Source organism: Lepus europaeus, chromosome 7 (assembly GCF_033115175.1).
Source record: "Lepus europaeus isolate LE1 chromosome 7, mLepTim1.pri, whole genome shotgun sequence".
NCBI classification, from domain to species: Eukaryota; Metazoa; Chordata; class Mammalia; order Lagomorpha; family Leporidae; genus Lepus; species Lepus europaeus.
In genome coordinates, this window is record NC_084833.1 from 53,490,117 (window position 1) to 53,562,205 (window position 72,089).

Consider the following 72,089-nt stretch of genomic DNA (forward strand, 5'->3'; position numbering starts at 1 on the left):
GCAATATCCACCCAATAGAACTTTAGCTTTTTCTACCCCTCTGAGATTTTTAACAACTAAAATAAACAAGAAGAGGGAGATGTCAGACTGAGCACATAACAAGATTTTGTGGTTCAGGGTGGAATACCATGTATTTTCAATGGCATGCCTATGGTGGATTGGTGTCCCTGGTGTGGTGAGTGGTGACTGAAGGGAGAGGTAATGGGGAAGAAATGGAATGGCTCAGAGGCCAGTTTAGAAGGAAGTGGCTTTCTTGGGGTAGGCTTTTGGAGTTAAAGCAAATGGCGAGGCATGTCTCCTGCATCAGAAAAGCTGGTACCCCTGTCTTTCACAATGACAGGAAAGTTAGTGAGAACCTGGAGGTCATCGATACTCTGCGGCTGTTACTTTGGCTAAGATGTCTCGACCTGAACCTGTAGTAGCAGGAAAAGAGTTCTGCTACTTCAGCAATCTGCTTGGGAGGCCCCAGGCCACTGGGATGATTTCAGCTCTCAGAAATGAGCTTGGAAATAATGCTGTTGGCCTCCTGCATTCTTAAGTTGACCAGTCATGATGGTATGAGGCAATTGTGTCTTTCAGATCAGAATAATTTACATCTTTCTAAAAAGTTTAATTATTTATTTTCCTTTGTTTGAAAGAGAGAGAGGGAGGGAGATAGAGAGAGAGAGGGTGTGTGTGTGCTCCCATGCACAGAGAGAGAGAGAGAGAGAGAGACAGAGACAGAGACAGAGAGAGAGAGAGAGGGAGGGAGAGAGGAAGAGAGATTGCATTTCCATGTACTGGCTTACTCCCCAAATGCTCACAATAACTGGGCCCAGACCAGGCTGAAACCAGGAGCCTGGGACTCTATCCAGGTGTCCCATGTGGGTGTCAGGGACCCATGTAATTGAGCCATCATCTGCTGCCTTCTAGGGTCGACATTAGCAGGAAGCTGGATGGGAAGCAGAAGCATGACTCCATCCCAGGCACTCTGGTATGGAACACAGGTGTCCCAAGCAGTAGTTTAACATCTGCTGCACCACAATGCCTACCCCATAACTTAACATCAGCAACCACAGTTGCAGAGAAATTAAGTGAAGAGCTTTATTTGTAAATCTAATTCTTATGGACTTACATCTAAGGGGTACAGTTTAAAAACTTGCTGGCCGGTGCTGCGGCTCACTTGGCTAATCTTCTGCCTGCGGCACCGGCACCCCGAGTCCTAGTCCCAATTGGGGCGCCAGATTATGTCCCAGTTGCTCCTCTTCCAGGCCAGCTCTCTGCTGTGGCCTGGGAAGGCAGTGGAGGATGGCCCAAGTCCTTGGGCCCTGCACCCGCATGGGAGACTAGGAGGAAGCACCTGGCTCCCGGCTTCGGATCAGGGCAGTGCGCCGGCCACAGCGTGCTGACCGTAGTGGCCATTTGGGGGGTGAACCAATGGAAAGGAAGACCTTTCTCTCTGTCTCTCTCTCTCTCTCACTGTCTAACTGCATGTCCAAAAAAAAAAACTTGCATGGGACCCCAAATCCCATTAAGCTGGGTGGTAAAAATACCATCTTAAGTGTTAAAGTGACCATATTAGCTGTTAAAGTGATCATATAGATAGGATTAAGTGTTAAAGGGATCAGGTCAAAGGTCTGGTAATAATAATAGATAGAATTTAAAAAAGGAAAGAATGTTACAACATGGGAAACAGTATACACAGCAGACTCATAGAGTGACAATCACTCTAAACAGTACTCTGACCTCAGAATCAGCCCTTAAGGCATTCTGGACTGGCTGAAAATCCCATGAGAGCATTTCAGGCATAGAAAGGCAAGACACTGTGGAAAAAAAATGCTCTATATAAAGGATCTTTGTGAATGAGACCCCAGCAGAAAGGAATGGCCATCGAAGAAGGATGTACTTTTTTCTGAAGGGAGAGAACTTCCACTTTGCTTATGACCTTGTCTAAATACTGATGGAGATTGTGGATTCAAAAGGCTTCCATAGCCTTGGCAGCTCATGTCAAGAGCTTTGGGTGATCACTAACATCAAACATAAGAGTGTTAACTGTTAAATTAACAACAGGCGTGCACTAACTTTCCATGAAGGGCCTCTGTCCTCAATGAGTTGTATTATGAGAATTAACTGTAAAGCTTGTTCTCAGTTTCTGTGTCTGTGCACATTGTTGAAATCTTTACTTAGTATAGAGTTGGTCTTCTGTATATAAAGTTAATTGAAAATGAATCTTAATGGAGAATGGGACTGGGGATGGGAGAGGGAGGAGGAGGTGGAGTAGGAGTAGGGGTGGGAGGGCGGGTATGGTGGGAAGAATCACCATATTCTTTGGGAAGAAAAAAAATCTAACTTTACCTGCTTATGGAGAAATAGCTGAGTTTTAGTCAAAAATGAATATTGCAGTACTTTGGAGAATTTGATAAGTGATGGACGTTATTAACTCATTTTGTAGAGAAATACTCAGAGGTGTGGGGAGAGACAGGGACTATTGCAGCACTCATTCTTCCTCCCCCTTTATGCTCATACAATGCTGTTGACCACAGCCACTGTGAAGGTCCATGCAGCCTGTTTGTATCCCCACTGGGTGCCTTTCAGACACCCCAAGCTCAGCATGCCCAGAGCTGACTCTGTCACACTCCCTCCTTGACAACTTCCTGTTCAATTCAGACCTCTGCATGGCGATCTTGACTCCACTGCAGAGCCCCAGTTCTAACCAGCCACTAGGGTGCATTAATTCAAGTGCCAGGTTTACATCCAGGATGCAGGGTTCCCTCCCTGTCATGGGAGAGCCTTGGGGTAGGTTTTTGGCTGAGATGAATGGCCTGAGACAAGCAGGTTTAGCTCATGTGTTTCTCCTGAATCCACAGAGATGGTTGTCTGTGCCTGAGTGGGGTCCTTAGGTGAGATTCTGACTGATAGGAGCTGTTGCTTGGCTACTTGTATCAAGCTGGCGTCACCTCTTCACTTCTCTGGAATGGGGCCTCGAGAAGACTTGGAGAACCTGGGCTGGGGCCAAGGATTCCAACCTGGAGTACCAACGGACCATGTTTCCTGCAGCATGGCACATTTCTCTGCTGTGGTACTGCTGCTGGCCAGTCTGCAGAGCAACTGCCAGTATCCCAGTCCCTGTGAGCCCCAGCCCTGTTCTTTGTTTCTAACAGGTCCTGAGCAGTCTAGCCCCTCTGGTATGCCTGATGTTCCCACTGGAATCAGATAGGACTGAGCCTTCTGCCAAGTCCCAGAATGGTAGGGAAGCTGCATGTCCACCTCCAACTCACTTTCCCACTTTGGAAACTAGGGGTCCAGGAGTCTCCATGTATGACCCTTTGCTGGTTTGTGGGAGGGGCAGAAGAGTCAAAGGGAACTGGCCCTGGCCTGGATCCTGGCTTTTCTAGGTTCTGTGGGGTTTCAGCTTTGCAGGCTGATATTCTTGCCTGAAGATGGGGGCTAACTGAGTTTTTGTTGGGAGTGGGTGGAGAGTGGAGATGGAGGCCTCCTATTCTACCATCTTGCTGACTTTCCATGCTTTCTTTGATGTTCCTAATACAGATATTTCTTTCTCTTCTACAACCAATCTTCCTGTGTTTATTTCTGTCCTTAAATATCACCTTCACCTCAGTCTTTATGTACGTATGATGGTTCAGTCCCTGATACAAAATTCTCCACTGGTTCCCTTTGCCCTACATGACAACATCCAGTCTCTTTAAGCTTGGCCTCCTCCAATAATCTATCACAAAACGTAGTGGAACGTGGAAGTTAAGAGTGTCTGCTCTGGAGCCAGCCTGCCTTGGGATTAATCTTGGCTTTGGACTCGCTATGTGATTTTGGGCAGTCACACTCCGTGGTGACCTGGTTTTCCCGTCTATAAAGCAGGAATGATGATCTTAACTGATCAGGCTGCTTTGAGAAGTGGATGAATGAATGCATGAATGCACATGTACCCCAAGGACAGTGCCAGCCACACAGGAAACACTGGATAAGCATTGGTTATTGTGGTTGCTTTCCCCATACACTCGACTCCACGACAGCTCTCAGTCAGGCTACCCCTCGTGTTGGTGAGAGCAGCCTCTGTCCACGCTGGCCCTGTCCCTGGAGAGTCCTCCCCATCCCACCAGAGCCATCCTCCATGGCACCTTGCTCGCATTCTCGCTTTGCACATGGGGTCTGTTTACCAGTCTATTCGATTCATTTAAAGACTTTTCCTGCCCTTAACTGAGAGACTGGTACTGAGAAGAAATGCAGTAAAAGTTTGTGGCCTGGAAGATAGTATGGTACTAATAAAAGCCCCACTGTCAGAGCCCTCTCTGAACATAGATCTGATGATGAATTTTCTGTACTCACAAATGTTTATTCTGAAACAATGAGGATTATATTCAGAATAAATCACACAAGGCTTGAAGTCCATTTCCTACTTGCAGGACTAGGGAGAGCTGGCTGGAGAGATGTCCCCCGAAGGCTCTGACCCAGGTGTCCTGAGGCGGGGCGGCCACAGGGAGGACTGGCATCAAGAGGAAGGGTGGAGCCAAAGCCGCCGCAAGGGGATGGTTCTTGTAAGCTCACTTTCCATGGGAATGCCTGCCTCCACACTGCTTTGTGAACAGTCAGCCCCACAGACTTAATCCTGTCTGCTTGCTGGGAGCCAGTCAGTAGAGCCTTGGAACCTACTATGTCTCAAATGTTACCTGCCCTAGGTGGTTGCAGCAGGTGCTTAGGTGGCCAGTGGCTTTTTATCCCTGCCCGGTTACAATAATGATATCGGGTGGCAGAGCTGGTAGTCACATCCCTTTGAGTCACTTAGAACCTGGGAGAGCCAGTACTCCTGCCAGAGAGTGAATCCCAACCCTGGCTGCCTTTCAGAGTCATCTGGAGTGCTTCTGAATATCACCATGTCTGCAATACCCAAGCAGGTTCAATCAGAAGGCCTGGTATGGGGCTCTAGGTATCAGTGATTTGGAAAACTGCCCAGGTGGTTCCAGTGTACTACAAGATGGAGAACCACTGCTTGCAGGGCTGGGCTGGTGCTGCCCTGGAGGCTGGGGTAGAAAGCATTGAACTCATTGTCTGCATTTCTTCTGGGCCTGGTGGGCTTCCCTTTAAGGAAGCCTTGCAGATTAAGCTCCTTTGCCACACCCACTCCCTTCTCTGTGGGTAGGCAGACAGGCAGGAAGTTAATCCCTGCCTTTTGGGTAGTTTAACTTTGTCTCAGGACCATGCGATGTGGTCTGCTGGGTAGAGGTCACCGATGCAGCCCAGGACACTCATTTTCCAGTGGGAAACTGGGATCAGAGGAGGTTTGTGACATTCAACTGAGATTCCAGGGAGGGCAATGGCACAGGAGTGGGCTCCTGCCCAGGAGGCAGCTATGGCTGCACCTCACTCAGCTTCCTGCTGTCCCTGAAAGGGAACAAACTGACAAGTGCTCACTCTTAGGGGAGCCAGGCGCCTCTGATATGTCTGAACAAAGCCAGCTCTAGCGGAAGGCCAGCCAATTTCTGGCTCTTTGCTCGTGCTTCGGTTTTTTTTCTCTGTTCCTCCTTCCCTCTCCCCTTGCTTCTTTTTTGTTCTTCTGCCTCCCACCTCCTCTGCCTTCCATGCATACTGAGCACTTAATATAGTGTATACATGCAGTAAAAGCACTGTGTGATTAAAATAGACATCGTTCCATGTGTCATAGAATTTACTATCAAGTAGGGGGGAATAGACCATAAATTTGAAGTTATAATTTACAGAAAATTCTGTAGAGAAAAAGAACAGGTGCATGTGGAAAAAATAGCATTTGATACTGGGTCTACAAGGAGGTAAAATTGAGGTTGACCCCTACAGAATAAAGAGGCAGTCATTTGGAACAATGGGAAGACTGTCCCTCGGCTGAGGGAGCAGCCCTGTGCTAAGGCTCCCTGATGGGAAAACACCTGTGTGTCTCTGCTCCAATCTGGCACCTTCCACAAACACTCTCTGGTTACCTTCTCTATGGCACGCATCCTGAATTCAAGGAACTGCTATTTCAGTGTGTCAAAGAAATAGATCACAGTAAACACAATGTAGCAGGTCCCTCAGAGCAGCAAATGTATTTCCACCCAATGTATGATTCTGTATGTGTATGGGGGTGACATGTAGAGGTCTCAGCAGGAGAATCCTGGCATTGAGTGCCCACAGATGCTCTCTCTGACATCGGAGAGCTCTCTGGGTAGGCAGTGGAGGAAGCACCGCAGTTAGCCAGAGCTACATGTCAAGGCAAGGAGGCAAGCTGGATGAGTCTGGAGCCACTGGTGGAGATGTGGCTGGAGGTGGGTGGGACTGGCAAAGGAGTGACAGCAGGGGCTCCTTCTAGGTTGCCTGGCAATGGGGTAGCTACAATGAATAATTTTTTTTTTTTTTTTTTTTTTTTTTGCTTCCAGAAGAGGCTGCACTTCCCATGAGAAATGGATAAGCTCTACCCACTTCTAAGAGTTCACTGCACCTGAAGTCAATTTCCCATGAAAAGGGGACTCCTTGGGGTGCTAGCAAGCTGTGAACAAGTGACCCTGAGCTCTGGCGTTCACAGAAAGTTAGATCCTCATGGGCCAGGGAATTCACGACTTTTATTCACTCATTTATTCCCAGGGTCTAGAATGTGCCTAGTACAGGATTAGTTCTCAGTGAACACTTGATAAGGGAATGAGGGCACTTGGGAAGCTACTGGCCTAGACTAGGTGAGAGATGACCATGAACTTGGTCATTGGCCTGGGAATGGCAGGGATTGGAGATACTGGGACATTTTGAAGTAACAAGCTGGAGTTTTGACTAGGATTGGTTTACTTCCTTAGCCCAGTGCCAAGGACAGAAAATTTAGCAGCCCGGCTAAAGAGCTAAGGACTGTTGGCTGACTTAGGATTCTCCATGTGCCATGGTGAGCTTTAGGCTGCTGTCCTAGGGAGAGCATTTTCTGGCCTGAATATCACCCTGTGCCTGGTGAGCTTGGTGACATTGGGGCTCCCTGATGCAGCACTTGATGGGACTATTATTGAGTTTGAGCTCATGCAGGCTAGAAGAACTGGTGAGCTCGGTGACATTGGGGCTCCCTGATGCAGCACTTGATGGGACTATTATTGAGTTTGAGCTCATGCAGGCTAGAAGAACTACAATCAGAATTTCTGTTTCTAGCAGATTTTTCTATTTAACATAGAAAAGGATTCTGTTAGATAAAACATTCCCCTTGGATGCTTCCAAAACTCAACTTCCCATTCCGCATGGATACCCTTTGATGATCCCTGCCAAAGAATGTCCAAATTGGGTTTCGACAGAAGTAAATGTTCACTCTGTAGCTTTTGTTTATCTGTGTGTTTTTTGTTTCTCTCGGGGTGATTTGGGGTGGTCATCACTGTGGTGGCCAGCAGCACTGTTTCTGACTTAGTGTGTCACTCAGGTTCTCAGTTGTAAGCAACAGAAATAAATTTTGGATAATATATGCAGAGAAAAACTTAAAAATATCTTTTTGTGATTATATATAAGTGTATATGTAATAAAATCTGCAATAACAGCAATTTAAAATGTATAATCCAGTGGTATTAATCACACCAAAGTTTTTGTTTTTGCTTTTTTTAAAAAAAGATTTATTTATTTATTGTTTGAAAGGCAGAGTTACAGAGAGAGAGACAGACAGACAGACAGAGAGAGAAATCTTCCATCTGCTGGCTCACTCTGCAAATGATACAATGGCCAGAGCTGGGACAGACCGAAGCCAGGAGCTTCTTCCAGGTCTCCCATGTGGATGCAAGGGCTTTCCCAGGCACATTAGCAGGGAGCTGGATCGAAAGTGGAGCAGCTGGGTCTTGAACCCACACCCACATGGGATGCCAGCGTTGCAGGAGGCAGCTTAACTCACTGCTCCACAGTGCCAGCCTCATGCCACAGTTTTTCTATAACCATCACCACTATTTATTTATTTATTTATTTATTTATTTTTTGTAAGGGAAAGGGCTTATTGGGGAACACCCTACAGACCAGAGTGAAGGGGCAGTGAAGGAAAAAGAGAGAAAGTATAAGAGAGAGAGCCAGAGGAGAGGAGCTAGCAAGGAGAGGAGATAGAGCAGAGAGCAGGAGAGAAGAACCAAGAGAGTGCAGGAGAAAGAGCCAAGAGAGAACCAAGAGCCAAGAGAGCACGTGTTCAAGAACAGGCCCTTTTAAAACTTTGCCCGAGGGCGGGCAGGGAAGCAGGAGCAGTGAATCCCATTAGGATGGGGGTGGAGCCTGGCTCAGGTAGCTGGGCCATGTGGCCACCTGGCTAAAACTGCACCAGTTTCCTAACATTCCCCCCTTTTGTTTTTTATAAAGCAGGATTTGTATGGGGTTACATTAGTCCCAAAAGTCCAGGAGTGGTAGAGGGACGATGATCTGTCTTTAGAGCTACTTCCTGCTGACATGGGGCGATGTCTTAGGCTGCTGTCTCCTGGGTGGGGAGCAGAGTATATCCCTGTGGCAGGTTGACCGCCTGGTTGCTGAAGGCCTTCGTTTGTTCCATGATAACCTGCTGTAAACACTTAGACACTGTAGGATAAAAGACAGGGTGAGAATAGTAACCAATGATTCTAAGAGTAGCATTAACCAGGTAATGAGAGGATTTCATAGAGAGGAAATGGGGGGGGTCTCTGGACCCTTGTGGGGACAGTTTGATGGATGTGGTTTAAAGCTGATTCCATGGCTGGTGCTGTGGCTTAATAGGCTAATCCTCTGCCTTGCAGAGCCGGCACATCAGGTTCTAGTCCCGGTCAGGGCGCCAGAATCTATCCCGGTTGCCCCTCTTCCAGGCCAGCTCTCTACTATGGCCCGGGAAGGCAGTGGAGGATGGCCCAAGTCTTTGGGCCCTGCACCCGCATGGGAGACCAGGAGAAGTACCTGGCTCCTGGCTTCGGATCAGCACAATGCGCTGGCCACAGCGGCCATTGGAGGGTGAACCAACGGCAAAAAGGAAGACCTTTCTCTCTCTCTCTCTCTCTCACTATCCACTCTGCCTGTCAAAAAAAAAAAAAAAAAAAAAAAAAAGCTGATTCCAGCCAAGACTGGGAAAAAAAGCCACTTAACTTTTACAGGTAGCAAGGTTTTTCTGTAGAGAAATTTTGAACAATTATACAGGATTAAGTGTGGGAGAGGACCATCAGTACACACAGGTTGGGAGTAGAGCCATTGGTGGTAGAGTAGAGGTTATGATTACAAAGGAATAAGGCCCAAGTGGGCTAGACAGGGTCTAGAACAAAGGACAGAATCATTATCAGAGGAGCTAAGAAAGGTGCTGTATAAGCTACAGATAAGTTTTCTGACTGAGAGGCAAATAGAACCTGATGGAAGGGGCTTGATAATAATCAGGTGGGCTTTAGGCCCAGACCTATCTATCTCTTCACATAGGGTACATCCTAAGGGAGGTATGAACCTCCTTGGGAAGGCCCCCTATTGACTTCCATTACCTACCTGGCCTGGGAGGAGAACTGGCCAGGTAAAGGCAGGTGGCATCTCTAACAGGAAATTTACAGCTCTGCCTGCAACGTTGCTGACCCTGGTTGGCTGTCCCCTCAGCTGCAGTGGTCACTTTGGAAGCTGGGCTAAGTGAAGGGCTTTTCAGCTTAGAGCCAATAAGATCTGTGGCTCTGACCTGGGCGTCCTTCGACTCCAGGGCAGGTCCATTTCCAGTGATCCAACTCTTGGCAGAGTTGCCAGGGCTCTTCACAAGCTGACTTCTGCTGAAGCCCAGGCTTACCACATTGAAAGCCACTGCAGTGGACTGGCCTGTTGGGTCTCCTTGATGGCAGATCACTGTACAGAGCAGCCTTTAAAAGGCCTACCACCTATCTCTACATAGCTTCTGATGCCGAGCTTTCTTTTCCTCCTGGTTTGTGTTAAAGCAGACCAGAGGATGCAAGTCAAGGGGGTGCTCAAGTTCCATCTCTAGTCTTGGTGGCCTAAACTAGAAGTCTATAGTCACAGGCATGTTCTGTAGTAGTTTTTCTGAGGTAGGCAATGCCCATGAGGAAAGCTATGTCCTTATTTAAAACTTACTTTTCTGAAAGGGAGGTCTTTTCTATTTACTGTTTACCTCGCTGATGATGAAGTAAATCTAGCTGTGAAATTATAATTTCAGCTCTTATTTTGGCTATGCTATTACAGAAAAATGTTAGCCATCTCTTTTATAAGATCTAAAATCAAATTTTGCATCTTGGAGATTCCTTCATAGTAGAATTAGTTTCCTACCTCAAAGAGAATAGAGAGAGAACAAGTTGGGCTTAGAATAGGGAAATGAGGAAGCAAGTCCCAGATCGCTGACAATAGCAATATCACATGAAAACTTAGAAAGCAGTTTTACCCATTAGAGAACAACTTAAGAAAACATTTACCAGAAGGTCCAATGCCTTCCATAAATATTAAGAATACATGTATTTGGAAACATCTCTTAAATATCTAACATGGTGTAACTTGTTTAACCATTAAACTTAAGCACAAACATATAAAATGTTTTTAGTTTCTTTCTACCAACAAGTGTAAAACATATGATACAGAGATTCAGGTCACACGAATTAAAATATATCTTTGAATTATTTAAGCTGTTTAAATTTATGGACAATCTTATCTACAAGCCAATTAAAAATAAAACTCAATAAATTTTCCCATGTAGACATACAATATGTATACATATATAACATAATAGACCAATATAGCAGTTTTAATAACTTTTTTTAAAAAAAATTCTAACTTCTGTTTGTAAATTACCAATTGATTTGAATTACTCTTTGTTTTTAGTAACCTCAGTTAACCATACTTTATCTCAGTTGGTACCTTTAATACATTATTGGCTTCAGTTTACAGAGCCATCCCAAAGTACTGAATACAATAGAAGTGGCTGAAAAAAGTTCATCAGAACCTATAGGAGGACAGCTAAACACAGAACCAACAATGCTTTAGTTTTATGAGCACCAAATCTGATATGTAAAACTGCAGATGACAAAAGACTAAGTTGCCACATTTAAAATTATAAACTTATTAACCAACAAGAGGCATTTGCTTACTTCACAGTATTTTTGAAAGCACCTGTAGGATTTTACAAAGCATTTAACCCTTTGGGCCTCTGGGGCTTTCTCACTAAGATAACTATCATGTCTAGTAACACAAGATCATTAGACTTTTTAATTCTCAGACATTTGTATTAGTGCCATTTTATATTATAGAAACTTAAAATTTAGCACCACTTCACATCTTGACAGTACCTCTAATATAATCCAAATAGCCTGATTAGTTGGTGTCTCTATAAGATGAGAGACATAGGTCCTTCGATTTTTTCAGTTGGGCCCAAACTGGAAAAACTGAAGTCTGAAATTTACTGGAAATTTCAGAGTCCAAATTCTTTGAAACTTTGATTTTTGATTTTTTTTGAATGCCTGTCATGAATGCCCAGAAGGCTCAAAATCCAAAATATCTGGTTGAAATAAGATTCTTTAAAATCATGACATAATATAGGCCAAATTTGATCATTGTTACAAGGTGATTATTTAAATGTTTGAAAATAAGCACATATTTAAATAACCCATAGCTCTTAATAAAAATTTAGCTGTTTTTAAACAATTAGAATTTAACAGACATCATGAGAATATAATAGATTACTTTAACACATTGCTTTAACAGAGAATCAGAATTTAATTCTATGTCAAAGAGAAATAGGTTAGTATATTTGTGAAGTTTTCCATCTGCCAATGTCCTTGATTTACATTTTGAGATAAACTGTTAAAAATCTTCAAATTAAGATTAAGGTAACGCATCAATTTTTAGCCTGAGTTACTTTAAACAGTGTTGAACTATTTTCGTAGACAGTTTGTAAACTAATCCAAATAGTTTTTATAGAATATAACATGTTGAGTGTACAAAAGTTTACATTTAGACACATTTATTTCATTTGCCTTTACCCAATTTAAATTGTAGGACCCTAAAAATTGGTGTCCTATAGAGAGAGACCCCCAGAAGCACGAATTCCAGTCCAACCGATGCAATAAAAGCAAGAGGAAGTTTATTACATCTGCGCAGATGGGCCAACTCTAAACACAACAACACTCTCTGGTGCAGTGCGAGAAGAGAGGCACTGATCATCAACTGCTCAGAATATTTAAGGCTAAAAACCACAACATTAGCATATCTCCATAGCATGACACAGAGGATCACAAGATAAACCGCAGCATGACGAACCATCATAAGATCCAGGATGAGGGGGACAGAAGACCTTGAGCAAGCATAAACACGGGGTCATCATGACCAAAAACTCAACATAGCTCCTAAAATAATTATCACATGCTCCATTATCTCATAAAAGCATTAACACAATCATCATATGCTCACAAGGTCAGCTAGCACAATCATCACATATTACAAGGTCAGCTAAAGTCTAGTTATCTTAAAAAATGCATTTTGCAAGCCAAAGCATTTTGTACAAAAGCAGAACAATATGCAGTCAGCTCAGCAGCTCCATTTTAACCCTTCCTATCTTAATTTCACATTCCAATTTAACCCCATCCTATCTTAATTTCACAAAATTAGCAGTTACACCTAAATGACAAGATGCTGATATATCTCTATCTGAATTAAAATTAAAATTGCATTCATCTAAAACAAGTGCCAATTACCCATTGCTGTTTCACTGAGTACTGATTACCTGGAAACCTGTTAAAATAAATTGCAAGGCCGGCGCCGTGGCTTAACAGGCTAATCCTCCGCCTTGCAGCGCCGGCACACCGGGTTCTAGTCCCGGTTGGGGCGCCGGATTCTGTCTCAGTTGCCCCTCTTCCAGGCCAGCTCTCTGCTATGGCCTGGGAAGGCAGTGGAGGATGGCCCAAGTGCTTGGGCCCTGCACCCGCATGTGGCCATTGGAGGGTGATCCAACGGCAAAGGAAGACCTTTCTCTCTGTCTCTCTCTCACTATCCACTCCGCCTGTCAAAAAAAATAAATAAATAAAATAAATTGCAAAAATAACTTCAGCACGTTACAAAGCAATATTTTTAAAGTTAGTGATATTCCTAGATTTAAAGAAAAATTACAGTGAGCCAGGTCCATGCAGGAAATTTGATTTTCCTGTCTGGCTTGTACATGATAAAACAAAAGGAGCCATCAGAAGGGTGGGATACCTAATTTTGTTTCTCAATAAGCAGGGAGCCCAAAAGGATGAGACTACCATTCCCTTGCTATTCTTATGGTAAGACTGGGACAAGAGAGGGACAAAAGACCAGTTGGAGACCATGGAGACAGCCATTCCCAAACCGATAAGACAGAGATAGTAGACTTTGGGCCAGGACTAGTTCTAAGATAAAGTCCGAATTCCTAGGTGGGAGGGGGAGAGATACAGTGAAAGTGGGGGGTAAGAGCTAGGGAGGAAGTACACGCAGGCAGGGAATGGCTTTGAGGAATAGATGAGCAAGGGGCTTGAGATAAGATGGAAGAGATTGCAGTGGAGGTGGGAGCAGAGGTTGACTCCACCCCCTGGAATTAGACGGAGGGGGAGGTGAGGACGCAGCCAGGTGGATTATGCAGCTGCCAAGTGGGAGATAATGGCGCCAGAACTTCAGCCACTGAGGCCTCAGGAGGCTGCTGAGCCAGTGCTTGTAGATTGGAGCAATAAGGGGAAGGTTCATCTGCAGGATCACAGGAGGTTGTGGTATTGGCGGTACCAAGGTTAGAGGTAGAAAACGAGATTTTCTACTCAGGCCTCTGACCCCTAGTGGGAGCAAGAAGTACACAGGGAAGGTTTAGTTCGAAGATAGGAAAAGGCTTGAACGTATGGAATCTCCTTCCATTTTCCCAAACGCTCACAAAAGTGATAAAGGTCCTGAATGATATCAGGGTCAAAGGTACCATGGAGGGGCCATCCCGGTTGACCGTCAAGGTCATACTTGGGCCACACGTGATTTCAGAGAAAGATTAGGCATCTCCACTTGAGGGATGGGGTCAATTTGAGAGGGACCATATTACTTAAAAGGCACAAAGAGGAGAATCAGATGGAACGCGGGAGGAGAAATTTCCCATGGCAACTCAGTAGGTCAGATCGGTGGACAGCAAGCGTCCTTGAAGTCCTGGCCATCTGACTAACAGAGGAATGGGAGCAGAAGGCGGGGTCGTCACCCAAGCGCCCACTGGAGCCCAGGGCCTCGCCTGTAAAGAGGCAAACAGAGATGGAGTCGTCACTCACACCCACTGTTGCCTGGACACCGTGTCCGTAGAGGCTAAAGGCCTTAAGTAGAAGTAGGAGTGGTGGCTAGAGTCCAGTGCTACGACCTTTATACAAGAGTGGTCAGGCGAGTATACGACAGTAGACCACCACTCAAATAGCAGTCGCCCTGAGGAATTTTTGTTCTGCATCTTACCTCAAAATTTGGAAGGCCGATGTGTGGATGGAGATCACAGAGTGTTCAGTGGCGTGGAAGGAGTTCCGGAAGTGTGCTTTGCGACCGGCAAAAATCCAGGACCCCAGAGCACTGGAGGACGCTGGATTACCAATATAAGTTTATCCGAGTCATGGCACCAATGTTATATCTTAATGTTAGCTGTTGCAAAACACACTGAACACCAGAATAAGGGAAAGGGTTTATTAGGGAACACCCTACAGACCAGAGTGAAGGGGCAGTGAAGGAAAAAGAGAGAAAGTATAAGAGAGAGAGCCAGAGGAGAGGAGCTAGCGAGGAGAGAAGATAGAGCAGAGGGCAGGAGAGAAGAACCAAAAGAGCACAGGGGAAAGAGCCAAGAGAGAACCAAGAGCCAAGAGAGCACCACTATTTAATTCCACAATGTCATCACCCCAGTAGGAACTCTACACATTAAGCAGTGACCCCTCTTTTTCCTTTCCCACAACCCCTGCAACCTGTGTTCTACTTTCTGTCTCTAGGAATTGGCTTGTTCTAGGTATTTCATATAATTGGAGTTACACAGTATTGTCCTTTGGTGTCTGGTTTATTTCACTTAGCATGGTCCTTTCCAGGTTTATTCATATTATATCACATATCAGAGCTTCATTCTTTTAAAGGGTGGAACAATAGTCCATTGCTTGCATATCCCACATTTTTTTTTAATCCAAGAAAAGTAGGTTCTGAAGAACAAAGCCCTGAGGCTGTATAGCTCAGATGGGCTTTGGGCTCTGTGGGAATTGGAATCCCAGCCATGACCTCTGCAGTATGCCCTTGGGTCAGTCACTCTGAACCTCAGAGTCTCACGGTGAAATGGGGATAGAGAACCCTGTGCAGATTTTTTGTTCCTTTGAGATTATCCGTGTAAAACACTCAGCATGGATTATGGCACCTAAATTTAAAAAGTGCTTGCAGTGCTCAGCTCTCTGCATCTTTGCTGAGCCGCCCGCCTGGCCTGGCTGGGTGTACTCTCCACTCACCCATGCAGCACCCCCCTCTCCCCCAGTCTGAGGGACTGGGCACTCTCTCTCAGGCCCTGTCTGGAGAGATGCCCATCCGTCCTTACAGATGTTCCTTCTTAATAAACCTTGCTATTTTACCTCCCACTAAAAAAAAAAAAAAATAAAATAAAAAAAAAAAATAAAAAAAAATAAAAAGTGCTTGCAAATGTCCCCCGTTGGGATGGTTTGTGAAAATCATGGTTTATGCTTCTTCTTCCTAATACAGAATCAGACAAGAACAACTTCTAAGCCATCTCTTCCTAAGAAAAGAAAGAAAACGAAGCAGCTGTTTTGAACACGTTCTCCAATCGATAAAACCTTGGAGTTGGCACTTCTGAAGATGGGAGAAAGGCGCCCCTCCTGATGGGAGAGCCCAGCCACCTGGGTCAGGCCCACTGGCCTCCTCCTCACGCTGCAGGCAGTTTGGGGCACACTGTGGACACATAAAAGGGCCACGTGGCTGAGAGCAGTGTCTGATGAAAGGGATGAGATGTAGTTCCTTTTGTACATGAAGTCCTGCTGACTGGAACTGGATCTCTGAGGATCTGGACCTTCTTCTGCCGGAAGCAGTTATCGGCCGGGAGGATGTTACGGTCCTATGGAAGCAGGCAGAGCTGGATTCAAGTCCTGGCTCTGCCATTTGCAGGCTAACCTTCCTGTATTACAGGGTGAGTGTGCTTATCCCTGGGTGCCCCAGAGGGGCAGGTGGCACTGAGGAGAGCCCCTGTGTGAGGGTGCTGTGGGCAGGGGTGCCCATGCAGTGCCCCTGCTGAGCTGGCACATCCGGTGTGTCTGTGGGAGTCACCTGTCATTACGCCTGGCTCAGCATGGACGAGTTTGGGCACCCTGGCCATGGGAGATTGGTGTGGTCATACAGCATCATCCTTGGCAAGCGAGGAGCAGGACACTTCCCCATTCTTCACACGTCGAGCCCCAGTAACTCTGGGCAGAGTCCGTCGAGGTGGCTGGAACAGCCTTGAAAGGTAGTCCTGACCTATGTCCAAGGCATTGTATTCACTTTTTTAGACTTTTTTTTTTTTTTTTTTTTGACAGGCAGAGTGGACAGTGAGAGAGACAGAGAGAAAGGTCTTCCTTTGCCGTTGGTTCATGCTCCAATGGCCGCCATGGCTGGCGTGCTGCGGCCGGCACACCGCGCTGATCCGAAGGCAGGAGCCAGGTGCTTCTCCTGGTCTCCCATGGGGTGTGCAGGGCCCAAGCACTTGGGCCATCCTCCACTGCCTTCCCGGGCCATAGCAGAGAGCTGGCCTGGAAGAGGGGCAACTGAGACAGAATCCGGTGCTCCAACCGGGACTAGAACCCAGTGTGCCGGCGCCGCAGGGGAGGATTAGCCTATTGAGCCATGGCACCAGCCTGTATTCACTTTTGAAATTGATCTTTTGCTTTTGTTTTTTGGTGTAAACCTTGTTAAAATGGAACGATTTCCATGCACAGCTCAGGTGCCCTGAGAAATCAGACTTCTTTGCTATATTTCAACTTTGCTTTTGCCAGCGATTGGCAAGGCCAGGACAGTGAGAAGGTTCTTTCTGAGGCTTAGTGCAGGTGCCACAGTGGTGCTTATAGGATTGGTTGTGACAGGACTCACAGGGCGGAATGGCAATAACAACTGTGATAATGTTGATCTCTCAAACAACACAGATCACTTAATTCATCATCTAGCTTATTCTTTTCTTTCTTTCTTTTTGTTTTTAAAGATTTATTTCTTGAAAGGTAGAGTTACAGAGAGGCAGAGAGAGAGAGAGAGAGAGAGAGAGAGAGAGAGAGAAGTTTTCTGTCCGCTGGTTCATTCCCCAAATGGCTGCAATGGCTAGAGCTGGGCCAATCCGAAGCCAGGAGCCAGGAGCTTCTTCTGGGGCTCCCACACGGGTGCAGGGGCCCAAGGATTTGGACCATCTTCCACTGGTTTCCCAGATCATAGCAGAGAGCTGGATTGGAGTGGAGCAGCCGGGTCTTGAATCTTGAACCAGCACCCATATGGGATGCCAGCACTGCAGGTGGTGGCTTTACCCACTACGCCACAATGCCAGCCCCTAACTTATTCTTTTCAAAAGCCTTTTGTGTCTGGCAAGTGATGGAAGGCCAGCCCCCATTTTACAGATGTGGACATTGGGATTCAGACATTGATGGGCTAGCAGATGGCTCTTTTGGGGTCAGAATCCACAGCTACTGGTGTCAGGTCCAGAGGTCGATTTCCTTCCCTACTATGAGCTGGGCAATGTGGGAAATCCAGATTTTATTGACTTCTTAATAATTTCTGGTGTGCTTCCACAAGACCTCTGTCTACCTGGACAGGAGCAGATGTTTACAGGGTCAATCTCTCTGTCTCTCTCTCCAAATCCCAAAGAAAAGTCACCCTCAGCTGGAGCAGGAGCCTCAACCGGGTTTGCAGACAGGGGCATACAGGCAGCTCATTGCCTTGTGCCCTGGGGCAGCAGTAAATTAATATTTGTTGGGCTCCCAGCCTCTGGCAGAGATGGAGAGGGAGGCTTGGGAAAGTGACATTTCTGTAAATAACCACACCTGGTTCTAAGAGCAGAAGGACTGGCATGTTCCTGTCGCCTCATCAATTACCTCCAGCCTCTGGCACAGGGAGCCCGAGGGCACAGAATCTCTGCACAGTCTAATGATTATTTATAGACACCTCACCCTGTCCGCACGCAGGGGTGGGACTGGCACGCTCGCCAGCAGCCTCCCTCCAGATGTGCCTCCATCCATCCAGGCCTGGGGAATTGCACCCTCCAGTCCCTCCACGCCCCAGAGCACTGGGACTGGGTGACAGTGGGGAAGCGGAGGCACAGGGCAAGCTGCCTGCGTTCCAGTCTCATGCACCTGCCGCCCGTGAGCTCTGATCAAGTCTCAACTTTGCCGCCGAAGGAAGCTGTTCAGTCCTGGTTCTGTCAGCACGGGTGGCAAGCGGTGGCCCTTGATTCAAATCCCAGACCTGCCGTATGCAAGCTGTGTGGCATTTGTTATGTTACTTAAAGCTTCTGTCTTAGTTTCCTCATCCACATAATGGAATAATAATACTTTCTCTTGTGAGGTTTGGATGCAAAGTGTTTAGCCTGACATGAAATGGGTTATCAGTATATGGTGGTTATTCTATAGGACACTACTGGTTACTGTGTATGTGTGTGTGTGTGTGTGTGTGTGTGTGTGTGTGTGAGAGAGAGAGAGAGAGAGAGAGAAAGAGGGAGATTTTGATAGAAACAGACCTGAAGAAACGGATAATATAGGCTGTAAAGGCAGAGAATTTTCAGTGAAAAGGTAATTATTGAAACCTAAGGTATCTGTTGATGGATACATGGAGAAGGAAAATGTGTGTATACACAGTGGAATACTACCCAGCCATGAAAAAGAATGAAATCCTTTCATTTGCATTTGCAGCAAAGTGGATGAAACTGGAGGACATCATACTATGTGAAATAAGCCAGATACAAAATGACAAACACCACATGCTTTTTCTCATATCTGGAAGGTAAAAAACTGAGTGCACGTGAATTGAGGGTGTGAGGGTCAGGAAGCAGAGAAGGGTTGGACCAAGGGCACCCATGCCCAGCCTGACAGCAGAAGCGGATTCAGGTGGATAAAAATTCAGCCGTGTTTCCCCTTGCTGCTTCTGGATATAGAGTCAGACAGAGGCAGGAAAGTTCCTCCCCTCCTGGATTATGGAAGAATTCAGATGTGTTTTTTCTGTACTTGTAGGAACTTACTGATAACTTCCTCATTCTTCTGTACAGGGTCAGGAGTGAATGGAATTTTATCCTTTTACAGCTTGCTCTTCGGTTACTCTCATGCCTTTGATGAAAAAGGCCACCATTTGCCTCACTAATTAGAAATTCTGCTTTTATAATATGCTACAGTACCAATGCAACCCATTTTTGGATTTCTAATTGGTTCTGTTGATCTATGCATACATCAACACCACACTCCTTTAATTACAAAGATGCTATGTTTTAATATCTGACAAGGTATTCCTTTCTTTCTCTCTCCCACCCTCTGTTCTTTCTATGTTTCTAGCTCTATATCATCTCTCTCTCTCTCTCTCTGTCTCTCTCTCTCTCTTTCCAGGTTATTGCCAACTAAAAACTATATATATATATATATATATATATATATATAGGTAAAATGGTGTTTTGATAATGAATATAGTGTGGAATTATTACATCAAGGCAATTAGTATATCCATACCTCCAGGCTGGTTTTTTTTTTCAGACTTTTTCCCTTTGAGCTATTTATGCTTGTCTGTTCTTCCAAATCAATTTAATAATAAACTTAATCTAGCTCCAGGAAGAAACTTACTCAGATTCTTATGGGATTATATTCAATTTAAGAATTTTATTTTATTAAAATAAATTTTGGGAGTTATCTTAGGGAGTCCTGACATCTTTGATATTGAATCTTCCTGTCTAAGAATATGGTATGTCCTTCCATTTATGCTAGTCTTTTTTTATGTGCTTTAAAGTTATAGTTTTCTTCTTATAGATTTTTAACATTTCTTGTTAAATTTATGCTTACGTATTTCATGTTATTTGGCTCTCACAAAGGAGTTCTTCTCTTCCAATATAAACCAAGTTTTGTTTGTATATTTGAAGACTTAAATTTTATACATTGACTTTATAATCCATTCAACTAAACTCTTCTGTTCGTGGTACTTTCCCATTGATTCCTCTATGTTTCCTGGATGAATGCTTTTATAATCCTTAGCTCTATAATTATGATGGGTAATGGTCATGGATTTCAGAAAATTGACTCACTCTCATTTTTGGAGTAAACACTACTTGGTCATGATGAATTTTCTAATTGCTGTTGGATTCTGCTTGATAATAATTATTTAGTATTTTATTGGTATTTGTGAGATTGATCTGTAGTTTTCTTTTGTTGATACAGTCACTCATAGTTTGAGATTGATGCCAGCCTCATATCATAAAATGATTTTTAGAAGTGGAATTTCTCCAAAACATGATCTGGGCCTGGTGCATTTTTGCAGGAAAGCTCTTTCTCAGCTTCCTCTTTTTCTCCCTCTCTTTCTCCCTCCCTCCCTCCCTCCCTTGCTTCCTTCCTTCCTTCCTTCCTTCGTTTCTCTCTTTCTTTTTTTAAAGATTTATTTTACTTATTTGAAAGGCAGGATTACACAGACAGAGAGGGAGATACAGAGAGAGTGATCTTCCATCTGCTGGTTCACTACCCAGATGGCTGCAACAGCCAGGGCAGGAGCATCTTCTGGGTCTCCTACATGGCCCAAGGACATGTGCCATCTTCCGCTGCTTTCCTGAGTGCATTAGTAGGAATCTGGATCAAAAGTGAAGCAGCCAGGACTAGGACTGACACGCATATGGGATTCGGGCATTGCAGATGGCAGCTTAACAGGTTTTGCCGCAATGTCACCCCCACTTCCTCTTCTTCTGTGGTATTTTACATGTTCGATTTCTGGTCTGCACTTAGGCTGAATTTGGTAAGTTGTGTTTTTCTAGAAAATTGTATACTTCATTTACTTTTCCAAATGTATTTACAAGAATTTTACAAAGTAGACTCTTATGATTTAAAAGAAAGTACTCAGTTTTGATGGTTATTTCTTCCTTGTCATTTCTTATTTTATGTTTATGGGTTTCCTCTCATTTTCCCTCAATCATGGAAGCTGTAGATTGTTTATTATGTTCATTTACTCAGTTAACTTTTAGATTTATTTATTATTATTTAGTTTTTTATTTTCTGTTTCTAACTCAATATCTTTTCCAAGTATAATTTACTTATCCTAAAGTACATTATATATACAGTTTGAAGAGTTTGACAAATTTGCATACCTACGCAACAAAATAATGTAATCAAGATAGAGAATAATTCCATCACTCTAGAAAATTTCTTCATGGTCCTTTCCATACCCCACAGGTAACACAGTTCTACGTCTATCACCGTGGTTTAATTTTGCCAGTTCTCAAACAGTGCGTAATTGGGATTCTATAGTGTGCCCTCTTTTGTGTCTGACTTCTTGGATTTTAACATATTGATTTTTATGGGGTTACTTGTTTTGAGATTTATGCATGCTCTTGAATGCATCAGTAATATGTTCCTTTCAATTTCAGAGTTGTGTTCCATAATAGATACACCACACTTTATGCATTCATCTGATGATGGGCTTGGCATATTCCAATTTGAGACTATAAAAAAAAAAACAGAGCAGCTATAAAAATCCTTGTACAAGTCTTTCTGTAGATGTACAGTTTCATTTTACTTGAGTGAATACATAGAATTAGAATAGTTGGTTCAGATGATAGGTGTATGCTAAATTTTATAAGAAATCAGCAATAGTTTTCCCATTATGAATCCACCAAAAATGTATCTGTGTTCCAGTGTCACTGACAATTGGTATTGTTAGTCTTTCTAATTTTAGCTTTCTAGTGAACATCACATTGTGTTTTTAATTTTAATTTATCTGATGACTAATGATCTTGAGCATGTCTGCATTTGCTTATTACTCACTTAAATATCTTCTTTTGTGAAGTTCCTTTTGATGTATCATACCCTTTTTAATTAAGTTTTTAAAAATTACTGATTTACAAGGGTTCTTTATGTGTTTGGAAACAAGTTCTTTGCCAGATATAGTTTTCAAATGCTTTCTCTCTGTCTGTGACTTGCACTTTTTTAATTGTGTCTCTTGATGGTGAATGGAAGATATTAGTTTGTTAGTTTTTTCTTTTACTTACGGTGCATTTTGTGTCCTTTCTAGAAAATTTTTACTTGCCCAAGGTCATAAAGATATTCTCTCATGTTTTCTTCCAGAGATTTTATAGTTCTAGCTTTTACATTTCAGTCGGTTTTCTGTCCTCAGCTAATTAATATTGTGTGATAGTTTTTCTTTAAAAAGATTTATTTATTTATTTGATCAGCAGTCAAATGCTCTACCACTGAGATGCTATACCCCCATGCCTTATTTATTTATTTGAAAGACAGAGTTATATATAGAGAGAGTGAGAGACAGAGAGATTTTCCATTCGCTAGTTCACTCCCCAAAGACCACAATAGCCAGAGCTGAGCTCATCAGAAGCCAGGAGCCAGGAGCTTCTTCTGGGTCTCTCACGTGGGTGTAGGGGCCCAAGGATTTGGGCAACTTCTGCTGATTTCCCAGGCACATTAGCAGGGAGCTGGATTGGAAGTGGAACAGCTGAGACTCAAACTAGCACCCATATGGGATGCTGGCACCGCAGGCTAGCACTGCTAGGCTACAACACCAGCTCCCAGGGGGTGATAGTTTTTAAAATATGAAAATCTAGTAGTTTTATTTGTTGAAAAGGCTTTTTATTCCCTCGTTGACTGCTTTAGTGCCTTTATTGAAAATCAACTGATTATTTTCATGTGGATCTATTTCTGTTTTTCAGACAATTCCATCAATCAATTTGTCTATCCTTACACCAGTACCATGCTGCCTTGATTGCCATAACTTGATAAATCTTAAAAGCAGGTAATATAAGTCCCGTGAATTAAAGAAAGTACCAAGACTATTCTGACTTTTCTTGGCATTTTGCCTTTTTATTTATATTTATTTAAAATAAATATTACATATATTTATGATGTACAATAGGTTTTGATATATGTATACATGTGAAATAGCTAAATCAAGCTAATTAGCATGTGCATTATCTTATATACTAATCATTGTTGTGTGTGTCTGTGGTGAGAACACTTATCTAATCTAGGGATTTTCAGTAGATGATATGTTGTTATTAACTTTAGTCACCATGAGTAGATGTTTTGAATTTACTCCTCCTGTCTGAAACATTGAGCCTTTTGACTGGCATCTCCCCAACACCCATAGCCACGGGTAACCACCCTTCCACTCTGTATCCATGAGTTCAATGTCTGTAGATTCCATATGTGAGTGAGCTCAAGCAGGACTTGTCTGTCTGTGCCTGGCTTATGTTACTTAATATAATGTCCTTCAGCTTGATCTATGTTGTTGTAAGTGGCAGAATTTCCTTTTCAAAAAAAGGCTGAGTAGTATTCCATCGTGTATAAATACCACATTTTCTTGATCATCCACTGATGAACATGTAGGTTGATTGCCTATCTTGGCTATTGTGAATAGTGCTGCAATGAAGGTGGGAGTGCAGAGATCTCTTTGTCATATCGATTTCATTTCCCTTGGATACATAACCAGTAGTGAGGTTGCTGGATCATATGGTGATTCTTTTTTTAGGTTTTGACAAAATTCCATGCTGTTTTCTACATTGACTGTATTATTTTACATTTCCACTAACAGTGTACAAGGGCTCCCTTTTTTACACATCTTGTCCAACTCTTGGCATCATCTTCTTTTCATGATAGTCATTCTAACAGGCATGAAGTAATATCTCCTGTGGCTTGACATTTTTTTTTTTTCATATACATAATGACCACTGATAGGTCTTCTTTTGAGAAATGTCTATTTAGGTGCTTTGCCCATTTTTTTTTTTTTTTGAGTTTGTTTTTATCCTTTCTATTGAGTTGTTTGATGTCCTTATATGTTTAAGATATCAGTCGCTTATTAAACAGGATTTTCCAGCATTTTCTCACATTTATAAGTTGTTGCTTCACTCTTTTGTCTTCTTTGCTGTGCAAAAGCTTTTCAGTTTGATGTAATCCTGTTCATCTTATGTTTGCTTTTGTGGTGTATGCTTTTGATCATTAGTTTTCTTTCCATGTTTTCTTCTAGTAGTTTCACAGTTTCAGTTCTATGCTCAAGTCTTTAGTCATTTTTGAGTTGATTTTTGTATATGGTGTGAGGTAAGGGACTGATTTAATTCTCCTGCATGTGGATATCTAGTTTTCCCCACTGCATGTTGTTGACATCTTTGTGTCTTTGTGATTTTCCACTTAAATTTTAGAATGACGTCGTCAACTTTTATAATAAAGCCTCTTAGCATTTTTTGTTGGGGCTTTTATTGATTTGCTAGGGCTGCCATTACAAAATACCAGATTGGGCTGCTTTCACAATGGAAATTTAGATTCTCACAATTCTAGAGCCCAACATCAAGACATTGGTAGGTTTAGTTTCTTGTGAGGCCTTCTCCTTGGCTTGCAGAGCATCATCTCACTGTGCTCTCATGATCGCTTTTCTCTAAGTGTACGACCTTGGTGTCTATATACTAAAATTTCCCCTTGTAGAGACACCAGTCAGATTGGATTAGGACCCACCTTAATGGCTTTTTTTTTTTCTTTTAAGATTTATTTTTATTTATTTAAAAGAGTTACAGAGAGAGGTAGAGAGAGAGAGAGAGGTCTTCCATCCGCTGGTTCACTCCCCAGAGGGCTGCAACGGCCGGAGCTGCGCTGATCCAAAGCCAGGAGCCAGGAGCCTCCTCCTGGTCTCCCATGCAGGTAGAGGAGCCCAAGGACTTGGGCCATCCTCCACTGCTATCCCAGGCCACAGCAGAGAGCTGGATTGGAAGAGGAGCAGCCAGGGCTAGAACCGGCGCCCATATGGGATGCTGGTGCTTCAGGCCAGGGCTTTAACCTGTTGTGCCACAGCGCCAGCCCAATGGCTTAGTTTTAATTTACTCACATAGTCAAAGGCCCTATATCAATACATTCACTTTTTCTTCTTCTTCTTCTTCTTTTTTTGTGTGAAAGATTTATTTTGTTTATTTGAAAGACAGAGTTGATAGAGAGAGAGGAGAGGGAGAGACAGAGAGAGAGGTCTTCTATCCACTGATTCAGTCCCCAAATGGCTGCAGCAGTTGGGGCTAGGTGAGGTGGAAGCCAGGAGCCAGGAACTTCTTCCAGTTCTCACTTGTGGGTGCAGAGGCCAAGCACTCGGGTGGTCTTCTGCTGTCTTCCTGGGTGCATTAGCAGGGAACTGGGTTGGAAGTGGAGCAGCTGCCCATATTGCTATTCCACAATGCCAGCCCTACATTCACTTTCTGATGTATTTGAGTGTAGGACTTCAATATAGGAATTTTTGTGGGACACAGTTCAACTTTTAATAGGATTATATTGAATCTATAGAATCTTGAGATGATTGATTGCTTAACAATGCTCAACCTTCCAATCAAAGATCATGGTGCATCTTTTAATTTATGTAAGTTTCTTTAATTTTGAGAAATAAGTTATACTTTCAGTGTACAGGACTCGCATATATTTTGTTCAACTAATCCATAAATATATTTTTGATGCTATTGTAAATTGGTTTTTTCCAATTTATTTTCCAGTTGTGTGTGGCTAGTATATAGAAATGCAATTGCTTTTCATTTATTGACCTTGTGTCCTGAAATCTTGTTAAATTCCTTTTCTAGGTAGTAAATTTTTTTGTAGCTACCTTACATGGATGATCATTTATTACTTCGTTTCCGATTTTTATGTCTTTTTCTTTCTTTATTGCTTTGGCTGGGACCTTTCATGCATACAGAGTACAGTTGTTAAGAGTGGACATCTTGGGGCCAGTGCTGTGGCATAATGGGTAAAGCTACCGCTTGTAGTGCCAGCATCCCGTATGGGCACCAGTTCAAGACCTGGCTGCTCCACTTTGACCCAGCTCTCTGCTATGGCCTGGGAAAGCAGTAGAGGATGGCCCAAGTCCTTGGGCCCCTACACCTGCGTGGGAGGCCTGGAGGAAGCTCCTAGATCCTGGCTTCAGATTGGCATAGCTCCGGCCGTTGTGGCCATCTGCAGAGTGAACCAGCGGATGGAAGACCTCTCTCTCTCTCTCTCATTCAGCCTCTGCCTCTCTGTAACTCTGATTTTAAAATAAATAAATAAATCTTTAAATAAAACAAGAGTGGACATCTTTGATTTATTCCTTCTCTTAAAGGGAAAATGTTCCACGTGTCACCAATAAGAATGAGTTTTGTTTTAAGTTTTCATGGCTACGCTTTAACAGAACTCGGTGGCTGTGCAAAGGTACCTTCCAGATCCCCAGCTTGGTAAGCGTAGTGACGACAGCCCCAGCAGCTACACGCTGAATGCTGAGACCGAGCACTGATGTTGGGCTGAAGCCACACTTCCAATAGCTTTCCGCAGCCCATACCCGGGAATCGTGCCTTCCCCTAGGAGGTGGCCCTGGCTTGAGGGCTCCCTGATAGTCCTGACTGGCTGGCTCTCTGAGAGCTGTGCTGGCATTTCAGATGTGTTCACAGCTCCTGCCTCCTCCCCACCTCTCCCTCACCTGGGGTCAGATCCGTGCCACCTGATGGTTCATCTTCCCCCAGGCCTTCTCATTTTTTCTCTCAAACATTTCTCCTAACAAGTCTCTTGCAGGTCTGCTCCTATCTCGGTGTTGCCTTTCAGAGGACCTGCCCTAACTCAGAGACATGAGTTTGCTGAGAAATGTGTGTGGGCGTTATTACATCCTGAATAGGTACTGAATTTTATGGCAGGATTGTTCTGTATTTAGCAAATGATGGCATGATTTTTCTCTGTTTTCCTGTTAATGTGTTTCAAAAGTGAAGCCAACCTTGCATTCCTGAGACAAACCCTATTTGGTCATGATCTTTTATCCTTTCAATGTGTTTATGTATGTTATTTGCTAACATTTTAAAGGATTTCCTGTTTGTATTCCTAGGGGAATGTGGGTTGTCTGATGTCTTCGTAGGGTTTTGCTACCTTTGTTACTCTGGTTCCACACAGTGTTTGGAGGTGTTCCCTCTCTTGTGTGTTCTGATAGTCTGTGGATGTTAGCTTTCTTTAACTTTTCTGAGAGGAGTCCCCAGGAACACCACTCGAGTCTGGAGTTTTCTTCCCTGCAGTTTTGGCCTTTGCATCTGCCTTGCTTTTCTGTCCGTGGGGATGTTACTGTGCCCATTATTCTTAGAATAACTTTGTGTGGGATTCAGTCAGAATCCTTTACTGTTGCTTATGCTTAAAGGCATGAATTCCCCTTTTCTCTTGGAAGGGGGGATGAGCAGGTAGTTTTCCTGGCTCCCTAACTCCAGTTTATGATTCTGTTATTATGACCAAATGTTAAAGAATATGGCCTTAGGTATTCTAAGATCTGCTGGTTGAGTTTTCTTCCTCCAATGTTATCAAGAACTTTCCTTTCCTTTGGCCTTAATGTCCTGTCCTGCTTAGAGTAGATTTTACTCCCAAAAGTTCCATTCAGAGCAGGCCTGAAAGGGAGATGATGGTTCTGGAAGGAAGGTCTTGGTTCTACAAGCTCAGAGAACTGACACTGTTGCGGCCTCCCTCACTTAGGACTCACCAGTCCAAGTCTGCAAGGCTGTGGTTGATCATGCCCTGGGAGCACCTCTTGTAAATCTGGGCTCTTTGGCTCTCAAGTTCAGCACAAATCCCTTTGTCTCTTCTCCTCCCTGCACCCTTGCTGACGCCCTGAGGTCTTGGTGCTATTTATGATTTTTCCTCACCTTCTCATTTGGTTGTTGAGTGCTTGTTTTGCCACAGGTGACATCTGCAGGATTTTGATTTTGGTGTCTTTTGTGGGGTGATTCAGAAAGCCCAGAGCTTCACACCACTGTTGCTATCGCCTTTCTGGAATCCCTGCTTGCTTCTTTGGAAGCTTTATAGTGGTGGTGGGGAGTGTAGGTGTTAGAGTTTATGCCTTCCCTACTTGGTTAGGCAGTGTGTACAATCCAGTGAGATTCCTGTTTGAATTTGTCAATGTTAGTGCTCTTTTGAGAAACTACAAAGAACCTTACGAATGAATGGCTGAGAGTTCAAAACAGTCAAATTAATCTGTGTGAAATGAGAATGGGAAGACCTATCAACCTGACCTCCCATACATGAAATTTCACACTGAAGCCTCGGGCTCCTGGAAGGGGGCACGATTGCTCCCTCCACCCTACAGTGTTGGAAAGGGAGCATGGAGGGCCTGGTAACCTTTCCACAGCCACACAAATGTCTCAAACTACAAAGCTGGCCCTCGTAGCCACTTGACCTTGATCCCTGCCACCTGTTTGTGCAGGTACACCAGTGGGAGAGGAGCCTCAGAGGGTCAGGGGCTCACTCTCAGGAAGGAGGGAGTCCCTGTTCCTCAGCTTTGTCCTGAGTAGTGGAGATAACACTGTGTGCCGACTCTTAGTGATTTGTCCCAAAGATACAACGCAACACTCCCCCTTACCCACGGAAAAGAGCTTTTGAGGGAGTCTGGTGAGAGTGGCAGGCCAATAACCCAGGGACAGAGGTCCTTTTCCTATGAGATAGAGCAGCCAAGGGGAGTGTGTCCTAAGAGCAAGGCCAGGCTTCTCCATGGCAAATGGGAGACCAGCTCAGGGGGAAGAGTCAGGAAGCCTCACTTGGAGAGGGTGAGAAAGTAGGAATCCACCTCCCATGCTGGTCTCGGGTTTCCAAGTGACTATCTTAAGAAACTAAAGTCATTGACTGCGACTGCGACTGCTACCCAGGGCAATATGGATTAAACACGTGGGTTCACACCATGGCTTTGTCATTTCCAGGCTGTGGGACCTGTGGCAAGTTCCTGTACTTCGTTTTGCTCCTTTCCCTCAGCTGTAAAAGGGGACAGTATTTCATTGCGTTTCTGGCAGTTAGATGAATCAACTGGTGGAAAGTACTTAGAATGGGTCCTGGTGCCCTCTAAGTCTTCCTCCTCGGTTACAGTTGCTCCTCATTATTTGCAGACTTGGTATTTGTCTACTTGCTACAATTTATTTACTTGCAATACTTTCTACCATACTTTCTACTTTCTGGTCAGACTTCCACAGGGGCAGGTAGAAGCTTTGAGTTGTGTGATGCACACGTTCCCAGCTGAGGGAGAACAAGACAACTCTGCTTCTTTTGCACTGTAAATGGAAGTTCTTTGCATAGTCTACTTAGCACTGCTCTTTTCCCATTAGTGTGCTTTTTGTTGGTGGTTCTGCTGTTTAAATGGCCCAGTCCACAGTGCTGAAGCGCTGTCCCATGTTCCTCAGTGTAGGAAGGCTGTGCCTCATGGAGGAAGGGCATGCGTGTGTTGGCTAAGCTTCACTCCGGGGAGTATAGTGCTGGTGGCCGGAAGTTCAATGTCAATAAGCCAACAGTATCTCTTAAAGAAAGTGTCTTTAAACAGAACACGTGTAAAATAAGGTTGGGTATGGGTAGGCTGGTGAGATGTAGCTAGGCTCACACAAACCTAGTGCTGTATCTTCCCTGGGAGCCCTGGCTCAGCATTCACAAGGACTCTGCAGAAGTATCAGGAACAATGGAAATCTACCACATTTTCTTACCTGGGTGCCCCAGCCTCTGTGGCCAGAAGCGAGGCTTAGGGAAATGAGCAGACTTCTTTACGGGGGCTTGAGCAGATATATTTGAAGTTCTTGAACACAGTTTTGGTCAGTTTTTTGAGACAGAATGGAAGACTGTATATTTGACAAAGTATTTGTGTCCAGAACATATAAAGAATGTCTATACCAACAATGAAAAGGCAAATTTAAAATATGCCCAAGTCTTGGATCAAAACACATCCTACAAATGAAAGTGTAGGAGGAAGTTAGCACATGCAAAGGTGTCCCAGTGGTCAGTTGTTGGGAAACAGAACCTGAAACTCACATGGGGCATCACCATAAATGCAGTGTCTAGGATTATAATACCGACAAGGCCAGTGCTGGCGAGAATCTTGGACACTGTGGGAGCCGTGATGGTGCATTCTGAAAACTGTAGGTGATTTCTGCAAAAGACAAACACACACCTAACTGGTGACCTTGAATCCCACTTCTGGGTTTTTCATGACAGGAGCTGGAGACAGCATAGGTGGTGTTGGTAGGAGAGGGGTGGGGCCGGCGCCACGGCTCACTAGGCTAATCCTCCACCTGTGGCGCCAGCACCCTGTGTTCTAGTCCCGGTTGCCCCTCTTCCAGTCCAGCTCTCTGCTGTGGCCTGGGAAGGCAGTGGAGGATGGCCCAGGTCCTTGGGCCCTGCACCCACATGGGAGACCAGGAAGAAACACCTGGCTCCTGGCTTCGGATTGGTGCAGCGCGCCAGCCGTAGTGGCCATTTGGGGGGTGAACCAATGGAAGGAAGACCTTTCTCTCTGTCTCTGTCTCTCTCTCTCACTGTCTAACTGCCTGAAGAAAAAAAAAAAGGAGGGGGTGGGCAAATGGAGACAGACCCCTGCAAATTACTTGGCACAAAGGGACTGGTGATTTGTATGTGCAGCAACGCACAGGACCCACTCTGGGGCCTCTTACAGAAGTTTTGGGGACACCTATGAAGCAGTCCCAGATATCCACCGTGGTGCCTGGTGGGGGCAGGGCTGAGGGGCCAGTGCCCCCACAGGGTGGGAGTGTGGTGGTAGACACATGGTGTAGCCACCCATTGGAATGCTCAGGCAACACAGCTGCACACTTCAAACCTAAGCATCTCATTGTACACACAGGCAGCAGGTTCTCTGGGAAACTGGGCTCCTTGTTCCCGGGAACGTAAATATTGGGGAATAGGGACGGCTTCCTCTTTGTCCTAAGCCTTCTTCAGTGTGGAGCTGGAGCCCAGGACAGGTGCTCAGGTTGTGAGAAAGGGGGAATGCATGGCTCCTCCCTGCTTAGGGTCAGGGTCACTGTCATCTCAGCCTAAGTAGATCAGCAGAGGGGCATGAACATGGGCAGAACAGAAGGACTGGGGGGTACACGGACGCTCACGAATGGCACCTCTGCTACAGAGGTGTGGCGGTTAAGTTTGCTGGGCCATGGGGCCCACATGGCTGTGATGCGTGACTTCTGGGCTCTGTGGAGTATGGGAGAGTTAGCATCTGAAATGGTGCAGTGAGGAGAGCAGGTTCACCCTCACTAGGGTAGGTGGGCATTCCTCAGCTCACGGGGCCAGGCAGAACAGGCAGGTGGGCTAGGCCTATGTGCACTTGGAGTGAGCTGGGATGTCTGCCTCCTGACTTTGGACACTGGGGCTCCTGGTTCCTGAGCCTTAGGGCTCACACAGGCCATCCTGCTGTGTCCCTGTTCTCACTCAGGACTCACAGTGGACCTCCCCACTGGCTCCCTGTCCTCATTGGAGCCACACTGCTGGCTTCCTGGGCCCCAAACCTCAGATGACAGATTTTGGGGATCTTTAGCCTCTGTCATTTTCTGAACCAAGCCCTATAATAGATCCCTTACACAAAGGGTCTCCAAAAACTTCATGATAATACATATTATGAAAAATATATGCCAGCTTTAAGGATTTTTTTCACCCAGATAGACTGGTGCTAAGTCAGTTTTGGTCAGTTCCATGCCTTTCTTGGCAAAAGGGGGAGAGGACACACAGGTGCTATGGGAAATATCCACCTGGAAATTTGGCATCTCTTTGAAGAGGTGGGGCAGGGCATAGGCCCCCAGGCACAGGGAGAAGCTGGGCAGCTTACTGTGCGCTTGATGAGTTTAGACCCAGCCCTTCCTGCAGGTGTGGACAAGGGGTCACCCTGGCTGATGCGCAGAGCTGTCTCTCTGTCCTGGCCCATCTCCTCTGTGGTTGGTGGGGACCTAGCTTTTATGCAGCCAGCTTCAGGGAGTCCCTGGCAGCTCCCTGGGACAAAGCTGAGGTTATAGTTGTGAAGCCTCCCAGAAACTGGTCACTGAGCTCAGCAGAAACCAGGGCCATGTGTTTGGGGCTTCCTCTGGGGTTTCAGGAGGAAAAGGATCAGGGCAGAGTAACAGTGTCCCAACAAGCACCTCACCACCACATGACATTGCATGCGCACAGCAAGGTCACCACGGCCCTGTGACACCCCAGCAAGCTGACACCATAAAACTGACACAGTGACAAGGCCCAGCAACCAAAGCTCTCATGAACAGAACATGGGACTTGGCCCAACCTAACTGCACATCATGAGACCATAACTTGGCTTTGACAAAGACTATGCTGCCCAACCCCACCACCACATAAGTGACATTGCAATGCAACTGCAATGCAGTCCCTGCACCTTATTGGTATATCATTGCACACAGGCATACATCACAATACTGCTATGCCCTGAGCAGAGACCAGCACATCAGAGAGTCCTAACCCTACAGCATCAGTTTCGACCAAATCCCTTGATTGAATCTCATAGCTCAGAGTCCAGGTGTTTAGCTCAGAGACACCCCTGATATCACATTCAAAGGCGTTCCCTCTGAGAGCTCCTCTCCCTATGCTATGGGCAGACACAGGTGTGAGGACAGTCTTCCTTCCTTGCCTCTGCATCTGTCAGCACGTACCAGAGAGGCTGATTCAGAGTTAGAATAAATAAGGAAAGGCTGTTTGGTGGGTGTGGGATTCAGCCAAGGAAATCAGATGACTCTGGGGGGTTGCTGTGTAAATCACCTAGCCGTAGGCCTGAGAGGTGCGTCAGGTGCCAGGTTCCCCAGAGTCTATTCCTTCCTGTATTCATCCTGCCATGTTTGTGTATTACCTGTTATTAGCTTAGTATTTAAGTAAATTCATCTGTTAAAAAATGGAAACACATTTTTTTTAAAAAAAAGTTTTTATTTGTTTGAAAGGCAGAGTTACAGAGAGGGAAAGGCAGAGGCAGGTAGACAGACAGACAGACACAGACACACACACACACAGAGAGAGACACAGAGAGACACAGAGATCTTCCATCCACTGGTTCACTCTCCAAATGGCCACAACAGCCAAGGCTGGGCTAGGCTGAAGCCAGGAGCCAGCAGCCTCAGCTGTGTCTCCCATGTGGGTACAGGGGCCCAAGCACTTGGACCATCTTCTGTTGCTTTTCCAGGCACATTAGCAGAGAGCTGGATCAGAAGTAGCACAGCTAGGACTTGAACCAATGCCTATATGAGATGCTGGCCCTGCAGGCAGTCGCTTTATCTGCTATACCACAGCACCAGCCCCAGAAATTCATTTCTTGAGAAGGAAAAACACCAAGAGAATTGGGAGTTGTTGGCCCCAGCCCCACTGCAGGAATTGTCCTGGTCTGGCCTCTGTGCCCTAAGCCAGAAGCCCAGGTCAGATGCTGCAGGTGGACCCATGTCCCCTGAGGAATGGATGGCCCCATGCATTTGGTGACATCAGTGCAAGCTGGGTGGGGCTTTGGGGCTGTGTGTGACCATGGCTGGGCTGGTGTTTCTCTGGGGTGCCAAGAAGTCTTAAATGTGCTTCTTTGGGGGCTTCTGGAACAAATCAGGGGGATAGGACACTGGGGCTCTGGTGGTTCTGCTGAGAATGATTATAGCCCTCAACTGTTCTCCATTACCAACACCATCCTAGCTAGCATTCACTGAGGTCTGCACTACAGTGGACGCTCCCTCTTATTTTCCCATTGAATGTATGAAGTTGGTATTTTTACTGTCTCCAGCTTGACATCTGGGAAATGGAGGCTGAGTGGGTAAGTGACTTACAGAAGGTCACACAGGCAGTAAGAAGTAGAGCCAGAGTTCCCAGGCTGGTGGCACCTGCTTCCAGAGTTATAGTCAGGTCCCTCTCTGTGCTCTTCCCTAACTTGTACCTGTCTCACCAGCCTGGCTAGGAGCACAAGTAGGGGTGGCTCATCATATCTGGGATGTTTTACTCACTGTCTTTGGACAAATCCATTCTTTGAGGGTTTGGAGAAGCTGGTGGTGGGTGAGGCTGAGAGCACCTGGGGGCCCGCGCTCAGCTGAGCTGCGTGGTGCTCCATTCCTGCAGATGTCAGGGGCCAGGCCAGAGCTGGACCTCATGAGGAGCTAGAGAGACACCACTGGAGCGTACTCTCAGGCCAGGCTACGGAGCACCACGAGGAGATGTCAGTGGCTGAGTCTAGTGCTGTCATTTTGCTTCACGAGATGAAATCTCCAGGGATGAGTAGCAGTAATTGTTCCTCCTCTGCCACGTGCCCCTCCGCCTGCTAATTTGCTTCTGGAATCCACCTACAATCCCAGGCCTGTCAGAGCCGCTGTTATCGAGGCAACAACCCTTTGTTTCTTGCCGAGTTTCTGAGACTTTGCTCTGGCTTAGAGGACAAAAACATGAGTCATGAATGAGGGTGAGGGTGGGGGTGATCCCCAGATGGAAGCCTTGAGAGGGTGATATAGAAGCTGGCGCAGTGGGGTAGCAGGTTAAGCCACTGCCTGCAGCACTGTCATCCCATATGGGTGCCGAGTCTGGCTGCTCCACTTCCAATCCAGCTCCCTGCTAATGGCCTGGGAAGAGCAGCAGAAGATGGCCCAGGAGTTGGGGCCCCTGAACCCACATGGGAAACCCAGAAGAAGCTCCTGGCTCCTGGCTTTGGTCTGGCTCAGTTCCGGCTGTTGCAGCCATTTGGGGAGCGAACCAGCTGATGGAAGACTTCTCTCTGTCTCTGTCTCTGTTTCTGTATCTCTCTATCTCTTGCTGTAACTCTGCCTTTCAAATAAAATAAATAAATAAATAAATAAATAGGCTGGCGCCATGGCTCAATAGGCTAATCCTCCATCTGTAGCGCTGGGACACTGGGTTCTAGTCACAGTTGGGGCACTGGATTCTGTCCCGGTTGCCCCTCTTCCAGTCCAGCTCTCTGCTGTGGCCCGGGAGTGCAGTGGAGGATGGCCCAAGTGCTTGGGCCCTGCACCCACATGAGAGACCAGGATAAGTACCTGGCTCCTTGCTTCGGATCAGCGCAGTGCACCGGCTGCAGTGGCCATTGGAGGGTGAACCAACGGTAAAGGAAGACCTTTCTCTCTGTCTCTCTCTCTCTCTCTCACTGTTCACTCTGCCTGTCAATAAATAAATAAATAAATAAATAAATAAATCTTCTTAAAAGAGGAAATTTACCTGAAATGTAAGCTCATTTGTATTACACAAGTCAAGCACATGGACACACATGTCCAGAGCAGCATGGCTCACAATAGCCCCAGTGTGGAATCAACCCAAATGCCCATCAGCAGGTGAGTAGATGAAGACACTGTGGTGTAGACACAGGGTGGAGATTCCATCATAAGCAGAAATGAAGGCTGCACCTTGAAAACAGCATGCTGAGTGCGAGCCGCTGGCCTCAGAAGTTGCATGCCATATGATGCCATCAGGAAAAATGTCCAACCTGGGTGCATCCACAGACAGGATGCAGACTGGGCTTGGGTGAGAAGAGGATGGGGAGCAGCTGCTTTACAAATAAGGGGTTTCCTTTTGTGCTAAGGAAAATACTTTTGAACAAGATAGGGATGGTAGTTGGATAACACTGTGAATATACTAAATGCCATGAACTGTTCACTTTCAAATGGTTAATTTTATGTGATGTGACTCTCATCTGAACAGAATGAGGCTAAATTTAAGAATGCTACAATAGCAGGATGTTTGAAGCCTCATAGAGTTGTTTTAAAGGTTTTGAAGTCAGGTCAGTCCCCACTGCATCCTTCAGCGGAAGCAACATGTGTGTTGTCCCATCTTTCACATTCCGGGAGGACAAGACAGTCCCCACCCTGACAGTGGAAAGGCAGCCCCGAGAAGTCACAGTGATGCCGTGTGATGACAGGGAGTGCCTGCAAACCATCGCGAGAGATGAGGGTGATGGGAAAGGAGGGAGAGCCCAGGCAGGGGAGTGAGCCCCAAGATCCAGACCTGCCTGGGACAGGGCAGGGGACCAGCTTTCTCATTCAGCTTCTCTATAACCTACAAAAAAAATCAGTCAGAGGAGGCTTAAGTAAATAGCAATGCATTTTTAGAGAAATGGAAAATGTTTTATTCATCAGTTTTTCTTAGGTTTATTGTTTTACTTAATTATAAAAGCAACATAATACTTGTTATAGATTGGGAAACAGAGCAGCATAAAGAAAAGGGAGAAGAATTTATTATTGTCCTACCATATGGAAGTAGCTACGGTTAACAGTTTAGTGCATTTTTCTCCAGTGTGTTATCTTTGCCCTTTATGAGTGACTTCTTTTGTCCATCCTGATAGAATATACACTCCTCTTATGAATGAAACCTGCTTGGTACACATCATTGTGCTGGCTGCACAGTATCCTACTGTAAGGAGCCATGGTTTATTTAACCACTTCCCTATCATTAGCCCTTTTGATTTCTAAGAGTTAAATACTGAACTTTGCATACTCAACAGAGGTCATGGTCAGGGACCCAGGAGGTCCAATGAGACTGTGTGACCAGGAATCCTCCAAGCCTTCAGCCAAGGTGACTCGGTATGACTCAGGGAAGGTAGCACTGGTGTGTGATTATAATTTTGCTAGCAGGAAATTCTCTCACAGCAGTCTATATCCTGCTTGGAGAACAAACAGAAGTGGCTGTCAGCGTGCAGCTTGGAAGAGGAAGAGCCCATGTTGGCTCGCTCAAGCCCTGCTCAGGAGGAGGAGGGGATCCTGGCTCCATGATTTACACTTAAAATTTTTTAGTTATTTTTGTTTGATTTGAAAGACAGAGAGAGGGAGAGAGAGACAGATGACATGCAGAGAACTTTCACCCATTTCTTCGCTCCCCAAATGCCTACAACAGCTGGGGTTTGGAAGCTGGGGTCCAGGAACTCCCTCTGGGACTCCCACTTGGGTCTTGGGGACCCAAATATTTGAGCCATCATCTGCTGCCTCCCAAGGTGTGCATTGGCAGGAAGCTGGATTGGAAGCAGGGTAGCTGGGATTCAAACTAGGCATTCTGATATGGGATTGCATATGTCCCAACCAGCGTTAATTGTTGTGCCAAACATCAGCCCAATTTACATTTTTTAGATCTTAAGTAAACATTTTCTGGGGCCAGAGCTGTGGCGCAGCAGGTTAACGCCCTGGCCTGAAGCATTGGCATCCCATATGAGTGCCAGTTAGAGACGTGGCTGCTCCGCTTCTGATCCAGCTCTCTGCTGTGGCCTGGGAAAGTGGAAGAAGATGGCCCAAGTCCTTGGGCCCTGCACCTGGAGGAAGCTCCTGGCTCCTGGCTTCGGATAGGCGCAGCTCCAGCCGTTGCGGCCAACTGGGGAGTAAACCATCGGATGGAAGACCCTTCTTTCTCTCTCTCTCTCTCTCTCTCTCTCTCTCTCTCTCTCTCTCTCTCCCTCTCCTCTCTGTGTAACTCTGACTTTCAAATAAATAAATAAATCTTAAAAAAAAAAAAAACATTTTCTGAGCACCCTCTCTAAAGCAGGCAAAGGGGATATAGTAGGGAGAAGAAGCCTTCCATATCTCAAAGGGACATGTATTTCTGATACTTTAATTGAAATATCAGGAAGGGGTGACTTTAGAGGGAAGGTTTATTTCAGCTTACAATTTGGGAGGTTCACAGTGCAAGATCAGGCAGCCCCGCCAGTGTGGTGTGTAGTGGAGGCTGGCAGTGGTGCATCGTATGTGGAGGAACAGTGGCATGGCGAGCCAGGAAGCAGAGAGACCCAGGGAGCGCTCTACATCACCCTGCAGGTGGCCTCTTTTCATAATGCAATCGCAGCGCCCCACTCACTCACCAGGTGCCCCACCTTCAGACACCATCACTGGCTCAAGCCTCCACCTCATCCATGAACCATTCAGCCATTAACTGTTGGCATAAGACTTTGGGGTTTAAACATCTGCGTGTGTTTGAGGAGCCAAAGCTTGTTAAAACCATGGCTGAGCACAGCATCTAGCCTGTGCTAGATGTGTGCGTGACTGTGACAACTGTCGGGGCAGCACGATCCACACCATGATGGGACTGCATGTTGTGACAGCTCAGTGCTCTGGGCCCAGCCTACATGGCAAGGACGGAGCTGAGGACACGGAGGTTTCTTGCAGAAGTTGACTCCTGAGCTGTGATCCCGTACATGGACTGGCACTACAGTCTTCTGAGCTCTCTTATGGGTCCCTGTGTTCGCTGCCCCCATCTGATCCCACACTCCCCTGTGGCTGCTGGTGAATCATTTGGCTTCCAGAATCCACAGAAAGATGTTGTGCTGTTCAGGTCTGTGTGATGAGTCAGCTTCTCATTGCCGTGGCCATGTCCTGAGTTTGGGTCACATGAGTCTAGCCCTGAGAAATGGGCCCGTCCTTTGTCCTGGTCTGTGAGGGCTAAGCTTGCTGGGCACTGAGGCACAGAGAGTGGCACAGAGACTGTAGTGACCCATGTCTCCTACCAAACCCCCCTCCCCAGGAACCTCAAAGCTCCATGACACCTGCTCACCTCTGCACTGACAGCTCCCTCTGCAGAGTGCTGTGAAGATGACATGGGGTGACTGGCAACCCGGCCTGGCTCCGAGTTGGTGCTTGGAAGCCTGATCTCCTCCCTCGCAGACTAGCTCCCTTAGGCTTGACGGTAGATAACGGGTGGAGATGATGAGTCACTTAGTTCTCCTAATTTATCACCAATCCATCAGTCAGTGTGACTAATTGTTACTTTATGATATAAATGTTTAAAATATCACCTCCTGCGACAAGGTTCTCTAGAAGTTCAAGGAGGTGTCAGGGCTAGTAAGAGAAGTTAATAAGCATGCATAGAGCACTTGGAAAACAATACTGGAACTGTGCCTGCGAAGGCTCCTTGCCCTGGCCTCTCCGGGCCTGGGCTGCCTGGCAGCCTGTGGTTAGAGTTTGATCTGATCAGCCTGTGCTCAGTGCTGCCACACCCCAGCCAGCCCCAGTGCACAGGCTGGCTTCTCTTCCCTCTCAGCTTCCCCGACTCTGCACCTGCCGGCGATGGCACCTTCACCTTCACCTCTGAGTGGAGAACAGATGCTCTCCTCCCCTGAATTTCCGTGTATCAGTAATGTGCTTAGAGACTGTCCTTTGCAGAGCCTGATGTGGGGTTTATCTGGGAACAAGAGGCCTTCCTCTGGTGAGCTGAGTATGGTGAGTTTGATGAAGCAAGGCTGGGTTCTCGGGGAACAGTTGCTTGGCTTCTTGGGCGGTGGGAACAAAGTTGCTTAAGAATAGAAAGCAAATGCCTTAGGCTGTAGTTGACATAACTCCATAGGCCTAGGTGGAGCTTTAAGGAACAGCCAGATGCCCAAGAACAATTGCAGAGGCTTCCGCTGCCGCCTGGCAGGGCCAACAGCACAGCCTGCAGGGGTGGTGGAGCTTCCATTCAGAAGGCCAGAGCGAGGCTTTCACACTGCAGCCTGCAGCAGAGGCCATGGGAGCCTGCCTGGTGCTTCTGACAGTCCCCGCCCCTGGGGTGAGCTGGACCCATGCCTGCACTCCAGAAAGACAAGGTCAGAGTCAGGAATGGGGGTGGTGGTATGGGGGTGGGTCTCCAAGGCTCCGGCAGCTACTGCAAGGAATGAGCTGGCTCCCGCGTCTTTCAGCCAATGTGCTCTTTTGAGACCCTGTCTCTGACTGAGATGTTATCTTTACATTATGTAGTTGTTTTAGGGGGTAAATATCAATGGCCCCTGAATCAAGTCACTGGCAATAAAAATAATCTTCTATTGAAAATGGCAGGCTCCTTGCTTAAAGCAATGGCAGAGGTGATGTGCCAAGTAGATTCCCCTTTAGAGCAGAACCCCAGTGAGCGAGCAGTGTACCCTTCTCTTGTCAAAGACTAGCATAGGCTCCCTGCGCGCTGTGCCACCTGCAGTCTCTCTGTGAGCCCGTTGAGAACTGTGCGTGTGGTCAGTTCCCTCTCATTCTACACATGGGGCAGTGGCCAGCTCAGGGTCAAACGTCTGCTCGCTTGCCTAGCCACGACCCGAACACAAGTATCCCAGCCCCGGGATCTCTGCTCTAGAGCTATGAGCTCCACTCAGACCTGCCCTGTGCACGAACAGGAAACAGACCAAAGCTGCGAGGAACTGAAGAAGCCCTAGGGCATGAACATAGCTCAGGGGCCAGTGTGCTAGGATTGTCTTTTTCTTTTCTTTCTCTATCTTTCCTTATGGATGGTAGTGGCATGTTGGTCGGTTGCTTTGCTATCACTTGCTACTTTTAGTTCTCCAAAAGAGTGCTTGTTCTTTGCTGTGAGTCTAGGTGTGGAATTCCAGGTGATGCTTCCGGCCAGCTAGCAAAATGGCCACCAAGTATCCCCCAAGCCAAGAGTCAGGGCCAGAGTGGCAGGATGGATCCACTGCCACACACGGGGTGAAGGCTCCTGAACTAGGGTGTGAGGGTCCATGCGGCCCCATCAGGGACGAGAGGCCAGGTCCTGCTAAAGGTGGGCAGCCCCAAGCTCCAGGTAGGGCGAGAGTCCCAGGAGCAGCCGCTCCCCCTCAGTGTAGCCATGGCTACCCCAGGGCTCAGACTGTAGAGCAACCTTCAGAGAAAGCTTTGGGAAGAAGCTGGAGGGGTGGGCAGGCAGGGGAGGGGGCAGTGAAGGCCACGGCCTAGCGTAGCTGTGTGCGGAGTGGGGAGCTTCCTGGTGGCAACCTCAGACTGCTGTGAGACACACTCGGGGCTGTGGTCCAGGCTGGAGTCCGTAAGCGTCCAGGAGGCACGGGCGTTTCTGGCCAGCATTCGTGGACGTACGCGGAGAGAAGCATTCACTTTCTGGCAAAATCTTCAGCTGATGAGAAAGCCGCCCATTCACACGTGTCGACTCACGTAAGGGGTGTGTTTCTAGATGACCCTAAGCCCACGCAGCCTGCACCTTTTTGCCAGTGTGGAGGTTTGGTTGAATGGGATTATAGCTTGCCCTTTCTTTTGTTAATTTTTAGAAATATTTATTTATATATTGACTTGAGAGGGAAGGAAGGTGGGGGAAGAAAGAGAGATATCTTCCATCTACTGGTTCACTCCCTAGCCAGTCCAAAGCCAGAAACCTGGGGCTCCCTCTGGTTCTTCCATGTGGATGGCAGAGACACAAGTACTTGAGCCATCACCTGCTGCCTCCCAGGGTCTGCCTAAGCAGGAAGCTGGACTCAGGAGCCAGAGCTGGGTATTGAACCAGGCACTCTGAGGCAGGACACAGTCATCTTAACAGCCAGACTAAATGCCCACCCCATGCTCAACCTCTTGATGGCTGGCAAAACCACTAATGATTAAATGTGGTAAGCTCTTAACTGAGAGCATCATGTCACACATCACTGCATCTTCAATACTAACCTCAGAGGCTGCTACTATTGTTATTCTCATTTACAGATTCATGGAACCAATGTTCAGAGAGGCCAAGTGAGGTGCCCAAGGTCACACAGCTAGTAAAGGCAGAGCTGGTTCAAACCCAGCTCTCTCTGTCTGACCCCCTGCAAGCCTGTGCTTTTGCCTGCTGGGTGTTTCCCCTAAGCATGATGAATGGACACAAAGGCCATGGGCGCTGGTGGCAGACAAGCCTGGATTCAAATGCTGGCCCTGCCTTCTAGGCTGGTGACAACAGGAGCACCAGCAATGACGATAGCCAGCACTCACACAGGACTTGCTAGGAGCCAGGAGTGCTTGGTCGCGTTTACTACTCTAACTTGCACTCAGCCCTGTGAGATTGATACCTTATTTTTCCCAAGGAGTTAATCATGGCAACCTCCATGTGACCTCACAAGACAAAGTTAGATACTCTTACGCAAGCACGTGGCTTGGCACAGAGCAGCTGTACATATTAGCGGGTGACTACCACTCAGGGGGACATGCTCAGGGCTGGCCCTTCTCTGCCAACCTCTTACACTTGTGAGAAGAGACAATTCTGGGGCTGCATTAGAACCTGCGTTCCTTCAGTCCTGTTTCCTTCCGCTCCCATCTCCAGCAAGCGCCAAAGCAGAGCCTCGCCCAGGCCAGGCGCTCTGTAAGCATCCTGTGAGTGAATGGGTCAAGAGGACCAGTCCAGCCACTGGCCGCTGACTTTGTCTTCCATGTTCCAGAGCAGGAAGGTCACTGTCTCCTAGGCAGAGAGAGCACATGGCTGAGAAAGAGGGTTCTGGGGCTCCCCAGGAGCCTCTGGTGCATCTGTGTGGCATTTGGGGCATTCTGCTGTTTATTACCAGAAAAGCAATAACCCATGCATGTTCCCCATCCCCCACACTCCCACCAGGACAGCTTCTTTCTCTTAGCACAGTTCTAGGAGTCTGCTGCTAGGGATAGGAGTGGGAGGGAGCAGGAAGAGGGGAGGGGGCCGTCAACATGGGGGTTGGGAGAGCGCCCTTGGTGTCTGGGGAAATGGGAGGCTGCTGCCTGGAGGCCTGGCCTGGACAGAGGCTCAGGCTGCACCCACCAAGATGTGTGCTGCAGTTCCTTTAATAGCCCATTTCCACCTTGGCAGCAAGATTTTTTTTTTCCTTTTTATCTAACCTGAGCATCGCGTCCTGTAAAAGGTAAACTCATTTCCTTTGGCCCCATGCTCGGGGCTGAGAGGGTCAGCTGGTCACCAGTTTCTATATAATAACCCTTCAGATCCTTGAAAACTGTTATTAAATCTCTCCTTAGCTGCCTCGTCTCCCACTAAATAACTCCTGCTCCGCTCGCCTTTCTCCCCAGGGCTGGTTTTTGCACTCTGTGCAGCATGTTCAGAGCCCCTTCATCCTCCCAATGGCACCAGGAATCTGGGAAGCTGAGGGCTCAGCCAGGCCCCACAATGGCTGTAGCTGAGGGACAAGAGCAGAGGCAGGCAAGGGCCACCCAAGCCACCAGTTGCCCCTGGGCAACCCTGGCCACAGCATCCGTTTGCTGCTTGCTGGGTGAAAAGAAGAAAGATGTTTTTCCCACCAAGGGATACCTGGCCTCCCAGCCTTTCCCCTTCCTCTTTCTTCCAGCTCTGCCCCTCTCCTCACTGACCACCACTGCACAGCAGCCTCGGCTGGGTTGGGAAGTGCGAGGGAAGATGAGCCAGAGAGCTGAAGCGAGCAGGCAGCTAGCAGAACCAGCAACAAGTAGGGACAGCCAGTGTTGCCCACTAGTCAGCTAACTGCATGCATTGGTCCTCAGACACCTCGACTGTCCCTGTTTTACTAAAGATTTGGAAGCTCAGCTCTAGAGCATGTAAGTAGCGAGTCCTAGACCACCTGTACGGGTCAGTACAGCCAGGATCGAAAGCCAGGCAGTGGGACTTCACCAGCTCCATCTAATTCTTATGTTTGTTGTTTGAGAAACAGAGAAAGTGAGCGCCCACCCACTGGTTTACTGGGACTGGAGCTAGGATCTGGGAACTCAATCCAGACTCCCATATGGGAACCCAACTACTAGGCCCATCACTGCTGCTTCCAGGGGTCTGTCGGGAAGTTGGAGTTAGGAGCCAGAGCCAGGATTCAAACCCAGGCACTCTGATATGGGACATGGGCATCTTAACCTCCTAACTGCTCCTGTCACAGCAGCCACAAGGAAAGGAAGATAGGGGCACCGCCAACAAACCTGTGCAGGCTAAAGGGTGCTACTGTTTAAAGCTGTCTGGACTCCTAATTTAAAATTCAATGCCTAGGAGGTGAAATGGGTGTGGAGGGGTAGCTCAAAATTCAAATTCATCATCTTATATGGGCACTGTTTTGCCATCCCCCATCCCCTGCACTCAAAGCACTATGGCCAGAAGATTCTCCCATAGGGTGTGAGAAGAACTAGCCACACCTGTTCATCTGTTCCTCTCAGAGGTGTACGTCATTGGCCCTGCCCAGTTCACCTCTGTGAGGCCTATCTTTAATCTCATGCCTTCTCCAGGATCTGCAGGCCCCAGGCTACTCCACTGGCCCCGAAAACTCTAGAAAAGAAATGAAGTCCCACAACAATGAGACATGGGATGGGGAGGGAGTGGAGCCCTCATCTGCATGAGGACCTGAGTTTGACGCTTACATCTGGCTTATTCTAGGCAGAGAACATAACACAAGCAAAGGTCCTGAGGTAGGAGAAAAATCTGCCATGTTCTGGAAGGCGGCTGAAGACGAGAGGTAGGCGGGAGTTTGGGCTTTTCTTTAAGTGAAATGCCAGGCGGGAAGTCTTGTTAGCTTGTGGGTTTTGTCACACCTCAGAGCCTTGCAGTCTGTGACTGAACAGTACTGTCTGTCCCCGTTGTCCAGACACAACCTGACATACAGATAAATTAACTCAGTAACATGCACAGAGTCACACAGCTGACACATAGAGCCTGGATGAAAACCCAGTTCCGGGGAGCTCCAGAGTCCCCACTGAGCCCCCCAAGCCAGAGTCCTCAGGGAGCGTCAGTGTCCCCGTGTCTCAGCAGGTGGGCCCTTGGACTCCAATGGCTCAAACCTTAATTATGTCATTCAGAGAACTGGTCACCAGGAAGTGGTGAGCAGGTGTGGTTACTCCATCCTGGGGCTAGGCCCATTGAGTGTACGGCCTCGACTTCTCATTGTCGAAATGCCTTTCTAACCTAATGCGATCCAGAATGTGAACACTCCAGAATGTGAACACTCCAGAAACTACTGGTGATGAGAGAGAGAGAGAGAGAGAGAGAGAGAGAAAGAGAATTCTGTCAGCTTCTTGTCTGCTTTTCTATATGGGCAGGGATCTATTTGCAAAATAGATCCACCTCTTTCTACCTCTCTCACTACTTAATAAATGTTGCTTTTATAAGTTATTATTTCTCCACCTCTTTCTACCTCTTTCACTACTTAACAAATGTTGCTTTTATAAGTTATTATTTTCTCAAAATAGCAGACATATGGGGGACATCTCGCCAAGCAGATGTGGGAAGGGAGGACATTGCCAGAGGTGCTGCCTCCTGGGGTGCAGGGGCTGGGGCCCCTCAGTGACCTTAGCACAGATGGGGGATCTGAGGACCTGCAACTGGACTTCCTTGGGAAGGGCTCATTTTAGTGGAATTGGCGACGCTCATTGATCCTGGGGCCCTCATCTGGCAGGTAGGGATGTGAGTGGCAGCCACCTGTCTGAGGTTGTCTTAGGGAGAGAGTGCAGTGGGTGCACCCCTGGGAACTTTACAGCCCCATGCAGCTCTGAGGCAGGAAGATGTGGAAGCTGTTTCTGTTGTTGCTTTTCAAATGTACCTGGGACTCCACTTTAGAATGGTTGCATGCATAGCTCTCCCACGCATGAGCACATTTTTTTTTTTTTTTTTACAGGCAGAGTGGATAGTGAGAGAGAGAGACAGAGAGAAAGGTCTTCCTTTTTGCCGTTGGTTCACCCTCCAATGACCGCCACGGCCGGTGCACCGCGCTGATCTGAAGCCAGGAACCAGGTGCTTCTCCTGGTCTCCCATGCGGGTGCAGGGCCCAAGCACTTGGGCCATCCTCCACTGCACTCCCAGGCCACAGCAGAGAGCTGGCCTGGAAGAGGAGCAACTGGGACAGAATCCGGCGCCCTGACCGGGACTAGAACCCGGTGTGCCGGTGCCGCAGGTGGAGGATTAGCCTAGTGAGCCGTGGCGCCGGCCATGAGCACATTTCTGGGCAGTGAGAGTGGGTGTGGTCTTCCCCATGGGGTTCTGAGAGCTATTTCTTTTTTTTTTTTTTAAAGATTTATTTATTTTATTTGAAAGTCAGAGTTACACAAATAGAGAAGGAGAGGCAGAGAGAGAGAGAGAGAGAGAGAGAGAGAGAGAGGTCTTCCATCTGCTGGTTCACTCCCCAGTTGGCTGCAATGGCTGAAGCTGTGCTGATCTGAAGCCAGGAGCCAGGAACTTCTTCCAGGTTGCCCACGTGGGTGCAGGGGCCCAAGGACTTGGACCATCTTCTACTGCTTTCCCAGGCTATAGCAGAGAGCTGGATCAGAAGTGGAGCAGCCTGGACTTGAACTGGTGCCCATATGGGATGCCTGTACTGTCGGCGGTGGCTTTACCCACTGAGACACAGTGCCAGCCCCCTGAGAGCTATTTAATTTTGAATGCAAAAAAAAACAAACCCAAGCGTCTATAAAGACTTAATTTCCATGCCGCCTCCCCCATATTAATCTATATGAAAATCAAAATGCCCCTTTCTGCTGGCTTAGGACAAAAAGTCCGCAGCATCATTTGTGCATTATAAGGACTTCCTCTTCGTCCTCAGTCTGAACAGTGGAACTCTCCCAGTCCCTCCTTCCTCCTTCAGCTCTTCGACTTCTGCTGGCCACGTGGAGGAGCGTGGGTTTAGGTCTGGGCTGGTCGCTGGTGGTTGCACTAAGCCAAGCACCTCTACAGCTTCTGAGCTCTGAGGTTGCAAGTGACACACTTCAGGTGCTACATTTCAATTGAAATGCCTAGCCATGTGACAGCAGCCCCTCTGCTGGGGGAAGGCCCTTCTTACCGCTCATTCTCTGATAATGTACACCACCTCTGTTCACACCCAGAAAGCACCTACAGCCAAAGTCCACCCAGTGAGCAGAGCATTCTGGGGACATTCGTCACTGCCTCCCCATTTCTCAGGCCCCATGCTGCAGCTGCTGCTAGAAAGAATCTTTGCCATCATGGTGGCATGAACCTGCTCTCAAGGGCTCACCTGGGGAATGCATCCAGTTCTTGCTCTTCAGAAGGCTGGGAGGGTCACTTGCCGGGTGTCTCTGCATTCTGGAGTCTCAGTCAGCTCCTGGCTGGAGGTGGAGGGGTGAGCCTTCTTCCAGCAGGACTTATTTTGCCAGAACTTGGGACCCAGGGGTTTGCAGAGCAGAGAGCTGGCCCCAGATGAAGTGGTCATCATGTTCCCTCGTGCTCCCACCAGGGGAAGATGCTAGAAGCTGATATTAGCTATTAGGCATGGCCTCTTTTAGACTGGGAGACACTTGACCTTCTGAAAACAGGTGTGTAAGCTTTAGTTTTTCTTGGTACAAGTGGGAAAGTTGGTCTCTGAGTGCAGCAGAACTGAGCTGGAAGAATACAACTCAGAGATGCTAGGGGAGGGTGGCCTTGAAGGAGTTTCCAGCCCCACAATGGGGGGGCTTAGGTGACAGGGGCTTTCCTGCTTCTGGGGTGAGTGGGAAGGTAGCAGCATGGAAACAGTGTCCAGGGAGAGGTCAGCCTGTTTACAGGTAAATATTTGCAGGCAGACAGGAGTCCCCTCTCCACTCCTGGCTCTGCCACTTAGGAGGCTCTAAGTGACCTTGAAGGTGAGCTCTGCACCTTCCAGTTTTCTCCTGGCCAACACGAGACTGGTGATAGCCTACCCTTTGGGCCGTGGGGAGATTGTAGAAAGATGGCGTGGGTCACACCTGGTACAAGCTCAGCCAGTGCTGCGGGAAGGACCATGGAGTTCAGATTGCTGCCGGCTGGCACTCAGAGCAGGAGGCTGCAGCAACAGCCTGGACCTCGCAGCACCTGATGACTCCCAAGTCCTCCACACCTAGAAGTGGTCCTGGGTGTGGGAGGGGTGGTTGCCCCTCCCATCCCGTTGCAGCCCCCCCAGACTTGGGATGGACCGCATGGAAGGCCACTCATTGCTCCAGAAATGGCTGCCTCTTGCTTCTGGAAAGCACAGCAGAGCAGCAGGAGGCTGCGGGCTTTGGGACGCTGATCCAGTGCCTTCTGCCACCCTTTTGGGCCAGCCCGAGATCCCCAGCTCGCTCCGGTTGTTCACTGCCTTCCTCCTGGTGCCAGTGGGCCGCTGAAGCACTGCACCAGCTCTGCTGGGTCCTTGATCTCTGTACATGGCAGGGGTGGGGTGGAGAGCACACGCAGACTTGGGGAAACCATTTTTAGTATATGTGCTGCTGAAGCAAGTACAAGGGGAAACCATGTTTCCAGCCACTAGGGAGTGGGGCTGCGGGGTGACTGGGGACAGGAGGACTGAAATTGGGCCCCTGGTTTGGTATGGGGCAATGAGCCTCAAAAAAAAAAAGAAACAAAATTGTACCTCAAAATTGAATGACTCCCTTATTCTCTTGAACAGAATGTGCACGACTGGGAAAGCCCCTTTTCTGGCTGCCTGGTCTATTTCTACCCCTCTTTTCCTGCAGTGCTGTTTGTACCACATTCCAGAAATGTTTCTGGGGTTGGAATTCTAATGAAAATGGATCGCTGACCCGCTTATAACTCGGGGTTCCTTGTAGATCTGCCCCTCAGGCACAATCATGAGAAGCCGCTGTTCACTGTCTGCAGAATCGTGGGTGATTTCAATTTACATTCTGCAGCTCGGTTTTAGGAGGAGACTAATAATACACTCAGCCCTGCAGTTCTGCGGGGTCAGCAATCCATGCATTCAGCCAACCATGCACCGAAAACCCTCAGAAAAAAATTGCACTGTATTGAATATATGCAGATTTTTTTCTTGTCATTATTCCCTAAACAATATTGAGTAACAATGATTTACATAGCATTTACATTGTGTTAAGTATTATGACTAATCTAGAAATGAGTTAAGTATGTGAGAGAATTGTGTAAGTTATATGCAAATTCTGTGCTTTTTTTTTTTTTTTTTTTTTTTTTTGGTAAGGGATTTGAAGATTTGAGGACCTTGGTGTCTGCTGGGGATCCTGGGATCAATCCCATACAAATACTGAGGGACAATGTTGTTACTATATTGGCTCACCATAGGTATTCAATAAATGATTTTTGGGGGAAAAAACAGGGAGACTGATTACAGTGTAGCTTAATGTCAAGTATATGATCGAGCTGTGTTAGTAGGATGTGAATTCCGACTGTTTCCTCCCATGGACAATGGCAGTGATAGCAGGAGGGCCTACTGCTGTCAGAGGGCAGTGTACAGCTCACACGAAGAGCCCAGCAGAGTGCTGTTGTCTACTGGATGCTCAGCTGGTCGCTGTTGTTACCATCCACTTTCCAGGCTTTGGGACTCTCACAATGTGGTTAATTGGAAGGAGGGCGGTGAGTCCTTCCTCGTGGCTCTGTTCTCTACACCGAAGCAGGCAGGCAGGCGGGTGTCGGTGTTGGTGTGGGGGTGGGAGGGGGGAGGGGGGAGGGGGGAGGAGGGAGCAAGGGGAGGGACAGATAAGAACAATGTGAGCCGCAGTCGCTGTGCAAGGCGATAGGCGTCCAGTTCAGTTCCAAATGAGAGAGAGCTGGCAGTTCAAGAAGCCCAGTGTGACCAACTCCAGCCGGGGCGTACTTGGAGTCCTGAGAGCATTTTGAGAAACAAGTCTGACTTCCGTCTGCAAGTCCTGACAAGTGGCTTGGTTTCTAGACATGGCTGTTTGCCTTAGAAGACAAGAGCAGAAAGAGGCAAGGCCAAGCAAAGGGAGTGGCTGTGTAATACTCTATCCCAGGCCTAGGTGGAGCAGGTCGTATGAGGCCGGGGCTCTGTGTTATGCCGTGCTTGGTGCAAGCTTGGTGCAGTCGGGATCTCCCTGTCCTGTCCCCTCCCCTCTGGGTCAGGTGGATTTGGAGCCTCACTCCATGGCTATGGAAAGCCCAGTTTCTCTCTAAGACTTCTGGAACCCCCCAGGGTCTTACCTCTGCATCATGTTTGCTTAGACGCAGAGCTGATCCCTTGTTTAATGGGCACACGCACACGAGCTCACATATGGAACTGCATGTGGAGCAGACCCTACTGAAGATTGAATCGATAAAAAAAGCTACATAGAGTAAACCTGAATAGTAGATGTTCCGGACCCTAGACTGTTCCTTGTCATTTCCTCAGCGAGGAGCATTGCTTCCCAGTCTTTCTCTCTCCTTTGTTTTCTCTGTTCACTAGTCTCTCCTCTCTAGGTCAGCTCTCTGCCACCTTGGCATATCCCCAGGGAATGGTCACTGAGCAAGACCCCATCCCTTAGGAGGCAGCTGTGCTTACAATTTATAAATTGTACCCTTCCCTGATAGTCAAAGCCAGGAGCGTTTCTTAACCTACTTGTTGACAAAATGCAAGGAAATGTGCTCCTTGCTCAGGAAGACACTTCCTCTCATGCTGGGCAAAATGACAGAGGTCAGAGCCATCTGTCCAGAACCTCAGGCCTGTCTTCCCAGCCTGTAGAATGTCTGAATAGACAAGGATTTTGGGAGCAGCCTGAGGCCCTGGCAGTCTGCACACAGGGCTTCACCTGTCTTTAGTGATGTCCTGTCCCTGTCCCTGATGAATTAGGCTACAGGGTTCAGCTGGAGGCCAACTCCCAGCCTGAGCTGACAGGGCAAGAGCCTGCACCAGCTTGAAGATCCCACCCTTGCCATCGTGCCCACCCCCCACCCCGTACTGCAGTCTTACGAGAGAGGGTCAAACGTACCCCTGCAGGGGCTGTTACTTCCCAAGAGCAGGGGCCATGATGTTTTCCACTAACGTTTCCTAAGGGGTGGTCTGCTAAGTGCTCTCCCTGCATGAGCAGTCTCAGCCAGTTTCCCATGAGCCTCCAGGGTAGAGGCCGATTCCTTCTACAGATGAAGATGCAGGTGTGGGCAGGGGAAATAGCTTGTCCGAGGTCCCTGAGTTGACCGTGGACTCCAGCGCCGGCTCGCGTTACCATCCCCAGTTCCTTCCCAGAGATGAGGAGGGGAGCTGACGTTTGCCATGTTCCACACAATGCTGCCCTTTGTGATTCTCGTGAGCAGCCCCGTTTTACAGATGAGGAACTGAGTCTCCAAGGTCACATCATTGTTCTGGCTGCAGCTCCCATCTGCGTCATCACCCACAGAGCAACCACTCCCGGCCAGGAGGAGCCTGGGCTCTGCCCACCACATGTGCATGCCGTTGGTAGCCCCGCAGGCTCCCATCCAGCTCTGCCGGCTTTGAGAGCCAGCCACTGTCAGGCTCAGCCCCGCCCTGGCACCCAGCCAACGGGAGCCTGGCCTGGCTGGAAATTGCCTCCGCATCAGTGCCTAGCTTGTCCCGCGTGAGCAAGTGGAGCAGGAGGCGGTTTCAGGAGCATCCAGTCGCCGCCTCCCTCCCTGACTCTCCCCTGCTCCTGCCTGGCCTTGGGGCCATGACCCCAGTTTGCAATCCAGTTTCTGCATCATAAGGGCTTAGTGGGCGTGGAGATCAGGTCTTTGATCTGAGACTTTGATCAGCCTTGAGTGTGTCGTGGTGAAGCACGCTCTTCCTCTGTACAGGTGGGGTGCAAGCAACGCCCTGAGCCCTTTCCCACCGTGTTTTCAGAACGCGGTGCCTGAGCACTAATAGTCCTTGTTCTCTAGGGTGGAGGGTGTGTGTGTTTATATATATATGGGGGGGGGAGAGAGAGAGGGATTTGAGAAGTTAGCTCATGTGACTATGGAGGCTGCAGGGCTGAGATCTGTGGGGCGGGCTGGAGACTCAGAGAAAAGCAGACATGAGTGCAAATTCTGCAGGGGAAGTCTGGAAACTCAGACAGGGTCTCTAAGCTGCAGTCTTGAGTCCAGTTCCTTCTTCTTTGAGGAATCTCAGTCTCTAACCTTAAGGCTTTCAACTGATCAGGCGAGGCCCACCACATTATGGAGGGTAATCTGCTAGACTCAAAGTCTAAAGATTTAAACGTTCATCAGATCTGGAAAAATACCCTCACAGCATCATCTGGACTGGTGTTTGACCCAATAACTAGACACCATAGCCTAGACACACTGACACACAGAACTAACTGTCATACGTGCCCATCTGTGACTAACAGCAGCAAGTCCCAAAATCCAATCCATCCCGCCCTGAGCTCCTTGCGGTGCATCGGGGGTGGCCTAGTGCAGCAGTTCCTGGAGCAGCTACACACTAATGTCCCCAGTCCAACTCTTCAGGGCCCAGTGCGTTACAACTCTTACAATTTCCAGGCGTGAGGAGTTGGATTTCACTGGGGCAGACCTGTGTGACAAGAAGCAAAATGCCACTGGCTGGGTGCCATGACATTCAGAGTCTCACCAGCAGCAGTAGGCCAGCTGCCCACAGGTGATGCCCTGGCAGCAGCTTATGGCATTGGGTTTGGCTGTGGGGGCCTGGCTTTATGGGCTTTAACCCCAGAGGAAAATCAAGAGAGTGCTGTCAGGTTTTAATGTTCCAGCCCCTGGATCTAATTGTAGCAAGGTGCCCTGCCAGAATGTTCTTTCTCCCGAAGAAGCTTACTGCAGCTCTCCATCACAGGTCTTAATATAGGTGATCTGAAGGGGCCGATTAGGATGAACAGTAATGTGAATATCACTGGCCAGCCCTGCCCATCTTCTCTGTGGGGCTAAGGGAAAAGCACCAGTGGAAGACTACATTCCAGCTACTTAAATATTTAAACCTAATCAATCATGCTAACACACTGTTCAATAAAATATGCTCTGTCTTCCTACCTGGAAGCACCTGGAAGGCTGGTATGAATTTAGAATCCTCATCTGTCTCCAAGTTGTGAGAATATGACAATGCATGATTCCCAGCCTCCAACAACCCCTCTTTTTCTTTGTGCTCCCGGCCCTGACCCACGTTGCAAGGGACTTTGCACGCACACAGGTGGGCATCAAGTTTGCATGGCAAAGTTCTGTGTAGAAGCCCTGCCAGTAGCGGCCCCCTGTCTTCCTGAAGCCTAGCAATGTGTACAGTTGGCATGGTCTGACTTTTGCAGGAAAGGTCCAGGGAAGGGACCATCACACGTCTGGGAGGCAGGCTCAGGCCATCTGAGCAAAAAAGATAATTCAGGATCCCCAGACAGGGTGCAGGGGAGGAACACAAGTCAAGAATGGACCCATGGATTCTTAGTTTCATGGGGGTGGGCATGTGTGAGGAGGAACAAAGTAGGAGTCGAAAATACGGTGTCAGCGAAGGGACCCCTCTTGTCTAAGAGTGACCTTGTATGTTGGAATAGTTCATAGCTGCTGGATCAGGAGTAGCATTTTGCGCTGGGTACCAACTATTTTGTGATTTGATGTTTAATCTCTGTTCCTGTGATTATCACCTCCTTTCTCATTCTCATCTCCTTTATCCTTTGATCTCTAATCTTGGAGATTTTCCCAAAACTCTCCTGTATATTACAGATTAGATTTTTTTGGAGGGTCGGTTTTGCTAATCACTACCAAAATTAGGAGGATTTAAAATTTTTGGCTACTTTCTTTTCATTCCCTTGTATCTTTATAGTTTTCAGACTTTCACCCAGTCCCCTTTGCATTTCACATTTTAACTCATTCAGGTCTCAATGTGTGATTCTTTTAGTTTTCCTTACGGCGACCAGTGTGATGATCGCGCAGGTTTATCCCCCTCCAACCTCGGCAACAACCCTCCTCAACTGTTATGCTTCCTCAGGGATCCATAGGTAACCCTATCTGTTACAGCATTCACTGGTTGGCTTTACTTTAGTGCAATTCACGGCTCTACAATAGGGTCTATGCCGTGTCTGAAAGGTTAGATCCAGATTGGCTTCAGTGCCTGTTTGACTCAAAATCTCTCTTCCCTGTCTTAATGTTGTGTCTGGGGTTATTCCATAAATTCTACCTGTCTTTACTCTTGGCAACTTATTTCAGGGGTTCCTTTGCCTATCCCTGCCACTGGGTTGTAACTAAGACATCTAAGTTTACCCCCATGCATACTCCTACATTTAAATCTTGGGAAAAATGCATTAACAATCTGGATTTATTCTCACCTGGAAGACTCTGTGTCCATTTTGTAAAATTCCTCTTTCCCACCAGAACTCTGAATACTACAAACAAGTAAAAAGGTCCCCTTGTGTCTTCCCATGGCTGGGACCAAGGTGAGTGTTTTCTGCCTTCTTCATCGAAAGAAAAAGGTTAATGAACTCAGATGGGCAGTGCACTGTCACCTAGCCAAGAAACAAAACATTGGTACAAAACCAGTTCCCTCTCATCTCCCCCCACCCCATTTTCCCCTCTTTCCAGCCAGCCCTCTTTGCTTCTCTCAGTGGGTCTGTCATTCCCTCGTTTTTGCAGAGTGGCTTTCTCTGCTCCACCACACCCATAGCTGTCCTAGTCTCAACTTTACACGGCTACCCCGTTCATTTGCTTAGTACAGACCAAGACCTGTACCTTGTTCTAATTCTAAAGTCTTGTCTGTTTGGGTCAGTCCTTCATCAATGGGCCAATGCACACTAGCTGGGGGTAGGACCTTCATTCACTGCCCTTTCAGTAGAGGCTGCAGAAGGCTGGGAGTGGACAGGACAGTGCAGGGCAGGGCAAAAGGGAAAGTGTCTGCTTGGGTTTCCATGGCTTTATTGTGTTTCTTCTTGGTATTTTAATGAAAGGTAGAAGAAAGTTCACCCACTGCTCGGTGTTAGCCTGAGGGATGAGCCACTTATAACAACATCCCATTGCATCTGGTCACCAGCCACTGTCATCTCAGTCCATGAGACAAAGACCATCAAAATTTTGAAGGTGTAGGGTTTTAAATCTGGAAATCCATGGAGCTTTGGTTGAGCAGTAATGTTAATGATTTGGTGTTGAATAAATTCAATACAGGCTGTTTCTAATTTTCAGTCAATAATTCAAAGGGGATGAGAAATAGTAGTGACAAAAGAATGTCTGGATCCTAAAGTTGGAGAGATGGAGTAGCAGGTTGCAATAGAGTTCCACTTTTCCTTTTATTTTATGATTTATGCAGGTCACCATAAAGCCACTGCAGTATATATCCTGTGACTCCCCTCCGCATTCCATAGCACTGTGTTCAGGTCTCAGTTTACCTTTCAGTATACTGTACAGTAACTATTTGCTTAGGGGTCTCTTTCCCCTGCTAGACCAGGGTTCCCTGGGAAAGAATCTATGTTGAGTTTGCCTTTCTATCCCTAGTGTGAACTGGACTTGAACACAGTCAAGGTTTAGTAAATGTTTGCTGTTGAGCACAGACAGCACCTGAGTTGAAGAATTTCCCACCTTTCTGCTTTTCACTCTGTGGACTCCATCCACACTCTGGGGTCCTCTCCTGGCTGCCTGGCTCCCATATCATGCCTTCCTTCAGATAAGGGGTTTGCATGAATCCCAGCACACTTGGCTGGGGCCTTGCCCCTCTCCCCCCTGCCCCACCTTGCTCCTCTCCTCCCCACCTTGCCCCTGCAGTCCTCTTCTTGGGGGTTCAACCCCCTGAATTATGTTTCTCTCCACACTGCTCAGGCTAAACAGACAGATCTCTGTCACCATGATACAGCAGTGCCTGATTCCAAATTCCTGCCCCACTGGGGCTTTCTTGGTGCCTTGTGCATGTTATATGAGACAGGGATCTCTCAAGCCCTTTCCTTTCTCTTGCTTCAGCGTAGGCCGTATTTAAACTTCATGAGCACTTTGGACTTTGCAGCCCATTCTCTCCACCTCTACCCTGATTGGCATCACCCATACTCTTCCTCATGCTATTGGTTGTCCCCTGTGTTCCTCATTCGGTGCCAACCATCAGCTGCATGCAAAGACCACAGTGCACAGGGACCCTGACTCCCTGGGTCACTGTGAAGAGCTCAGTGTGGGCCCTGCCTGGTCCCTTAAGGTTCTTTCTTGCATTGCTTGTAAGGAGTGTCCTCCAGGGGTAGCTGTAGTGCCCAGTGCTTCCTCAGCTGGATCGTTGCCATGGTCACCATGTCAAACAGACCCTTCCTGGAACATGAGCTGGGATATGCTGACCTCTGTGAAACCAAAGGAAATTTGTGCTTGGTTGGCTGACTTAGCATGGAGCTGAGCCTTCCCTGTTTTCCTACAGCAGGGCAGGGGACACCTAGGAGTTGGAAAGAAGCCCCCACCAGAAAAGGAGCAGTGACTCGAGGAGTCGACTCAGCTAAGGGAAGCTTCAGTGTGACAGGGAGGCAGGTGTCCCACGGGATCACGCTGGTAGTAGTCATTGTATGGCTTCCCTGGAGCTGCTGTAACAAAGTACTGCAAATCGGGTGACTTAAAACATCAGCAATGGATTATCTCAAGCTCTGGAGGCTGGGAGTCTGTCCAGAAGTGAGGTTGCAGCCGGGCCACGCTCCTCCTGAAACCTGCAGAGTGGGGGGTGGGGGAAACATCCTTTATAGCCTCTTCCTAGCTTCTGGTGCTGTGCCAGAAGTTCTTGGCCCTCTGTGGCTTGTAGCTGCAGACTTCAGTCCCTGTCCCCGTGTCACACAGCACTCTTCCTTCACATGTCTCCCCTCTGGCCATTTTTCCTATTCTTGCAAGGACACCACTCACACTGGTTTAAGGGGCCACCCTCCTCCAGTATGACCTCAGCTAAGACATCTGCAGTGACCCTATTTCCAAACAAGCTCATGTTCTAAAGTACTGGGGGTTAGACTTCAGCATACCTATGGGGGGACACAATTTGATTCATAACAGTGATGTTGTAATGGATGTCAAAATGAAGGTCTGGATATTTAATTAGGTGGGTGAAACCAATTAATGAAGAATTAAGGATGAATTTAATCAGGAATCCTGTCAGGTTTTTGGGTGGTGTAGAGGTTCAAAGGGGGTTTGGATTCTTCTATGATGACATTGTGGCCAATGATACTGACTGGCCTGCATGCTGACCCTTTGCTATGGTATGAAATGTGTCCCTCAAAGTTCAGGAGCTGGTAAAGGAATATTATCCAAACATAAGGAAGAACATCATTCTGTCATTTGTGATGGCATGGATGGAAGTAGAGGACATTATGTTAAGTGACATAAGTCAGGCACACAAATACTGCCTGCATGTTCTCTCTCACACATGAAGATGAGATGAACTGAAGTTCATCCCAAAGTAGAGAGTAGAAGAGTGGTTAGCAGCACCTGGGATGGGTGTAGGGGAGGGAGAGATAGAGGCTGGCTAGTAGGTACAACAATGCTGTTGGATAGGAGGAATAACTTCTGATGTTCTAAAGGTTAGTAGGCTAACAATGGTTGGCAACAACTAATTGAATATTTCAGAATAGCTAATAGAGAGGATTTTGAATGTTCTCAGCACAAAGAAATGAAATATGTATAAGGGTGTAGATATTCCAGTTACCCTGATCTGATCAATACACACTGTATACCTGTACTGAAACGATACCTTGTACCCTACAAATATGTATGATTACTATGTATCAACTAAAAGTTATATATACAGGACCCAAAATTTAGTCCCCCATGCAGCAGGGTTGGAGACCTTTGGGAGGTGGTTGGATCACAAAGGCCCTAGGCCCATAGTGGGTCAGCAGATGACTGGGCCGTTGTAGGAGTGGCTTTGATAGAAAAGTGAGCTCTCTTGCCAGCTGCACAGTTCGGCCAGGGCTGCTCTCCATCATGTTACAGTGCAGCAGGAAGGCCCTCACCGGATGCCAAGCAGATGTCAATGTAGTGCTAGTGGGCTTTGCAGACTCCAGAACGGGAAGCTAAATAAGCTTCTCTTCTTTATAAATTACCTATCTCAGATACTTTGTTACAGCAGTAAATGGACTAAGACAACCTTCCTCCCTCCAGCTCCTTTATCTATAAAAAGAAACTCACAGGAACAATGGCCAAGTGAGGAACAAAGCCTCTGCTTGCAAGCCGGGCAAGCTCATGAGTAAATTATACTCCATCAAGTGTCTGAGTTCTGGCTAATGATGTTCCAATGCCTTCTCCCTGGGAGGGAGAGCTAGGAATGAGAGAGGCAGAAAAGGGCGTGTGGTGGGAAGGATTGACATGAGACAGCTGAGGGAGCAGGCAGAACTGTAGCCCCCAGGCTGGGGGGTCTCTGTTGTACAGGAGCATGGGTCTAGGAAAGCAGGGCCAGGTGGTGATAGCCCAGTTCTTTGAATGGTGTTCCCACATAAAGATTCAATCTGGGTGCAGCAATAGGTACAAAGATGATCAGGAAGTGTGTGCTGAATCTGCGCCTGGAACTCCCAGGAGACAAAGGTTGAGCTCTAGAAACCGGGCTGGGAGCTGGCTAAATCTCTCCTCCAGCCTCTGATCAGAATCGATTGGCACATGGCTTGGTTCAAATGCAATGTGTGGTGGCTGTGGGAAGATGACAAACAAGCACAGACACAAAGACTGGCAATTGAGTGAGAATTTGACCTTTTGTTAACACGCCCCTTCTGTTGTGGATCCACCTTAAAGTCCATAATTTCCATCACTTGTTCAGCCCTTGTGTGACTCTCTATGGGTGTCGTCCAAGCCTGGATGCACTCAAATCCACCTGCATGGATTTGAGCAACTGTTTATTGCTGGAGAAAATCACAGTCACATTTAGAGGCCTCCTTTTAGGTGCACAATCTCAGTCCACTGCCCAGCATTCACTGTCTCTAAAAGCTTAAGGATGATGTTTCACAGCTTTGCCTGCCTTCTGAAACCTCCCACTGCATTCCCGCACCCTCCATTCTGATCAGACTATCCCGTGTCGGTTGCATCTAATCGAAAAACTGGAACCACCAGACATGAACTCACCTAGCCCACATCTGAATTCATTTGCTTCTTCCTCTTCCTGCCCTGCTGGGATAAAGGAGAAAATACGCTCGACCCTCCATGGTTCCGATCCTGCCCTCTCCCCTTAGAGCTTTGCTCTTCCCATTTCCTCCTGTCCTCCTCAATGATCAGTGTCCCCCGACTGTAGTGCTGTTCTCTTCAGTCCACAAACATGATTGACTCTGCTTTATTGACCCTTCTTTGATTCCTTCCTCCCTCTCCAACTAATCCATACTTGTCTAAATCTCTCCACAGTTTAATGTCTCAGAATAGTTGTTTACATATTTGTTCCATGGTTTCAACCTTTGATTGGCCTTCGGAACTCTCAGGTTGAGTCTCTTTCCTTGTAACTTCTCGAAAACTTCCTGTGTCAAGTTTACCAACACTCTGTGCTGTCAAGTCTGATGGGGCGTTTATATTCTCGTTTCACTCAGGTTCTCAGTTGCACTAGACCCAGAAGACCTCTCCTTCGTTTAACAATACAGCTTGGGTTTCCTCCTACACCTTACTTCTCTGGCGATTTCTCCCCAGTCTCTTTCACAGGCCTCCTTCCTCTGCGAGAGTCTACATACTGCTTTTTCACAGGGCTTGTTCTCCCTCTACACTCTCTCCATAAGTGATTTATCACATGTGGATGATATCCAAATGTGTATGTCCATCTTTTTTTTTTTTTTTTTGGACAGGCAGAGTGGATAGTGAGAGAGAGAGAGAGAGAGAGAGAGAGAGATCTTCCTTTTTGCCGTTGGTTCACCCTCCAATGGCCGCTGCGGCCAGCGCATTGCGCTGATCTGAAGCCAGGAGCCAGGTGCTTCTCCTGGTCTCCCATGGGGTGCAGGGCCCAAGGACTTGGGCCACCCTCCACTGCCTTCCCGGGCCATAGCAGAGAGCTGGCCTGGAAGAGGGGCAACTGGGATAGAATCCGGCGCCCCGACCGGGACTAGAACCCGGTGTGCCGGCGCCGCAAGGCGGAGGATTAGCCTGTTGAGCCACAGCACCGGCCTGTATGTCCATCTTAATGTTTGTTTTGCTGTTTAGATATATATGCCCAAATGCCCACGGGAGTTTTCTATTTGAATATATCATAGGCATTTCAGCCTAAATATATTCAAAGAAGAACTCTTGATTCTCTTTCTCCTATACTTTCAACCAGACCAGTTCTTATTATAGTCTACTAATCCATTTTGGTAAATGTCAAGACCATCCACTCATTTTCTCAAAGCAAAAATGTAGGTGTCATCCTTTATTTATTCATTTTGCTAAATCAATAAGCCTTGTCATTTCTATCTCCTAAGCATATCTTGAATCTATCTGTTGGCTTCCTTTACTCCTCACTAGTGTAAGCCTTCAGACTCTTTTCCTGGACTACTGCATTGTCAGCTTTACTGGTCATCCTGCTCGTCTTTTAGCTCCCTTCAAATCTATTTTCACAAAGTGATCAGAGGAACTTGTGAAAAACAAAATGAGTCACATTTCTCCCTTGGTTTGAAAATGCTTCAGTATATTTCCATTACATATAATACGAAATAATCTACACATAATAATATGTGCAAATTTTCTGTGGTACATTCAATGAGTTTTCACTCAAGTAGCCACCAACCAGCACAAGTTTGATCTTGTATTGGTAGTTGTTTCTTTAGGAAATTTGCTTATGAAATAGAGAGAGAGATAGAGAGAGATCCCTTTGTCCTCTAGTTCACTGCTCACATGACAGAACTGGTCAGCTGGAGTTGGGTCAGGTGGAAGATGGTAACTGGGAACTCAATCCAGGTCTCCCACAGGGGTGGCAGAAACTTAATTGCTTGGACCATCACTGCTGCCTCCCGTGGTCTGTGTCAGCGGGCAGCTGGAGTCAGGAGCCAGGGCCAGGCTCTGATGTGGGATGTGCACATCTTAAGGGCTAGACTAAATGTCCACCCTGTTCCTTCCTTTTTCATTTCCCAGAATTATTTCATTGTGTAAACACATTGCCATTTATCAATCCATGATTTTATTAATGGACAACTGCATCGTTTCCAGTCTTGGGCCATTGTGAATTATGCTGTTATGAACATTCATATACACGTCTTTGTGCTGGGCCATGTGGTCAGTTTAAATTTTAACTTTTAAAGAAATTGCCAGACCACTTTCCAAAGGGACTAATTTTCATTAAGTTAAAATTTACACTCCTTGCATGACCCACACTCCGTTTCCTACCTCATCCCTCTCGTGCCTTCCCCTGCTCCACTTAATTCTTCAAACACAGGAAGCTCACCTCCAGCCCTTACCCATGCCGTTCCATCCTTCTGCTTCTTCAACTTCAGCCTTTGCCTCGGCCTCACAGAGCCTCTTCTGCTCTCTCCACTTAAGAAGCTCCCCTCCTATTGTCTAGCATGGTTTCCTAGTCACTTCTTTCATAGCCCTAATCTTGAATTTGTGATTGCTTTTGAAATTAGGTCGTTAGTTTTCTCTTTCTCCTCCAGTCTTTGCCTTCCAGGCAAGGTGTCCCCACTCTCTATCTAGCTCTCAGTACAGTGTTTGGCATGGAGTATGTGCACTACAATTATTTGCAAACTGAGTGAATATTGACCGGGCTTTTGATTGCCTATAAATGCCTCTAGACTGGGCAAGGATATCCCCTGGAATGTTACTCACTTGAAGAAATCAGTGCCAGGGAAAGAACACAAGATTTCAGTCTAGGAAATCTGAAAACATTTCAAATAAATTTGCCTGCTCATTTATGTGATTGTACAGAGCACTTTCCCAAAGCTCACACTCTAAATACTTTGGCGAAATGGAATAACAAGCTAGAATATTGAAGGGAGACAAACTGCTTTCGAACTCAAGGTCTTAGGAGAATCGGGGCCAGCACCCTGAGCCTGGCTTGTCTGTAAGGAGAGATGTAAATTCAAGGGGGCTAAGTCTGGTGCTGTGGTGCAGCCTGTTAAATCCCTGGCCTGCAGCACTGGCATCCCATATGGGTGTTGGTTTGAGTCCTGGCTGCTCCACTTCCAATCTAGCTCTGTACTGTGGCCTGGGAAAACAGTAGAAGATGGCCCAAGTCGTTAGGTCCCTGAACCCGTGTGGGAGACCCATAAGAAGCTCCTGGTTCCTGACTTCAGATCAGCTCAACTCCGGCCATTGTAGGCAATTGGGTGTGAACCAGCCGATGGAAGATCTCTCTGCCTTCATACCCAAGGTGTTAAGTCTGTTTTATGTTACAGTACAAAAAGTGTCAACTTTGCTAAGTTACCCTCTGTTGCCTGGGCTCCTGAATAATGTCAGTCCTCTAAAAATTCATGTTCATGATTCTTTCTCTCAGAGACAGCCTAAGAAGGTGAGCATGAGAGTGAATCTAAACAACTAGGCAGAACCAATGGCGCCTCTTGCATAACAGGCAGCCAAGGAGTTTGGATCAAGTGTGCAGCAAGTGACTGATAAAGGAATATTTTCTTTGTTTCAAAGACAGTGTACTTCTGCTCTCTACAGAAGGAAAAAATTTCTGCCAGTTGTTCTAAATGGACAAAGGAGAACCTAGGAACCATACTCATTGCAGGGGGATTCTTAGGTTGAAAGCAATAAAAATTGACTCCGACTACTTAAACAAGAGAAGGAAAGTTATTGGTAGGTTAGCGAACAGCCGTAGAATTGAAGAGAGAGCTGGAAATAAGATCTATGAAAGACCAGGTAGCAGGGGAGCTCCAGGAATCTCAACTGCAGAAATGCACCAACCTTTCTTTAGGGAACTACCATCCAATGATTTCTATTAAAAACCCATGTAGGAAAGAACCTGATTGACCTATTGTGGGACATATTCCTACTGCAGTAGTTGCTGATGGGAGCCTGGAGTTCTTAGTCCCACCAAGCCACAGAAAGTAGAGGAAGAGCTGTTTTACAAAGAAATTGATGTGGGGCAGGCAAACTAGCTACACACTATTCTGTAGTGATTGGGGTGTCAGAAACCAGATTAGTTCATTCACTCATTTGTTATTAAGTTTATCAACATTTATATTATTTAGTCATGTTGCTATGAGCTGGGTTATACAGATGAAATAAAACACAACGGTTACCTTTGAAGAAGTTACTATGCAATGTTGGCAGACAATTAAAAAGACACTTGCAGTTGTTCAAGTTATGGCTCCTTTGGCTGCAAGAAAACAAACACATTCAAAGTTATTCAAGTGAAGAAGCACGTTTGTTGCAAGGATACAGAGCTCTCCCAGAATCCAAGGACATGAAACCAGAGCAGTTGAGCACCAGGGGAGAGAAGAGCAGAAGCAGCTGGCTGTCTGTGCTTCCTCTCTCTTTAGGACCACAGGCTCTTTTCTCCTCTCAACTTGTTATCAGCTCCATGCTCTTTTCAGTTGCTTCCCTTTACTCATCAGCTTGTAAATGACTACCATTACTTTGAATTGACAGGATCTTCTTGCCACCAACTGTCAGCAATCTTGTACGATATACCAAGTTCCCAAGATAGAATCTGTTCAGCTGCACTCATCTCTTGGTTCAAAGCCACACGCAGACTTCTACTTGACCAACCTATTGACTACTTTGAGGTCAGGGAGTCATTACTGGTATAGTTCAACATAGCTGTGTGTGTGTGTGTGAGCGAGTGTGCATGTTTTGGGGGCTGGGGGTTGGCAGAGGGGGATATGTAAATGAACTGAAGGTAGGGCAGGTTCTATGAAACATTTTTTTTTACAACATATAATTGAAGTGAATGAAGAAAATGCATGACTGACATTGAATTAGAGACCTGTTGCATTCATGCTTTGGACGATGTTTAGCAGAGAGAAGGAGGGCGAGATGAACACTTGACAAGGGAAGGTGTGGTGAGCATCTATTTTCCTTGCCAATCAAACTCCTGCCTTTGCTTTTGACTTGCAGAGTAGCGTGTTTACCTCTGCCCTCCGTGCCCAGAATGTTCTCCTGACCACAGGTCTGGCTGGTTTACCTCGCCCACCAAGCTCGTGACTAGATCAGGGATGGACAAGTGGCCCAGATTCCTCTGTGACTTGTTATGTAAGCTTCTTGCCAATGAAAGGTTCTTTTTCGTAGCCATAGTAACAGTATGTGCCAGACTCCTCTCCATCATCTCCAGTGTCTAGAGGAAGGCCGCTTTATTCTTGAGTCAAATACTTGTAAAAGCAAACCAAGAGATAGAGGAAAGATGACTACATTGGTAGAACATTTGCATTTGCTTAGGACTGGATTTCTCTAGTGTATGAGCATCAGTGCTTGTTTGAGTAAGGTTTCTGTTACTTGAGACCAAAGAGCCTAGACTACTATAAGAGCTTTTGTTTGTTTGTCTAAATTGAAAGGAAACTCAGAATCCTGCAGGACTGGAAAGCAGAGGAGGGCCGAGGAGAGTCCCATTCTAATGGAGTTATTGCCTTGGTTTGTTTTCATTTTTTTGGTATACATATACTTTAGACATAGTTATAATCATAGCTTACAAAGTTGGCCACTTAAGGGCATATGATAAGCATTCTTCCACAAAGTCACATGACTGTTACAGAATTTATCATGATGATTTTATTGCTTGTTATGACATTGGGAGGATGAAGCAAAATCAAATTAATCTTTCCTGTGTTGATGGAGTTTTAAAAACTTTCCAAATTTTCATGCCAACCAGGTGAGGATTGTCACTCATTTTGAGGAGTGAATAATTCCTGGGCAGGAATTGGAGTGGGCCCTGAGATTGGGAGAGCAAGGTGCTTCTCCCACTCTCAGTGGGGAGGGTCAAAAGGACACGCTGACTTTGGAGACTGGGTGCCTGGTGCCAGTCACTTTGGACCCCACGTCCTGACGCCATGGGCATAGCAAGGTCCAATGGCTTGGTGTAGAAGTTGGAACAATAACCACGATGACACCCCGCGTATGCTAACAAGATGCTGTCTATAGGGAAGCTTCATGCATCTGTCCCCTGTAGACAGTGGCCCTGCGGAGCTTGGTGCTACAACCTGAAAAAATATTGTAAGTTTGTACCTGGGGCTCCTGGAACGCTACTCCAGGACCCCTGAGCCACTGGGGCCTTAAGTACCTTGAATGTCAACCAGCGCAGGAGTGGTTCATGGGAGTGGGAATGCTTGTTTCAAACTGAGCCTACCCCAGGCTGTTGGTAACACAGGAGTGGTGCTGTGCCGGGTGACGAGGGTGGCCCGCTCTGGTGGAAACACAACAGGAAAGAAGAGGCATCGGTCACACGGTCAGGGTGAAGTATCGCAGTGATTTTCCTACCCCCTGGACAAGCGGCAGCATGCATGCAGCAAACTGAATTTGTGTTGGGCCTTGCTTCTAAACATGTCTTGGAATTTCTAGAAATGACTTGAGGGGGAGAATCTCCCAGTAAGAATAGGCTGCTATGATTGGAATGTGATTTCAAAAGTAATTTAATTTGCATAATAAAAGTAAAATGACTATTTTGTTCCTGAAGCTGCTATCATTTTAAAAATCAGCTTTATTTGGATATAATTTATATACAATAAAATTCACTCAATTTTAGATGTACAATTCCATAAGCCTGTAACAACTACTGAACTGCTGTCAGTGTACGTTTGCTTTTTCTAGGACTTCATGTCTTTTTTAAAACTTTCCATCTTGAAATAGTTATGGGTTCATTGAAAATAGCAAAGTGATACATAGGGACGTTCCATATATTCTTCCGTCAGCGTTTCCTAATGGTAGTATCTTACATAATAATAGTATGAACCAGGAAAGTGATATTGATACAACTCACAGACCTAATTCAGATTTCACCAATTTTGAAGGCAATCATTTTTAGGTATGAATAGATGCAGTTTTATCACATATTTGTGAATCCACCGCCACAGCCAATACGCAGAAGTATACACATACCTTTTGAAGAACAAAAATTTACACTCCTGGGAAAGCACAATTTATTAATCTTTTCTTTTATGGTACATGTTTTTCTTCTCATGTTTAAGAAATCTTTAGCTAATTCCAAGTCAACTAAGCTTTTCTATGTTTTTTTCCAAACTATAATGTAGTTTTTACATTTAGGTCTATGTTAATATGTGTATGGTGTGAGGTAATGGTTAGGGTTTTTTTGGTGTTTCTGGTCTGTTTTTTCTATTTTCTATTTTGCTGATTTTTGCTCTTTAATATTTGCTTCCTACTGTTTGCTTTGGATTCAATATGCTTTTCTTTTTCCAACTTAGAAACTTAGATCATTGATATAATGCCACTTCTTTTCAAAAATAATTTTAATGCTATAAAATTTCCTCTAAACACTGTTTTGCATCCATCTCAGAAATCTTGATTTAACATTTGTTTTTAGTTCAAAATATTTTATAATTTCTCTTTTGCTTTCATCTTTGTAACATGGAACACACTCCCTGGCCACAGCAGAGAGCTGGCCTGGAAGAGGGGCAACCGGGACAGGATCGGTGCCCCGACCGGGACTAGAACCCGGTGTGCCGGCGCCACAAGGCGGAGGATTAGCCTAGTGAGCCGCGGCGCCGGCCCATTTGTAAACATATTGTTAATTCCCAAATATTTGGGGATTTGCCTGATATCTTTATGTAATGACTTCTAATTTAATTCCATTGTGATCAAACAACATACCTTTTATATAAATTAGACATTTTAAAACTTACAGAGGATTTTTTATGGTCCAGAGTGTACTCTGTCTTGATAATTTTTTTTTAAAATTTTTATTTATTTATTTATTTTTAAAATTTTTTTGACAGGCAGAATGGACAGTGAGAGAGAGAGACAGAGATAAAGGTCTTCCTTTTGCCGTTGGTTCACCCTCCAATGGCTGCCGCTGCCAGCGTGCTACAGCCGGCGCACCGCGCTGATCCGATGGCAGGAGCCAGGTGCTTCTCCTGGTCTCCCATGCGGGTGCAGGGCCCAAGCACTTGGGCCACCCTCCACTGCCTTCCCGGGCCATAGCAGAGAGCTGGCCTGGAAGAGGGGCAACCGGGACTAGAACCCGGTGTGCCGGCGCCGCAAGGTGGAGGATTAGCCTAGTGAGCCGCGGTGCACGCTACTCTGTCTTGATAAATGTTGTATGTGTTTATGTATTCTCCTGTTGTTGATCTAAGTGTTCTATAGGCATCAGGTCCTGTCCATTCAAGTTGTCTGCATCCTTAGTGATCCTCATCAAGTTGTTCAGTTAATGAGAGGATACCAAGATGTGCAACTGCAAATGTGGCCTTGTCTATTTCTCTCTTCAGTTCCACCAACTTTTACTTCATTTTGTTGAGGCTCAGTTATTAATTGTATAGAGATACCTGCATTCCCATGTTTATTACAGCCCAATTCACACTTGCAAAGACATGGAATCAACCCACATGTCCAACTAATGACTGGATTAAAAGAAGTTGTATATATGCATAATGGAATATAACTAAGCCATAAAAAGATGAAATCCCAACATTTGCAGAAAAATGGATGGAACTGAAGCTCATTATGCTAACTGAAATAAGCCAGGTACAGAAAGACAAATTCCACACATTTCTCTCATATGTGGAAGTTTACATATGTGTGTGTGTGTGTGTTTGTATGGATATATAGTATAGCATGCATGGATGCCATATTTTGGTAGATATTTATAAACATTGTCATATATACATGTATACATGTCTACTTTTTTATATGGATGAATCCAAATCTACCACATGGTATTTATTTTCTTTTTTAAACTTTATTTATTTGTTTTTATTTGAAAGGCAGAGCAAGATAGAGATTTTCCATTCATTATTTCTTAGTTTCTATTTCTTTTTCTCTTTATTATGTTCTTTTTATGATTCCATTTGATCTTTTTGTTGACATAATAGTGATATCTGTACTTTGTTTAGCTGTTCATTGTGCTAAAGTTTATAATATATGTCTTTAACTCATCACAGTCTACTTTCAAATAATGTTATACCATTTCATTTATAATGTAAGAAACTTCTTCCATCTTTGGTACTACTTCTGTTATACTTTACTTCTAAACCTATTATAAATCCTATGATATGTTGGTATTATTTTGTTTATAAAATTAGTTAATTTTGCTTTAGAGATTTTGAAAAATGGAAAAATAGTTTTATATTAGTCCACATATTTCTCTTTATTGGAACTTTTTTTTGAACAGCCTGTTTGCTTCTCTTAATTTTTAATATTTTTAACAGAAACATCAAAATGGTACATAGTACTGGGGTGCCATGTGATGTTTCAACACATATGTACATTATGTAACATCCAATCAGGATAAGTATAATTTCATCATTCCTCATATTTATGAGGGGAGTTCAGAACGTTTGTAGAAGAATGGAGTTTAAAGGTAAATTTAGGGGCTGACACAGTGGAATAGCGGGTAAAGCCACCAGCTACGGTGCCGGCATCCCACATTGGCACTGGTTCGAGTCACAGCTGCTCCACTTCCTATCCAGCTCTCTGCTATGGTCTGGGAAAGCAGTAGAAGATGTAACAAGTCCTTGGGCCCCTGCACCCGCATGGGTGACCCAGAAGAAGCTCCTGGCTCCTGGATACAGATCAGCGCAACTCCAGCCATTGCAGCCATCTGGGGAGAGAACCAGTGGATGGAAGACCTCTTTCTCTCTCTCTCTCTCTCTCTCTCTGCCTCTGCCTCTTTATAACTTTGCCTTTCAAGTAAATGATTAATCTTTTTTAAAAAAAGTTAAGTTTATTTTTATACAAAAAGTTTTGAAAGCAATGTATAGGTTTTCTTCATTATAAAGTTACGGAAAATGTGTTAGGAAAAACTATGCATGAATTTCAAAATTTTTGGCGATTAATTAGAACTTGATTCCCAATTTAGATTCAATTTTTTTTTTTTTTTGGTATCATGTTCCTTCTGTCTGCAGAACTTCCATTAGGACAGCATTGCTGAATGTTTTCAGATGTTACTTTTTTTCCTGAAAAGATACTTTTGAAAGATAACTTTTGCTAGGCATAAAAATCTAGTTGACAGTTTATTGTCTTCTTGTTTGCACACTTTCTAACATGAAATCTTCATTTTTATTTTTGTTTCTTTCTAAATAATGTACCATTTTCCCCTGGCTCCTTGTAAGAATATTTTTATCAGCTAATTTTAAAATATTTTGGTATGAAGTGACTTGTTTCATTTTTTGAAGATTATTCTCATTGGCATCATGGAACTTTTTGGATATCTGAGTTTGTATTATCAAATTTGAGAAGTTTTAAGCCATTATTTTTTTTTTCCTCAAAGAAATGTTTTATTTAATGAGTACAAATTTCATAAGTACAACTTTAGGAATATAGTGATTCTTCCCACCATACCCGCCCTTCCACCCCCACTCCCATTCCACCTCCTCCTCTCTCTCCCATTCCCTGTCCCATTCTCCATTAAGATTCATTTTTGATTAACTTTATACACAGAAGACCAACTCTAAGTAAAGATTTCAACAATGTGCACAGACAGAAAATCTGAGAACAAGCTTTACAGTTAGTTCTCATAATACAACTCATTGAGGGCAGAGATCCTGCATGGGGAGTAAGTGAACAGTGACTCCTGTTATTACTTTAACAATTAACACTCCTATGTATGACATCAGTGATCACCCTAGGCTCTTGACATGAACTGCCACAGCTATGGAGGCCCTTTGAATCCACAAACTCCATCAGTATTTAGACAGAGACATAAGCAAAGTGAAAGTTCTCTCTTCAGAGAAAAGTACATCCTTCTTTGATGGCCCCTTCTTTCCACTGGGGTCTCACTCACAGAGATCCTTCATGTAGGCCTTTTTTTTTTTTTTTTCCCCAGTGTCTTGGCTTTCCATGCTGAAATGCTTTCATGGGCTTTTCAGCCAGACCAGAATGCCTTAAGGGCTGATTCTGGGGTCAGAGTTCAGCCATTATTTCTTTTAATATTTTTCTATCTCCCTCCATGTTTCCAGTATCTAACTACACATTTGCTTTTTTTGAAAAACATTGTATATGGGAACTGGTAGACAGTGCCTGGAGACTGAAGAAAGAGACAAGTCCATGATAATATAAGGCATAATTTATGGGGGTCTTATGGCAGAACATAGTCTCAGTCGACTGTGAGGCAACAGATCCCTGCGTCCCAGCCGGTAAGGTCTTTGTATGTTAATTAGACAAAGTGGGCCACTACTTACCTAAGCACACCTGGGTTTTCTCAAGAAATAATTTTCCAGGCATTAGATCAGTGCCATTCCGTGGTCTGGCTCAGCAAGGCAAGCCTGACAGGTTATCTCAGTGACTTTGTTCATCCCATCACAGGGCTTGGGATGACCTCTAAGGCCACCTAAAGGAAGCAGGGCCGTTGTGTTCAAAATGGCTGCAGTCATGCCAAGTTGAGTCCCTACATTTGTTAAACCACTTGATATAGTTCCTGAACATATGAAGCGGTTCTTAATAACCCTGTGAATCATTGCTTGCTCTTCCCAGCTCATCAGTCATTTCTGGGACTCTTGTCATTGATTTTTCTGGTAACAGTCATAGTTTCCTGTTTGTCTTCATATCTGGTAATTTTTGATTGGGTGCCAGACACTATGGCTTTTATGTTATTTAGTATTGGATTTCATTGTATTTCTTTTTTAAAAAACATGGCATTGAACTTACTTTTTACTGGCATGCAGTTACATTTCCTAGAATTAACTGTATCCTTTTCAGGCTTGATATTAAGCTCTGTTAGGGCAGATCCGGGGCAGCCTCTGGTATAGGGTTCATTTAGGCAATACCCTTCTTCTTTTTTTTTTTCTTTTCTTTTGAAGATTTTTTATTTATTTATTTGACAGGTAGAGTTATAGACAGTGAGAGAGAGACAGAGACAGAGAGAGGTCTTTTTTCTGCTGGTTCTCTCTCCAAGTGGCCGCAATGGCTGGAGCTGTGCCAATCCGAAGCCAGGAGCCAGGCGCTTTCTCCAGGTCTCCCATGTGGGTGCAGGGGCCCGAGCACTCGGGCCATCCTCCCCTGCTTTCCCAGGCCACAGCAGAGAGCTGGACTGGAAGAGGAGCAGCTGAGACTAGAACCCAGCATCCATATGGGATGCCAGCGCTGCAGGTGGAGGATTAACCTAGTGCACCACGGCACTGGCACCGGCAGCAGCACTGGCACCGGCCCCGGCAATACCCTTCTGAAGACTCTGTGTCTTTCTACTTGGGTCGGTGGCAACAGGAACCATCCCAGCCTTGGGTGAGCTGTGGAAGTTGTGCAGCCTGCTGCTTCCTGGTGGCTCTCTCACTGGCCTCAGGCAGTTTCGTCTCGGCATAAACAGATCAGTGCGCAGCCGCCTGTGCTCTCTCTGCAGCTCCCAGGGGCTTTCCTTGCACAGCTCTGTTCTCTCTGGAGCTCCCTCCTGCAGACTCCAGCCACAGTGGCCTTTCTGAACTCAGCCTTCCCAAGGCATCAAGATCACCTCGCTCATTTAGGATCCTGATCCTCGCACTGCAGCCTGGAAACTGCCTTCAGGGAGTGCGCTAGTGCATTTGTAGGGCTCACTGTACCTGTATCCGTTCTCACAGAGGCCAGGATCCTGTGCTGCCTTCTGCCCAGTGTCTGAAAATCACCATGTCATATATCTTGACTGGTTCTCTGTTAAAGGTGACATGGTAAATCCCATCCCTGTACTGTATCATGCTTGGGTGTGAATGCCTGGCAGTACTATTTTTAATGAAAAGAATCAACCAGTAAGTACATATGTGTGTTATAAAACATGAAATATGTATAAGAATTAAAATTAAACAGCATTCTTTCTTTCTTTATTTTCAAAGACTTATTTATTTTTATTTGAAAGGCAGAGTTACAGAGAGGCAGAGGCAGAGAGAGAGAGGTCTTCCATCTTCTGGTTCTCTCCCCAGATGGCTGCAATGGCTGGAGCTGCGCTGATCTGTATCCAGGAGCCAGGAGCCAGGAGCTTCTTCTGGGTCTCCCACGTGGGTACAGGGGCCCAAGCACTTGGACCATCTTCTGCTTTCCCAGGCCATGGCAGAGAAATGGATCAGAAGTGGAGGCACCAGGATGCAAAACTGCACCCATAGGGGATGCTGGCACCACAGGTGGAGGCTTAGCCCACTGTGCCGCAGCACTGGCCCCTTTTATTTTTACACAAAGATTTATTTTATGTATTTGAAAGGGAGAGAGAGAGAGAGAGAGAGAGAAAGAGAGAAAGGAAGGAAGGAAGGAAGGAAGGAAGGAAGGAAGGAAGGAAGGGAGAGGGAGAGGGAGAAACAGAATCTTCCATCTGCTGGAAGGTTTCCATTCATTCCCCTAATGACTACAATGACCAGGGCTAGGGCCAAGCCAAAGACAGGAGCAAGAAGTTTCTTCCAGGTCTCCCACGTGAGTGCTAGAACCAAGGACTTGGGCCATCTTCCGCTGCTTTCCCAGGCACATTAGCAGGGAGCTGGTTCAGAAGCAGAGCAGCTGGGACACAAACCAGTGCCCCTATGGGATGCGAGCTTTGCAGATGGCAGTTTAACCCACTGCACCACAGAGCCAGCTCCAATTCATGTATTCCTAATTCCCTGGGCTCCTCTGTTGGAGCCACTGCTACCTGTTTCCTATGTCTTCATCTTTCTTGGTTTATTACCCATCCCCCCCTTTTTGCTGGAGTTTATCCTCAAGATTTATTTTATTTATCTGACAGGCAGAGTTACAGAGAGAGAGAGGTCTTCCATCCGTTGCTTAACTCCCCAGATGGCCGCAATGGCTGGAGCTGCGCCGATCCGAAGCCAGGAGCTTCTTCCAGGTCTCCCACGTGGGCGCAGAGGCCCAAGGACTTGGGCCATCTTCTATTGCTTTCCCAGGCCACAGCAGAGAGCTGGATCCGAAGAGGAGCAGCCGGGACTAGAACCGGCGCTCGTAGGGGATGCTGGCACTTTAGGCCAAGGCATTAACCCGCTGTGCCACAGTGCCGGCCCCTCAAGTAGCTTTTTAATGAGTGGAAGTAATTGTTTTTTCACCTGTTAGTTTTGCCAGAAAAGAAGAAAAGATCTGCCTGGGGAAGAGGTGCAT